Source organism: Lagenorhynchus albirostris, chromosome 15, assembly GCF_949774975.1.
Source record: "Lagenorhynchus albirostris chromosome 15, mLagAlb1.1, whole genome shotgun sequence".
Classification (NCBI taxonomy): domain Eukaryota; kingdom Metazoa; phylum Chordata; class Mammalia; order Artiodactyla; family Delphinidae; genus Lagenorhynchus; species Lagenorhynchus albirostris.
In genome coordinates, this window is record NC_083109.1 from 28,762,466 (window position 1) to 28,833,093 (window position 70,628).

At 49.3% G+C, this 70,628-nt stretch overlaps 1 protein-coding gene across 3 annotated transcripts; it reads left to right on the top strand.

Moving 5' to 3' along the window:
- Positions 1-3,133: 3,133 nt before the first annotated feature.
- STK35 (serine/threonine kinase 35) lies at positions 3,134-49,045 on the top strand. 3 transcript variants are annotated; one of them, XR_009535327.1, is made up of 5 exons: positions 3,205-3,653; positions 4,244-4,844; positions 17,775-18,524; positions 44,502-44,611; positions 48,850-49,045. XR_009535327.1 is itself a non-coding variant. In XM_060123244.1 (3 exons), exons 1-3 carry the CDS (start codon positions 3,348-3,350, stop codon positions 18,485-18,487), a joined length of 1,620 nt encoding a protein of 539 aa, XP_059979227.1. In that variant the 5' UTR covers positions 3,134-3,347; the 3' UTR covers positions 18,488-18,806. The 3 variants fall into 3 exon arrangements, 2 of the variants coding, with proteins under 2 accessions (XP_059979227.1, XP_059979229.1); XM_060123244.1 differs by lacking the exons at positions 44,502-44,611; positions 48,850-49,045 and having other exon boundaries at positions 3,134-3,653; positions 17,775-18,806; XM_060123246.1 differs by lacking the exons at positions 3,205-3,653; positions 44,502-44,611; positions 48,850-49,045 and adding an exon at positions 3,716-3,812 and having other exon boundaries at positions 17,775-18,806.
- The last annotated feature ends 21,583 nt before the right edge of the window (positions 49,046-70,628 follow it).

Here is a 70,628-nt window from a genome sequence, read left to right on the forward strand (position 1 = left end):
AATAGTATGTACTCTTTTTCCCCATTTTTTTTACAACTTTATTGAGGTAAAGCTGCAAAAATGATGTACAAAAACTGCACTTATTTAAAGTGTACAGTGTACACTTTGAAGTGTTTTGAACATATTCCCCCTTGAAAGTATCACAAGGTAATTTCAAGATAACGAACATATCCATCCCCTCAAAAAGTTTCTCAAGTCCCTTTGTATTCCATCCCCTCTCCCCCACCCCAACTACTAATCTGCTTTCTGTCACCATAAATTCGTTTGCATTTTCAAGAATTGTATATAGAATCATCCAGTATATACCCTTTTGTTCCTGACTTCTTTCACTTAGCATAATTATTTTGATTCATCCATGTTGTATCAATACTTCATTCCTTTTTTTTTTTTCCCCCACTGAACAGCATTTCTTGGTACAAAAATACCACAATTTGGTTATCCCTTCATTTATTGATGAACATTGGAGTGTTTTCCAGTTTGGGACTTATAGAAAAAGCCACTATAAACATCCTTATGCAAGTGTATTAGTAAACACAAGTTTTCATTTATCTTGGGTAAATACCTAGGCATGCAATTACTGGGCTATAGGGTAGATATATATTTAACTTTACAAGAAACCGCCAAACCTTTTTTCTCCAAAGTGGTTGTACCATTTCACATTCTCACCCATTGGCTTAAATTTGACATCAGTCATGTTCCTCACAGCTTCTGTACTTACTCTCTCTGCCTGAAATGCCTTTCCACTAGTTTTAGCATGGCTGGCTTGAGGGCTCAGCTCGTGTCACTGTTATAGATTTAGTTGTTATAGACTGGTATAGACTTAATTCCCCTCTTCCCACCATTGCCAAAATCATATGTGGAATTCACAACCCCCAGTACCTTAGAATGTATCAATAATACATTTGGGGATAAAGTCTTTAAAGGGGTGATTAAGTTAAATGAGCCAGTTAGGGTAGGCCCTAATCCAATACGACTGTGTCCTTATAAGAAGAGGAAAAGATATCCCCACAGAGAAAATGTCTTATGAGGACACAGCCAGAAGGCAGCCATCTACAAACTAAGGACAGAGGTCTCAGGAGAAACCAAACCTGCCAACACTCTGATCTTGGACTTCTAGCCTCCACAATTGTGAGAAAATAAATTCCGTTAAGCCACCCAGTCAGTGGTATTTTGTTATGGCAGCCCTAGCAAACTAATACAGAGGTCTTTCAATCAGCATTTTGTAACCATGGGAGTAACTGACTCAGGCAAGAACCATAAATGAATGCTAAAACCAGTGGGTGAGAGTCTGATGAAGAACAGGGTAGTCTCAAAATATCTTCCCACAAGACACTTAATAATTACAAAGGGAAAAATAGTAACTTTTCAGTGTAGTACCTTGGCAGACACCACCTTAACCAAATGATCAAAGTGAACATCATCAGTATTGGAATAAAAATGTGCCATGTGCCTCCTGATGTGGTACACTGAGGACACAACTCCTTTCAGTGCCATTCCTACCAAAAATGCATAACCTAATTCTAATCATGAGAAAATACCAGACAAATCTAAACTTAGGGACATCTACAAAATAACTCACCAGTACTCTTCAAAAATGTTAAGGTCAGGGCTTCCCTGGTGGCTCAGTGGTTGAGAGTCCGCCTGCCGATGCAGGGGACACAGGTTCGTGCCCCGGTCCGGGAAGATCCCACATGCCGCGGAGCAGCTAGGCCCGTGAGCCATGACCGCTGAGCCTGCGCGTCTGGAGCCTGTGCTCCGCAACGGGAGAGGCCACAACAGTGAGACGCCCATGTACCGCAAAAAAAAAAAAGTTAAGGTCATAAAGGACAAAGAAAAGCTGAATAATTAACTGCCTTTCTAGAGTAAAGGAAACTCTGGAGTCATGACAACTAAATGCAAAGTGATCCTGACTGGATCGTAGGAAATAGCTATATTATGGGGACAATTAGCAAAATTTAAATATGGAAGACATATTAAAGAATTGCATTATTGTCAAAATTCTTGATTTTGATAATTGTACTGAGATTTTGCAAGAGAATATCCATGTTCTTAGGAAGAACACACAGAAATATTTAGGAATGAAAGGGGAATGATGTCTGAAATTTAGTCTAAAGTGGTTTTGGGGGAAAAGAAAATACAAAAACATATTATATATAATACATATACAAACAAATACACAAGAGAGAAAATGATAATGCAAATGTAGTAAAATATAACAAATTATTATTATGGTTAAAAATATGAGATTCTTTACTATTCTTGTAATTTATATGTAAATTTGAAATTTTATCCAAAAAAAGTTTAAGTTTTTAGTGACCACACTAACAAAGTGGCCTGTCCCCAACCCCCAGGCACTCTTTAGCTCATTCTTTTCCTCTATTACACTTACATTGTCAAAAATGATCCTATGTATTTATTTAATAATATCTAACATTTAATGTGTGCAAGGCCCTGTCCTATTCTAAGCGCTTTAACTGTCTAACCTCAGTGAATCCTTCAACTACTGTTCTTCCCATATTACAGATGAGGACAAGAGACACTTAAGAAAGTGTTATTTGCACAAAGTCACCCATATGATTTGACGAGGCACAGAACCTCAACTAAGGTAGAGACTGTCTTGTTCACCGCTCTTTCCCCAACAATTTAGAACAAAAACGGTGCCTAGCACATTATAGGCACTCAATATCTGTAGATTCAAATATGGAGCACCTACTCAGCACTGAGGTACAAAGCAGTGAACAAAATATTTAAAGATTCATGTCTAAATGGAGCTTGCATTCAGCACTCTCAGCCCTGCACCCAATTAGCCACTTCAGATTTGTATCAAAATCTAAATATTTATATATTAATATTTATTTATATATTAATATTTTATATAATATATATTTTTTATTTGGGGCTATCAACCCTGGGAGGCAAGGTCGAGTCTACCCATTTTTCAGAAGGGGAAACTGAGGCTCCAAGTGGGGCAATGTTTTGCCCAGGATCAAGGGGCTTAATAGGAGACTGGGCGTGGATTCCATCCCAGTGCGGGCGGTTCCCAGGCAAGACCTATGAATCAATTAAACCGACCAATCCAATCAACCAATCAGTATTTATTAGGGCCTACTGGGTACAGCTCCTCTTCATGCAGCGCAGGCAAGGAAGAGAGGAGGTTGCGGTGCGCAGGCGGCTGCGGAGACCGGAGGCCGCTGCCCGATCGCGGGAATTTGGCGCCAGTTTTTTGTTGGTTGGGTGTTCTCGCCTGTGATTGGGCCCCGGCCCCGCAGTGGGCTCACCCGGCTGCTACTGGTCGGCCGACCTTGGCAGGACCCCGGCGGCGCAGTACTCGGCTGGCCTCCCGGGGGATGGGCCACCAGGAGCCCCCGCTGGCCCGAGTGCGGGCGGGACATGCGGCTTATATAAAAAGGTTACGTAAAGGGCTCAGCTGGCGCGAACACGTGGAGAGCCGCGGGAGCCCTGACGCCCAGTTGTCCCCCGAGAGCACCGCTGCCGTCACCCGTACAGCAACAGGCTCTGTCGCACGCCCGACCCGGGCCACGGTCTCTCGCCCGGCTAGGTACCCGAAGCAGCCCTGGCCCGGAGCGGACCACCCCCAGCTGGGGGCCTTAGAGGGGAAACGCGCTGCCCGGAAGTGGAAGGGCGCAGGCCAGGTAAGGGCGCGGTCCGCGGAGTGAAAGCTAGCACCCAAACTGGAACTACGCCCGCCGCCTCGGGCGTCTGGGGAGGGCAGTTGGGCCCCCGGTTGGGCGCGCTCAGGGACTCCGGACTTTCAAGCCAACCCCTTACACCCGCAGCCCGGCGGGACTTGGGTCGGTCCGCTGGGCTCCGCTCCGGCTTAATTCAATGGACTGTTTACACCCGGGAGAACACAGGACGGGACGCGGGGAGGGGCATCCCAGAGGGAGCCAAGCGGAAAAAAGATCTCCACAGTCCGAATTTCTTCTTAAGGGCGATTTTCATAAGTCACGAAAGCTGCGAGTCCTTGTTTCTCGTATTGCTATACAATAAGTTAACTGAAAAGGCGGGGAGTTTCTGCTTTTCTTTCCGGCTCCCCCTCTGAGCCAGTGCCCCGTGGTTTCGTCTTTCCCGCTTTCCCCTCCCCTCCCCCGTTCAGTCAGCAGCCGTGCCTTCCGTCTTAAAGGGGCCGTGGCGGCCGGAGGAGGTGGTGGGACGCCCTGAGGCCTGCGCTGCTTGCCTCCCGGCCTTGGCCTGGTCGTTTAACCGATTCTTTCGCCCGCAGGTCACAATCCAGGGTCCCGCTCCTCCGCGTCCCGGGGCCGGACGGAGGGATGAGGCAGGGGGGTCCCGGGCAGCGCCGTTGCTGCTCCCCCCGCCGCCCGCAGCCATGGAAACGGGGGAGGAGGACGGCGCCCGCAGAGGTACACAAAGCCCCGAGCGGAAAAGGCGAAGCCCAGTGCCGCGGGCGCTCAGCGCGAAGCTGAGGCCGGCGGCTGTGGCCCAGGCCATGGATCCGGTGGCGGCCGAGGCCCCGGGCGAGGCCTACCTGGCGCGGCGGCGGCCGGAGGGCGGCGGCGGGTCGGCGCGGCCGCGCTACAGCCTTTTGGCGGAGATCGGGCGCGGCAGCTACGGCGTGGTGTACGAGGCAGTGGCCGGGCGCAGCGGGGCCCGGGTGGCGGTCAAGAAGATCCGCTGCGACGCCCCCGAGAACGTGGAGCTGGCGCTAGCCGAATTCTGGGCCCTGACCAGCCTCAAGCGGCGCCACCAAAACGTCGTGCAGTTTGAGGAGTGCGTCCTGCAGCGCAACGGGCTAGCCCAGCGCATGAGCCACGGCAACAAGAGCTCACAGCTTTACCTGCGCCTGGTGGAAACCTCGCTCAAAGGTAGGAATGCCGAGGGCCGCCCTGGCCACGCATGGCCTGGACCCACGAATCTGCTGGGCTCGGCCCAAACTGACCCCTAGACCCTGGTCCCGGTTCTGTCGCCCTGGACCCGACACACCCTCCTTTCCGGGGCAGACATTCGGGCCGCCCTCTCCTCTCCTCCTCTCCGGATCCATGATTAGTCCCCGGCACTAATGTTAGCTGGTATTTTAATAACAAGGGCTCATTAAGTGCTAACCATTGTCGTAGGAAGTGCTCCATAAGTGTGAACCATTACTATGAAACGTGTAGCACTTTTAAGGTCGGACTTGGGAGTGGAGGGCGTTGGGTTCAGAGTCGGTGGAAGAACTGCCGAGCCCCCTCACACTCTAGGGCCTCTTCTGTTTCCCTCCCAAAGCAAACAAAAAAACTTTGCTGGACCCACCCACACCCGCTCCCTGTCTGGTTCCAAAAATCCTGACACCCTCCGGCTCCACCCGGCTAACTCTTGTTTCCTGGTCTTCCTTTTCCTCTGAGACCCCCCCCACCCCCCACCAGCCCTTCATCCCAGGGCAGTCAAGCAAACCGGCAGTTTTCAGCCTAGGTCCTCTAGGGGCCTGCAGAATAATAACTCCACAGGTGGGTCGAGAGCTGTCACACAACACACCTAACAGCTTTTTCTTCCCTTTTACAGCCACCCTCTGAGGCTGGCTTCCAAGTGGTTTTATTTATAGGGACGATGGGGCTCAGTGAAGCAAGGGGATTTTGCAGTCCTGGGAGGGCTAGTCCTGGTTTCGGGGTTTTAACTGCAGTTAGGGAGTGTGTGCATCCTGAGTGCTCACGTGCCTTGTTCAAACTACAAGTAGCCAAGGGTCTGTTCATAGAAGAGAGAGCCAGTGGGCTAGGAAGGCCTGAGGAGACTTCCTCAGGGGAGAAGTTGCTAATCTGAGACTCAGCTCTGCCCTAGATCTCTTACAGAGTGACTTGAGGTATAACTTGAAAAGTAAGTCCTCTTCTCTTTCTATAAGTGGAGAAACTAAGGTTTAGAGGTGAACGAACCTAAGTTGATGAAGGTTAATCAGCTTGTAAGGGAGGTATGGTTGTACTCCTGGTTTGTTTACAATTTTTCATAGCTTAAGCGATGTGAACTCAGATCTGTCTTGATTCAAGGCCTCAATCCTTTTAAAAGGTTTAATGGTTTCCTCCCTCCCCAAAGGATGATCTAGATCTGACCTTAGTAAGAGCAGGTAGGATTTGGGGTGGGGTTGGATAGGGCGTTTTGTTTGGAGCTTTTGCCTGACTGACTATAAGATCCTCCAGGCCCATCCCAAGAGAACTCCTGGTCCTGTTTCAGGTCAGTTGTTTGACAGCGGATTGAGGACATGCTCAATATTACCCGGGGTCCTTTTTCAAAATAGGCTTCTACTTTTTATGCCCATCCCTGCTCCATCCATCCTGAAAAGCCCACCTTCTCTCCAGGGTAAATATATTTGTTTTGAAAAGACTTTCCAGGAGATTCTTTCAGCTTACCTGTATTCTACAGGCTCTTCACTTCACTCTCAGACTGTCTTTTCTGTGGTTAATGAATGGTCTGGACTTCCAACTTACATGACTGCCTTGGGATGTAGGAGTTTGCTTTTCCAAAGGATCCTCTTCTATCCTCAGCTCATTGATACCAGTTTTGAAACTTCAACCTGGGTTGGAAGTCTTTGCTTTGTGTCCCTACGTATACTGTTCAAACTTTCCTCACTTGTAGAATTTGTCAAAACTCCGCAGTAAACAGTGGCAGCATAACACAGGCTTTGGGGTTAGACTCACTTTTAGTCATAGTTTGTCTCAGCTGACTGCATGGGACAAGTTGTTTCAAACCTGTGGGGAGCATTCCTTTATTAATAGGGTGAGGGTTCCTCTGTCATAGGGTTGCTGTGCAGCCTGGGAATGTCAACAAGTGCTCCAGATGAGGAGAAATTTGCTGCTTCAGTAAGTTCAGGCTACGTTTTGAATCTTCTTCCACTGTCATCCCCTTCAAAATTCACAATGTTCCTGTTCAAGTTTCCCAAACTTGACCATGGAACACATTCTGTTTCCTGTACTGTAGGCAGCGCCAAGTTGACAGAAACACTGGTATTTTCTTCCTCCCTTTGTGAACTAAAACTGAGGCCTAAAAGAAACGAAATATTTTGCTTTAGCCCACATACTTAATATGTCCCTTTTAGTTATTTGGAGTCTTAAATATATGAGCCTCTACCATGGGTCAGTTAATATTCTGGGCTTAGGGAGAGAGCAGTAAAGACAACGCATGTTGCCTCTGCTTATAAACTGATATTCAGATTTACGTGTCAAGTGTAAATTTAACAAGCAGTTAATAGGCGTTAAGCTTTTTGCTATCAGTATTAAAGTGGAGAACAAATATCCAAATTACTCCAGGTTAAGTTTTCCAGACTTCAGCTTCCAAAATTTAGCAGTCCTGATATGCCGTCGGGGCAGATTCCTTCTAGTTTGCAAGTAATCTGGTTCAGCTCTGTCTGTAAACAGATGCGGTCACCTCTTGCCCCGACTCCTGCAATTTAGGATAATTTTGAATAGACTGAAAAGTGTTAATCTGCCTTAAAGTCTCAATGAACCAAATCCACAAACTTTTACTGAGATCCCTATGGTGGTATTTGCAGAGGAAAAAAAAAAACTCTTTGTCCCAAAGGAAATTAATTTGAAGTTTGAGGACATGTAGAAGACTCAAATGCTAATCAAGGTCATGGAAGAAAAGGCAAGTTGGCTCATTAATGGCTTTGTTCTGTGTTGTACATATTAACAAGAATAAGAATCAGGAGTTAGCCAGAAGTTAGCAGAGAAGGTGGGCTTTGAAAGAAGGGGGCCTAGGAACACATGAATAGGTAGAGAAGAGACTGCTATTTATTTCACAGTTTGGCCAAATAGAGAACAAATAGAGAATGGTTGTCTGTCTCCTTTCTCCTCCCCCCTCTCCAGGTATCAACTCCACCAGAAGGCATTTCTCTAGTTTTAAAAAATTATGTATGAATAAACCAATATCAAAAAAGGGGTAAGGGGACTTCTTAATGCAGTTCTTCATCTTCTCCACTTAGATAGACTTCTATGTCTTATGTCCTTCCTTTCTCTCTGAACAAAGACCAAAAAGTCCTACCCAGAGCATTAAATAGAGAACAGAAGTTTCAGACAGTCAGTAGTGAGCCATCTTAGATGTCTGATCTGGCCTTCTGTTTCACAGGGAAGGAAATTGAAGCCCAGAAAAGAGACAGGACTTGCCCCAGATGAGTTAGTGGTAGTATTCAAACCAGTCTCCCAGGCTTTTTTAAACCAGATTAACAATCCTGTAAATTATTTGGTTGATGGGTTGGTGGCTTTGTTTAACTTTTAAGAACTTTTAATTAAAAAAGGGTTAACAGTTTGCTTTTATCCCCTTGTTTCCATTGCCAAAGGACCCTGTCCTGATTGCACCTAAAACTGAATTCAAGATTACTGCCACTTAGACAGCAGGCATGCCAGAGCTCATTGTCAAACTGAGAAATTCTGATGCTCTCTACAAAGTGCACACTGATCCTTATACAAATAGCAGCAAATAAAGACAAAAAAAAAAATCCACAACAAACTGTCAAGGCTCATAAAACTGAATAATTAGAAGTTTGGAAAAGCCAGGAACCTAGCTTATCCCAACTTGGTAAAACGTGACATGTTCCGCTTGACCAATTATTTGACGTTTGCTGTACTCAGGATACCTGGAGGGGCTTTCACATGGGTGGGAATCTTGGCCCTTGGGAGGCAGTCTTGTCTGCACGCTGATGCACGGTGTGACTGTGAGCCATACACTGCACTAGAAGAAGCTATGCAGAGTTTCCTCCACGAGGCATGCAGAAGGCTTGGCCATGACAGTCGTGCAAGGTCATGAGTGGTGGGTGTCCCAGAAAACAGTAGAGGTTCCCTCTGGGAGCATAGAGGCCTGGGGAAGCAAGGAAGGAGGTAGACCTCAGGAAGCTGAGGGGGAGCCAGTGTCTTAGTGGATGGGTTGTTGGCCTGCAAACTCCTCTCAGCCCATTGAGAGCCCAGGGAAATCTTGGGCTCAGAGCTGGGTGCCCCCTTCCCAGGACGCTGGAAAGCACCTCTGAATTCTCTACTGCAGCTTTGGGGTCTCAGAGTTTAGAGATCCCTGGGTAGAGGCAGGGAGCTGAATGGTAGTCTTCGGCTACCCTGACCTACATATAAAGGCAGCATTTAGGGTCCCGGGAAATGAATGGGATACAGTAGAACATTGGTATTGACTGGGAGTCGGAAGGTCTTAGTCCCAGTTTCACCCTGTTAATAAAAGCTAAAACTCACTGATTGCTGTCTGCCAAGAGCTGTTCTAAAGGCTTTATGCCTCTTAACTGTTTCAGTCTTCGTAACCACCTTTTGAAGTCAATACTATAATTATCCCTATTTTACGAGTGAGACAACTTGAGGCGCTGAGGTTAGTGACATTGCCCGATGTATAGCAGCTAAGCAGAACCAAGCCAGGCTCCAAGCCCCGGCATTCTGGATTGAGTCCGCTTTCCTTCACAGCTGCGCTGCACTCTTGGGACAGGTGGCTTAAGTTCTGGGCTCTCCTGTTTTTCTTGTTGTTAAATGGGTGTAATCATATTTTACTCAGAAGCTAATGGCTACTATCTATTTTCAATTATGTGTTAACCAGTACTTGTGGCACTGCTGATTTCTACTGGTGCCTCCCCTAGGTCTCAGCTGCCAGGGACCCTCTGCCTCCTTTCTGTTCTGCTCTCGATTGTCTTGGGACAACCACACAGACTTTCCTTTTCTCTTGCTACTGACAGACGGCTTTCCTTCTGTGTGCATTGGGGGTTTTAGATACCAGCCCCAGGAGATAGAAGCAACACTTACTTGAGAGCTTTGATTAATTGGCATTGTATTGGGTAGGGCTTTTTACAGTGTAAGTACACTCTCAAAGAGAGCTTAGCTTCCCAATAGAACATCAGTTTATTTTCAGCTCGAACTTGGCTTTTGGTGGTATTTAGCCACGGGCCCTCCTCAGTAACTCACAAATTCTGGATGCTTACATAGTTGTCTTAATCTAAACATTCTTCATGCCCTATACTAGAATGTTCTCTGATATTTCTCTGTTTTAAGCCTCTCCAGCTAACAGTTCTCATCTTGATTCATTTCACCCAGTTATTGATCACCTACTCAATGTGTGTGAGGTGCATCGCGGGAGCCCAGAGACATGGTCTCGTTCCGCTGTGATGCCCAGTCTAAGGGAGGAGGTGGGCACAGCACAACCAATGATACTTCACTGCAGCCCGTGAGAGGTGCTTTAGGGGGGACAGCTGGCAGGAATGTGGACTAAGTTTAGAGGAGGGAAGGAGGAGTTGTAAAAGGGTAAACCAGAAGTGAGCCTGGCACGCAGTAAGGCTAGGCATGTGGCAAGGACCATTGCACATGGAGAGAGAAAACCAGGACTGCCCTACTCCCCAGTCTGCCTGGCCAGTGGAATCTGCATTTTTAACAAGAGCCTTGCAATGTTCCAAGTCCTAATAGCTAACCTTAGATTTTTATGGTTCATCCTCTCATTTAATCCTCTCCACTTTAGGTTGGAGTTTTTGTAACCTGGTTTTACACACAAGAAAATCAAGATCCATTAAGTCAAGTAACTTGTCCATTCCCACAGTGGTGAAAGGTCAGGCTCTAGGTTTATATCCAGATGTCTTTGCAATTTTTAACATGATTAACACCCAGTAGTTGTCTGCTCTGGTGTCCAGGCACCTTGCAAGAGGCTTCGTATGTCACAATTAAGCCTCCCAACAACCCATTGAGGTAAGTGTCTCTTCCCAATTTATGGAAAATGAAATATTCATGGGGTCTTTTTTAGCAGTTTGCCCAGGGTCACATTAGCCATGAAAGTGTGGGAGTGGGTGGTTTTGACCCCAGGCCTGGCTGGCTCCTTCTCCTTTCCCCCTGGGCCTGAGAGTTCCTAACTGGCCTCTTGGCCTCTACAGGACACTGCATCTTGCCCTGGCAGCCACCCTGAGCGGGTGTGTTCTGTAGTGCACAAAGACATTTGATTAATGAAGTACTTTGAATTGAACACACCCTGTGGTGTTGACACTGGACCCAGCCTCTTTATAGTGACACAGCTCAAGGTCACTGAGGCTGGGAGGAGGGCTTGGTCTATGTGCTCATTTTGGGAGAATGTGCTGAATGGTCCTCATCTTCAGCATCTTCTCAGGACTGATCTTCTGAACCACTTCTTTAGTTAAAAGTTGTATATTAAAATTTTTATTTAATCAGCAGGGATAGCTATGGTCATAACAAATTCAAACCTCATTTCTGGATTCCTTTATAATATTTTCTTAAACATAACTTTCAAATTTTATATCTTATGTCTCACTTCACATTAAACATGCTTATGATGTGTTATGTGATCTTCTCTTTTGGCTTTTTAAGTAAATTTTGTTGAAGTAAAACATGGCCCTTTAAGCATTCAACTAAGTGGCAATGCCATTATTAACCATTAATTACTCGTGGACAGTTGTTCTAACTCCTTACTTGTACTGTGCTGTGTGGAATACCAGTTCTGTGTGTCTTTAGTGCTTGGTGTGCCCTTTTGTTGCTGGTAGTGGTAGGTTTTTGTTTTTGTTTTGCCTTTTTGGTACTCTTCTTTTAGAATAAATTCCTGGAGTGGGATTTTTATGTCGTGTTGAGCATTTTGAAGACTTGTGATAAATATTGCTGAATTGTTTATCTCAGCATGCTTATCAAAATCATAATTAATCCTCTGTGAAAAATGAATCAGTGAGTTATGTGGTTGGCCTATCAATACTGGAGACTTAAGGAACATTGAACTCCTTGGGGGCGTCCATAAGAGTACTTAAGGAGGAACTGTCACAGTGGGAAGTGGAACATCCAGGTGTTAACTTCTGCTGCAGGCAGTGAGAGGCAGCAGTAAAGCATCAGGGTTAGGAATCCAGGCTGTGGAGACTCTGGGGTCTGCCTCTGTGAGACTGTAGTGAGACCGAAGGCAAGTTATTTAATCTTTTGAGCCTCAGTTTCCTCACTTGTGAAAGGGTCATGTACGTAGATGCAAGTTGGGAGTAAGAAGAGAGGATTGGCTTCTTCCTTCCTTCCATCACATGTGAAGTGACGAGTTGCTCAGTTCTGTTGATTCTAAACCTCCAAGACCTTTCTCCCATCCCCTTCCTGCCTCCTCCCTGGCCAGCCCTCACTTCTTCAGCTTTCAGGACCTCCTGATGCATCTCTTGGCCTCTAGTCTGTCTTCCATTTCTAACTCCTCTTGCCTCCAGAGGGAACCTGTTTCGTCGATTCTCAGACGTGTTCTTCCACATGTTAACATCTCTGAAATCAGAACTCAGTCAGTGGCAAACCAGAGTGTTGTCAACAGCTTGGATGTCTTACCTAAACGGTACATCTAACTTTACATTGGTGACTTATTAGTTTCAATAAGCAGCTTATCTTTCTAAAATACTTCAAGAACTTTTAGTCACTTCCCATTTCTTAGAGTTCACATTCTTGTAGTCTGCCAGATACCATTATGAGCAGACTCCAGCTTCACCTCCAGCCTCATTTCTCCCCATCTCCTACCACATCTCTTCTGTGATTACCCCAGGTTACGTGGGTCCCTCGCTGCACGCTTACACCCCCGTGCCGTGTGCTCACTCTCTTCACCCCAGGAAACACAGTGCATGAGCCGCTTACTCTCAGCCTGCCCTTCTCTCGTCCTAACCACCCTTCCCTACCCCTCAGGCAGAGCTGCCTCCTCTTCCTTATTCTCGTAGCTGCAGTCATTCTGCTTCCAATGGCTGGAAGCCTTCATAAGGGCAGAGGCTTTTGCTCATCGCATGTTTGGGGTCTGCCAAGCAGTGCATGCTCTAGCATAACTGTGTACTTATACTAGAGCATAGCAGATGCCAGCCATTATATAGGGGAGGGATAAACAACAAGGTTCTGCTGTACAGCACAGGGAGCTGTGTTCACTATCCTGTGGCAAACCATAATGGAAAAGAATATGTACATGTATAACTGAGTGACTTTGCTGTACAGCAGAGATCGGCACAACACTGTAAATCAACTATATTTCAATATAAAAAAAAAGTCGAATTTCTGGAGGATGCTTGGAAATAGGCTTATAAAATTCTGAGTATTTTGTATCCCTTTCCAGGAAGTGCCTGCCTTTCCACAGCTCATACTGACTTACCGTCATGCTGAGCCTCCTGACCTCAAGTTCCTGAATACAGCCCATTTTGTTGGGAGACTTCAGCCACTGCTTATGCCCATGAGTAATGAGATGCGAGGCACCTGCTTGATTTTTTTTAACTTTATTTTTTAAAATTTATTTATTTGGCAGCGCCGGGACTTAGTTGCAGCACTTGGGATCTTGATTGCCGAGTGTGGGATCTTTTAGTTACAGCATGTGGGACCTAGTTCCCTGACCAGGGATCGAACCCAGGGATCGCTCCTGCATTGGGAGCACGAAGTCTTAGCCACTGGACCACCAGGGAAGTCCCTTGCTTGATTTTTTTTTTAATTGTTTCCCTTTGAACTGTGGTATAGGATATGTTTTGAAATACAGAGTTTATTTTGTGGTCTTCTGGCTACTGGACTTGGGAAAGGTAATAAAACGCCCCTGAAGGTAGGCCTGCCGCTGATCAAAGTGCATTTCTTTGCCCCCTGTAACCTGGGAGTTAGCACATTCTGGTGGAGGGATGTGGCTGTGCAGGATCGCACCTTACCAACCACTCACGGCTGTGATAAATAGTTCCTGGAACCCAGTGGGCTCTCAAAGGTTGATTTGCCACAAATCCTATCACCTTCAAATAACACTCTCTTTTCTACAGCTCTGGGCAGCTAAATTTTCAGCCCTTTTTAGTCTTACAGAACTGTCAGATTTATACCAAACAAGGGAATTATAAAACTTAAGTAAATTTTGTTTGTTTCAATCAGTTCAAAAAACTGAATTTCATGTGAGGATTCTACTAGTGTCTGCATCTGTTTGTTCCAGTTTTACATCCCAAAACTGGGGAAGTAACCACAGGGTGGCTTCAGTGACCCACTGGGGTCGCTGTGAAACAGACCTGAGCTGAAACTCCACTGGTCACCTGACCTCTATTGGCCCCCTACCCTGACTGGACCATGGTGACGTTTTGAGTCTCCAGGAATTTGTGTCAGCTTAGAACCAGTGTTCGATAATCCCTGGAAGTTTGACCATTTTCCCTTCCCCAGTGCGCAGTCACCCTGGTAAATAATGAGACTTGGGCTTTGGCAGGTCAGAAGAGGAAAGTTACCTGGGAAATCAGGCACATGTCGAGTAGGTTAGCTTTCAGGCTGGGTCCTAAGGTACACATTCAGATGCACCTGCACAGATGTGGGGAGAGGGGTCACCTTTTACGTAGAGAGGTCACCCCAAATAAAAGTGGCCTGCTCTGGCTAGAATATGGATTTTAGCTATTACAGCCTGAGAAATGTGATATCATCATCCATTTTCATTTTCTGATCTCAGTTTCATCTTTTGCCTAACGTGTGAAAGCTGTATTCTCTGGCCTCCAGCACTGAGAGTATTGAAATCCGTGACTTGCTGGGACTTGGCTGGGGTCTGGTGGGAATGATGATGTAGGAGATGGTAAAGGATGTGATTCCCCCAAAGTACCTTATACTCTGCCGACTGTGACTTAACTCAGGAGTATGTGGTGTGTCATTCTCATTTGATGGATGAGAAGACTGAGTCTCAAAGGTTCAGGGACTTGCCCCAGGTTCTAGCTATCTTCCCATCATACTCAGTCTCGAAACCACCCAGTAAACCGGGGGCAGAATTGGGGTCTCAAGCTAGACTCCTGTCTTCTGGTCTTCTATTACTCTTCTGTTACTGTGTGCTCTTCTACTACTTGCTTCTCAACAGAAATGCACCCAGTGCGTTGAGTGCCGCATTCCCTCCCTCCATCTGGCTGTGATGAGAGGTAGCTGAGAGGCCCAGTAGACAATCTGCCTGAAGGAAAGGGCTGGAATTCTTACATGCCTCTTATGTTTTTTGTGGGCAGTTGGGATTCCTTCATGAAAACACATACTGCAGCTTCTCATGAAATAAGCCCAAGGTCCTACCCTGTGCAAAGTGCTTTTTGTCTCTGGGACAAGTAGCTACGTCCCCCACTTTCCATTCTGTCATGCTCACTGATGCTTTGTCTGCTTCCTGTCCAGTTCTGTCATCTCTACAAACAGCCCCCTTCTTTGGCGTCTCCTGACCTTAGCTCATTCCCCAGAGCAAGTCCCTCGATCCCAGGTCTCATCTACCCACTCACTCACTGACTGAGGGCACTTTTTTACCTTTTTTTTTTCTTTCCCTAGATTCTCATAACCTGGACTTATATGTAGTCTGTTTTACAGAGTTGTTGTCTTTTTATTTCAATTGCCATAGTTACCAACTTTGTGTATAAAATAATCATCATTCCCCACCCTTTATTTCCCCACCAGAAGTTTCACTGTTTTCTGATGTGGCCTTTGCAGAAGGAATTTGATGCCTTTTTAATAGTTTCCTTTCTGGCTCTACCACCCCCAAACATTTCTTGCTCTCCTTTTTATGGGTCTTTACTCGGGAGTCTAGGTTGATTGATCAGGGCTCAGATCACCACTTCATTTTGCAGTCTTTTATTTATTTATTTATTTTTAATTTATTTTTGGCTGCGTTGCGTCTTTGTTGCTGCGCGCGGGCTTTCTCTAGTTGCAGTGAGCGGGGGTTACTCTTCGTTGCAGTGCATGGGCTTCTTATGGTGGTAGCTTCTCTTGTTGCGGAGCATGGGCTCTAGGCACAGCGGGCTTCAGTAGTTCTGGCTCAAGGTCTTAGTTGCTCAGCGGCCTGTGGGATCTTCCTGGACCAGGACTTGAACCCGTGTCCCCTGAATTGGCAAGCAGATTCTTAACCACTGTGCCACCAGGGAAGTCCCTGGGGTCCTTTTAGATAGAACCTCAGCCTACTGGAGCAGATGACCTAGAAAGAGGATTATGAGATGGGAAACAACTGATTAAAAAAAAAAAAATCTGCCCTAAACTATTTCTACCTGTATGACTTTTGATTGTGAGCAGTATAAACAAATTATATAATTACAGGGGAAATGTGGTCTGTCAGATCGTGGTCAAAAACCTAAAGCTGGGCTTCCCCGGTGGCACAGTGGTTGAGAGTCCGCCTGCCGACGCAGGGGACACGGGTTCGTGCCCCGGTCCAGGAGGATCACGCGTGCCGCGGAGCGGCTGGGCCCGTGAGCCATGGCCTCTGGGCCTGTGCTCCGCAACGGGAGAGGCCACAACAGTGAGAGGCCCGCGTACCACAAAAAAAACAAAACAAAACAAAACAGAAAAACCTAAAGCTTTTGCCTTGTCCGTCTAGTCATCTTCTTGGATCAACCTAGAACTTCCAGACCACTGGCTTTTTGTAGGCTATGTTCCTTGGTAATTTCGGGGCTTAGCAACATCTCATCTGGATCACCCATTCTCTTTGTAATAAAGTAAATGACTAGTGAAAGAAACCCTCTGGCAGAGGCTGTGTGAGGGGTTGCAGCCTTCATTTGTGGTAGAATGGAGACACTGTACGGGGGATCAGAGGACTTTTCCTCAGGGTCTGGCTCAGTCACGAATGATTCATGTGACCACCTGGGGCTGACCCAGCCTCATCAGCAAGATGAGACACCTGCCTACTTAGGCTCAAGCTTTTTGGGCTCTTGCAGTCACCAAATAACTTCATGCTAAGGCTTCAGTGTACCGTTAATTGCTTTATAAAGTGTATTGGGATTTGTTTGGAGATGCCAGTCAGCAGCTTTCCTGGAGTTTCTGTGGTTCAAAAGGAAAGACTTTCTGAGGAAGGCAGAGCTGGAGTTTCAAGTTTCCACATAACTTGATGACATCTTACATCCACTTCAGACTTCCTATGTACACCTCTCTGGTCCGTTTATTCCTGTGCCTCGTTATCCATCCCATCTCAGCCTAGAGTTTCCTTCTGGCTTCTCCCTGCTGATTTACTGCCTGTCTCTTAGGGGTCACTCAAGTCCTGCCCCTTCGGACTTCTTTAGATCTGGTGACTCCTACCCACCCTTCACTGTTCGTAAAACTTGACCTTGATGCAGATGCACAGCTAATGATGCTTGCTGTTTTAAACATCCGTTATCTCCTTCAAACTAAACTTCATAGAGATGGGCCTGTCACTTACCTAACTTGTGCTATAGGCATGTGGTGGGCTACCAGAAAACACTGAGTTGGAGTGTGTCTGAAATAAACTTGTAGTGCCATTCTAGTTGCATCGGCAAGAATCCCTACACTAGGCAGGAAGGAAGGAAGGGAGGGAAGGTCTTTGGCTTAGCATGGAGTAACAGACATTTGACGGTCTTCTCACATATTTTCCCTCGTCTCAGCAGCAGCCCTGGGAGACGTGGGTGGTATGGTGCTGGCTGTTTGGAGACAGTATAATGAAACACAGTGGCGCTGCAGTCATGGATTTGAGTCTGTTAACTCTTAAGTCGCTGTGAGCCTCAGGTTCTTCATTTTATTAGATGGGGCTATTTCTTCCTACCTCCTAGGGTGGTAGTAAATATTAAATTGAACGTCAGGTGCCAGTGTTGGTACTCTGTGTTACACATGGCCATTTACAGGTGAAGAAGCAAAAGTGGAAACTGGGAAAGGTGAACTAAGTTGCCTCCTGGCTAATCATCAGTAAACCAGGGTTCCCTTATCTTGTTATCACTTGACTCACCCTGTATGAGTAGAGATGGGCCTTGTTGTGCAGAGTTGGCTCCGTGCCAGTTATGCTGGTCCTCTTGGATTGGAGCGATCGTCATCACTGTCACTCCTACTCTAATATGCTACAGCCCTTTAGTCTACAAGTGGTGTGACTGTGTCCATCTCACTTGGGCTCTTTCTGGTCTTCCCTTGATTTAGGAGAAAGGATCCTGGGTTATGCTGAGGAGCCCTGCTATCTCTGGTTTGTCATGGAGTTCTGTGAAGGTGGAGACCTGAATCAGTATGTCCTGTCCCGGAGGCCGGACCCAGCCACCAACAAGAGCTTCATGCTACAGCTCACGAGCGCCATTGCCTTCCTGCACAAAAACCACATCGTGCACAGGGACCTAAAGCCAGACAACATCCTCATCACAGAGCGGTCTGGCACCCCCATCCTCAAGGTGGCAGACTTTGGACTAAGCAAGGTCTGTGCTGGGCTGGCCCCCCGAGGTAAAGAGGGCAATCAAGACAACAAAAATGTGAATGTGAATAAATACTGGCTGTCCTCAGCCTGTGGCTCAGACTTCTACATGGCCCCTGAAGTCTGGGAGGGACACTACACAGCCAAGGCTGACATCTTTGCCCTGGGCATTATCATCTGGGCAATGATAGAAAGAATCACTTTCATTGACTCTGAGACCAAGAAGGAGCTCCTGGGGACCTATATCAAACAGGGGACTGAGATCGTCCCTGTTGGTGAGGCGCTGCTAGAAAACCCAAAGATGGAGTTGCACATCCCCCAGAAACGCAGGACTTCCATGTCTGAGGGGATCAAGCAGCTCTTGAAAGATATGTTAGCTGCTAACCCACAGGACCGGCCTGATGCCTTTGAACTTGAAACCAGAATGGACCAGGTCACATGTGCTGCTTAAAATTCAGGGCAAAGCATCTTGGGTGTTTTTAAACTAGGTGAGTGTACTTCTTTTTGTTCTGCATGCACACTTCCTGAACTACTGGATTCTTCAATCTGAGCCCAGGGAGGCGGGGGGTATGGAGTTGGGGGCAAATGCAGCGTTGAAGAGAACTAAGTGCTGGTTACCAAAGATTCCTCCCAAGTCTCAATGAAGAAATTGAGGGGTTATTTGAGTACAAATGAGAAAGTCTAGGGAAGTTTTGAGTAGACATTGCATTTGAGCTGAGTCTCTTAAGTTTTTTAGAAATACTTTCTCATCAATAAATGCTTACTGTAAAAAATGTGCAAAAGAAGTACGGACATTTTTTTCAGCATATAAACACTGTCCCCAATTTGTATCCTTCCTACTCGCACATCCAATTCTGCATAGTTTAGATCATGCTCTTTTAGGTTTAGTTTCCTGCTCTTCCATTCAGCTCTAACCCAAGCATTTTCCATGTCATACTTTGAAAGCATGGCCTTCAGTACTTGACATTCTATTATAGGTACAGTAACGTAACCATTCTCCCACTTCAGATAGCACATGTCCATTTCTCCATTTTAGATACTATAAACAGTGTGTGAGTGACTATTCTTTTAGAGAAACCTTTGCTTATTTAACAGATTGATTGTGGGCTTTCATTTGTCAAGTACCGTGCTAGGCTCTGGGATAACAGTGGTAAGCAAAATCAGAAAACATACCCCATCCTCATGACTTCTGCAGCTTAGTCAAGGAGAGAAACATTAAATCAGTATTTATCATAGTTGCTTTGCAACGAACGTAAGGAAATTGACCTTTCAGGGAATAGTGCCCAGAAGCAAGAGTAGGGAATTGGAAGCTGAGGGGAGCATCCCAGGTAAAAGGCCTAGCCTCTGCAAGGGACCTGAAGCCAGCGGGAGCCTAGCATATTGGAGAGCCTCCAGCAGTTTGGAGTAGTGAAGGATGTAGTAGACAGGTGGTAGCTGGGGAGGACAGTGGCCTGCTGGAGCGTGGATAGAGCTGAGGTGGATAATCCAAAAGTGTGTACCAGGAACAGCACTGGTAGTTCAGTTGGACCAGAGTCTGAGATGTGAGCAAGGGAAATAAGACTAGAAATAAGGTGAAACATGGGACCCTGGAATTTGACCTTGACTTAGTAGGCATTTGGGAGCCATATGCAAAGCAGAGCAGAGCAATGTAGCATTAAGAGCTTCAGCATGTGTAAGCTGATTTGAACCGGAGATTGGGAGACCAGTTGGACCAATTATTTGATTCACGCTAGTAAGGGATGTTGTTGAACCTAAATGTAGTAGCACTGAGGATAGAGGAGTGCTTGGATCTTTGGGGCAGAATTGGCAAGGCAACTGGCCAATATTGAAGTAGAAGGAAGTAATAGATGTTGGGAGATTAATGTCAGTAGATATACATGCTGGCTAGCGTATTGGTCAGGTTTGATTCATTTTCCTTAAAGGGAATGGAAAAGAAAAGAACATTGAATACTTACCATGAATGCTAGGTATTTTCACATGTACCATTTTGTTTCACCTTTGCAACCCTGCAAGGGTTAAGTCATTTACCCACGATCCTACTAATTTAAGGGCAGGTATATCTTAACTCATGTTCCTTCTCCCCCCCAGCCCCTTTTTTCTTAGTATCAAGATGGCAAACTGGAAATAAGCTAGACTTAGATTTTGCTGAAGGCTTGAGAGGAGGTGATAGGGGGTGGAAGCAGATCCCAGTGGTCATGAGGAAGGAGCCTCAGCACCTGGGGCACAGAGCCCTCCATTACCTAGGTGGGTTCTTAGTCCCTTCTTTCCCTTCATCACCCTCACATTTCTGGTTGGTATTGGTTAATGCTGATTTGAGCCTGGTTATACTTCAGTATTCAGTGAACTTACTTCTCAAATGAGTCACTCCAGGTTTAATTCTTCCATTCCACAAACATGATCTTCCAGGTGCCAGGCCAGTTTGTCCTACTGCCCAGTGAGTAAGAGAACAGCGTTCTTAAAGCTAGGTTTGGGGTAGTACCATGTTCGAGCCTAAAAAGGGTTGGCTAAGCAGTATTTTAATTGTATTTCATGCTGTCACTTTCCATTTCCATCTCATCTTTTCTACTTTAAAAAAACCTCTTAGAATTCAAGTTTGCCCTGGGGTAGAAAGAAGGTTGTCATTGGAAGAGGGATCTGAATTTGGGTTAGGATTATGGGGTTGTCATAACTAATTGAAATCATGGCTCCCACTTGGACATCCACACTTGGGATTTGTGCTTTGTTGCAGGGCAAAGTTAAAGTTAAAGCTTAATAGCAGTGATTGCTTCAGGTAGGAGAAATAGGTGACCTTGGGATGAGAAAAGATCAGAAACATAGTTACGGCCAAGTGTCCCAGACTCTGACAACTAATGAGGACAGTGCTTGGTCAGTTGGTACCTATGCTGCCCTGTCCTAGCTGGGCACTTAGAACTGTGGGCCGGGTCCAGGGCCCTGGTCTTTGTGACCAGGAGCTGAGCCTTGTAGTGCCAGAGGTTCAAATCAGTTGTGGTATAAATGAGTATTTGGCTGGTTAGAGAATCAGAGGCTTGAGCTGGGAGGAACTATTGAGTCTAAACTCCCCTCTCTCCCAATCAAGCTTTATAGATGGAGAAGCTAATTCCATATATTCATTCACCACATTTATTGAGAAACTATTTGCCAGGGACTATTTCAGGCACAGAAGATACATTAGTGAGCAAAACCAACAAAAATTCTTACAGTTGTAGAGCTTACATCTACTGGGGAGACAGACATAACTTAGCTGTGGGTTAGTGGAGGGATATAGACCAGGATAAGGGAGATCAGAATGCAGGGAGGTGAGGGATGGAGGTATACTTCCAAGTGGAAGAGATCAGGGATGGTCTTAAGACAGTGACCTTTGAGCAAAGGTTAGAAGGAGTAGAGGGAGTGAACCATGAGGATTTCTGGAGGAAAAACATCCCAGACAGAGGCAATAGCCATTATAATAGCTTGAAGGCTAGATAGAGTGAGCAGGGAGGAGAGTATAGGAAAAGAAGCTAGAGAGGTAATTAGGAGTCAACTAGAATAGCCCTTGTAGGCCACTGTGAGGATTTTGGCTTTTAATCTTCTGGTCATTGGTGTGTTTTCAGCTGTATGATGTTTGATCTTTTGAAAGGATCACTGTACCTGCTGTGCTAAAAGTAAACTGAAGGGAGCAAGTGAGGGGACAAGATGGGAGGCTACTATGATAACCCAGGTGAGAGATAATGGTGGCTTTGAACAGTGGAACAGGGGAGGTAATGATTGGATTTTGGGTGAATTTTGAAGTCAACCAACACGGTTTCATGCTAGATTGAACATAAGATGTGAGAGAGGAATTAAGGATGACTACAAGTTCTTGGCCTTGGAAGCCATTGGAAGGATAGAGAGGATCAAATGAGATGGGGAAGAACAGATTTGACTGGAGAAAGTTAGGTCTTGGTCATCTGAAAGTTTGGAATGCCTGTTTAGAATCCAAGTACAGAAGTTGAGGGACTTCCCTGGTGGTCCAGTGGTTAGGACTCCACACTTCCACTGCAGGGTGCATTGGTTCCATCCCTGGTCAGGGAACTAAGATCCTGCATACCCATGCAGCTCGGCAGAAAAAGAAAAATAATCATTGGTGACCAAGTACAGAGGTCGAGTAGGCTGTTGTATGAGTCTAGAATTCAGAGGAGAGAATGGTCTAGAGGTACAAATTTTGAGATGACCAAGGTTCTAAAGTGGGCATAGAGAAGATTTCAAAGCAAAACAGCTTGGAGAGAAGGAAAGGAAGCCAGAGGTATAGGAGACCTGGGCATGGTGTCCTGGAAGCCAGGTGGAGAAAAGACCTCAGGAGGAGGAAGGAATCAGCCGTGGCGTGTTCTATAGGTAGGCTGAGTGAGATGAGATGAGACTGGCCACTGACCATTGGATTTAGCGATTGGGAAGTCATTAGTGTTCGTGAGCAATTTTGGTGGCTCATAATGAGGAGAACCCTAACTAGAGTGGGTTTCAGAGAGAATGAAGGGGTGGAATTGGAGACCGTGAGAGAGTAGGCCAACGATTCTCAAAGCTTTTGGTCTGAAGGCCCCATTGCACTCCTGAAATTGAGGATTCCAGAGTTTTTGTTTTGGGTTATATCTACGGGTATTGGTATTAGAAATTAAAACTGAGAAATGTTTTAAACGTTCCTTTCAAATGAATAGTAATTCAGTTACATATTAACATACATAATTTATGAAAAATGACTTTTCAAAAACGTATTTAGTGAGTAGAGTGGCATTGTTTTATATTTTTGCAAATCTTAACAACTGCCTTGATAGTCAGCTGGATTCTTATTTGCTTTTGCTTTGTAGACTGGTGCTATGTCACTCATCATGTAACTTCTGGAAAACTTCACAGTACACTTGTGAGAGAATGAAAGTGGAAAAGGCAAATAACTATGAAAAGTTTTGGCTTCGTGTACTGCTGAGCTACAAACCACATTTTGATGCCTCTTCCTGAGGAATTTTACTGTGAAGGGGAGCTGAGAAGTAGGGAGAGACCTAGAAAGAAGGGACTTATTCAAGGTCCCAAATGAAGGGGCAGAACTTGTGTGTCCTGATTCCTGGCCAGCTTTCCTATGAAACTTTTTGTCGTGGGTCAGACTCTAGCTGCATAAAGGAAACCCAGTCGTTCCCAGTAACAGCGTGATGAAGGAATGGTGAAGGAACGCCTCAGCAATCTAGGATTGTAGATTTCAGAGTAATGTTTAAATTGGGGCTAAATGGTTTCAGTTTTTTGCAACCATGAATGGAATTGCACTTTGGGTTGGAAACATGGGATTCCTCTGAGAGGAGTGTTGCCTCGTGGACTGTCCAGAATCGAGTCCCACTTCTGTGCTTTACTGGTTCTGTGACCTCAGGCAAGTTATTTTACCTCTCTGGGTTTCATCATCCATAAAGTGGAGTAGATCATACTTATCTGATTGAGGTTGTTGGAGGAGTTGCAAGAGGCTGTGAAAGTGCCCCGTAGAAACAGTCTAAGTGAGATGCTGGACGGCACAGTCTTAGATGCACGCTTGGGCTTGAGGTGGAAGCAGTGTCTTCTGTTCCTCTGAAGATGGTGGTCTTTAGTTGCCTTGTTTCTGAGGATTGCCAAATAGCTTTCTTCTTTGAAACAAAGCTATAGTCAAGGCAACTCTGTCCAATTGCTTGTTCCAGAAAAATGTCTCTGTTTTTAAAGGTTACTCAGTGAGGGGTCCTAGCTCTCTCTTACTTGTCACTTTTTGAAGATGTTTAATAATCCCTAATGGTTCCTACCATCCATCCAAAAGCCTTACCCAAAGCAGGAAGCCAGCCAGACTGATGTTCCAGGTACCACTGCCCACACGTTACCGGGGAGGTTGCTATGGGATAAGGGACTCTGCATTCATGGCCAAGTTTGCTGTCTAATACACAAACCTCAGTTACCTAGGGCTTTTTGAAGCCAGGGCCTTGAATGATGTTTATTTGGAGTGGGCAGCTCAGGTCTGCTGAAGGAAATCAGATGTTGTTGTGACCTAAGGGGTCACAGAGAATGTTCTTTGTACCATATGCGATCTTGGTAGCTGCCCAACATCAGAAAGAAATTGGGCCTAATTTCTTGTTGAAGTAATAAATGATATATTATTCCCTGGCCTAGGGTCCAAAGATGTGGCTCTGGGCTAACATGTTGGGTATCCGGTTGGCCCCTTGACCTGGGCTTCAGATTTTGTTTCTGTTTTATGAGATCTGAGGTTTTTTAACATGAGGATTCCTAAACCCCTAGTCGAACCCCTTTGCTGGAGATTCAAAAGCTTTTTCAGCTCATCTCACGGGCAGCAAGCAGCACATATGCTTACACTGAAGCTGTAGAAGCCAATTCAGGTCATTCGCTTCCTTTCGGCTGGAATTATACCCAAATTGTGTCACATTATAGGTATCGAGTTAATCAAAAGTAAGACTAAAAACTTAAAAATGGGGGGGAAATGTTTAGTTAATGTGGTTTGTTTTAAACAACAGAGTCTTCAAAACAGAATCTGGGGTAGGGGGGCGGGTGGTGGTAAATTTTTAAAAGATTTTAAGTGCGAAATTGGGAACCCAAGACTAGAGAGGTCTCCAGGCCCCATCTCTGAGTGTGACTTCCTGACCCAGCCATCGGAACTAACCCAGGAACACATAAGACAGGCCTTTCTCTCACAGGACTGCCCTCCCTGTGGGAAGGGGCAGGATGAGACCATGGGTGAGACCTAGCTTCTGAGAATGTAAGACCCCCACTTGGAGCCTCACCTCCTGAGTCTAGAAGGCTAAGGCTTTGATGGAGGGCAACAGTGCCAGAGATGATGATAATTAATGGACATCCCTGGGCTGGGTGCTTTATGACCATTATTTCATTTACTGCTTTTCAAGTAAGTTCCTGAAGCTCTCAGAGCTAGTAAGGGTCAAAGCCTAGATTTCAACCCAGGCCCAAGTCCATGGCTGTAACCAGTATGGTGTATTGCCTCATGGAATTGCCTGTAAATCTCAAATGTTTTCAAAATTCAACAAACAGTTGAGCCTCACGTATATTGCGCGGCACTAGATGGGGCCGGAAATGCATTCTGAGTTGAGTAAGGTGGGCCGGAGGAGCCTGGCACTTAGTCGGTTTCCAGTTAGGAGGTTGTTTCTTCTACTCTGAGAAGGTTCAGAGTGTGCTGGTAAACACCTAGGTAGCCCAAAGGACAGCGATGGAGGAAGACTTCCCGGAGAGGGTGTGACTGCCGAAGAGACCCAAGTCAGAAGTCTGATTCTCACAGCCCAGAGGCTCATCCCTCTTAGTGTCTGGTGGAGCCTTGAACTGCCCAAAGGGAGGATGGGAGGAGCAGAAGAGGGAAGTGCCAGCCTCACCTTGAAGTGGATGATTAGGTCCTTGGAAAGAACGGAAGTTTTAGTTAGATTTGGGGGCGGGGGTGTTGGTATTCAGCCAGTGACTGTTAATTCTTAGATCCAAGCAGAACTAGAACTGCTGAGCATCTTTTGAGTCCCTGTCTATAACTGGAGGCCCCAGCCTTGCTTCTACCCTGTCTCACTAGACTTCACGGGGCTGTGTGAGAGCAGAGGGTTGTGGGTTTGCTGCTCTTTTCCCTGGGAATGTAAAGCTCAGCGTTCACTGAAGACCTGGCAGTTCTAGGAACCATTGGTGTGCAGGCCATCCCTTGGTTCTGGGTCTGTCTACTGGTGTTTCTTGGGAGATCCCTCAGGTGGGGAAGGCTGGTATTTGTAAGGCCAGGTAGCTCCCTGGGCGCCAGCTTTTGCCCCCGCTGTTGCCCTCTCTGTCTGTCACTCCTGCTGTCTCAACACAAGGAAACTGAGCTGTCTGTTATGTAATGGGGCTGGTTGCCCACAAGGATAATCTGTCCCTTGAAGCTCTGCAGGACATCAAAGCATTCATGAGGGGACAGGCCTGCCCCAGGGCTGTTGTTGCTCACATTCTCCTCCTCCCTGGCATCCTTGGCTCCTGTCAGCCTAGGCAGCATCCCTTTGGGCAAATCAGAATAGCGCCTGTAATCCTCCAGCTGTGAGCAAAGCTGCCTGACGGTTGGGGTCTTTCCAACTCCCATTTTCTCTTACGCTAGGGACACAGATACTCCCTCCAACAATAACAGCTCTGGTTCTAAAAACCTGTTTTGAGGGGCCCTCTGACTTGTGCAGGGCAGAGGCCCTGCCCTTTTATCTCCAGCCCTGAATTAAGTACTTTTACATAGAGTATCTTATTATCACATCATCTGCGTAAGTGTTCTGTTATCTGCCATCATTGTGCAGATGAGGAAGCTGAGAATCATTTTGACACAGTTTTCAGAGGCAGGATTTGAAACCTGATAGCTGGCTGGAAATTCCACTCTTCTATCCTGCCTCCTACAGCTTCTTTGAAAGCAGCTTTTGATGGGTTTATAGGTGGGTTCCCCCTCCTATTATCTCCACACAGAGGCCCCCAGGTATTAGTGTCTGTGCTGCCCGTGGGCATCTTTCAGAGTCTGACAGTCTCGGCACAGCACACCGCAGCAGGGCCACCTTCTGCTCCTTCAGGTGAGATCACCTGTGTGTTGATTCCTCTTGTGTCACACTGATACAGCCTCAAACATGGGCAGGCGAGGCAAGGCTGGGATGGTGAGGCACCCACATAACCAAGGGCCGGGCGACAGTGGCAGAAGCCACACAAGCAGGCAGAGGTTAAAATTCCCAAAAGGTTGGAAAGCGGGAGACCCAAAGTGCCTCCCCTTTGGGGGCAGCAGGAAAGCACTGGCACCGAGGGGGTGCTGACAGGACAGTCTATGCACCAGGACAAGGAAGGGCTCTGATGTGACCCAAAGGCACCCTGTTGTCTCTGTTCCCCGGGACCTGGCAGAAGCCCATTCTGAGTGAGCTTAGCCTGGACACTTAAGGTTGATGAGGATCCAAAGCAAAATGGCAGGGTTGCTGGGTTTCTCCCTGACCCATCTTCCAGCTCATTTATTGACTCTTGGCCAAAGCCGAGGGCTTTCATGATTCGTCCCTGTTGTTGATGTGGCTGCCTGCAGCCCTGCGTTGAAAGATTCTGAGGCCAAGTCAGATTTGGTGAGCAGGAGCCCTCGTATGACAGGCGCTTGCCCAGCGGTGGTCTTGGTAGTGTAGACCCCAGTGCTGTCCTCTAGGAGCTCACAGGTTAGCTGTGGACCTAAGACAACATTTAGTTGTAGAAATACAGGAAGCCTGGAGAGAGTGGAGGGAAAGCTTCCTGGAGAAGGTGGTGCCTTGGGCTGGTTCTTGAAGATAGGTTTAGGGGCACCTTGTAAGCCAGGTGGTGAGTGAGGAGGTCACATCTCAGGGATTGTGTGAAACTCGCCCTGGCACACTGAGGCTTTGTTGGGTACAGGACTCAGCTGGTAAGGGGAGAGGGGACTGTCGTTGTAGTGAAGTCCCGTCGGAGGGGCATTCAAGATGAGGACCTGGAGAGAATGCCCAGGGTTCTGTCTTGATAAACTAAGGCAGCAACATATAAGCTCCCAGCCGCTCTTTTCATTTCTACTAGTGAGTCTTCTGTGATTTTACAAAATCAAAGGAAATGGAGACCTCCTCCAGCATTTCTAGGATTCAGAGGCATGCAGGCCTTAAAACTGCCGGCGAAGTTTAAAATAAATCAATACCGTAAAATACTGCAGTGAATTTCCCAACTTTAAAGGAATTACGCTTTCAGTTACAGGTGCCAGGGGAAAGCTGTAACTCAGCCTGCATTGTACACAGGTCAGAATTCTGTATTTTGTTTCTTTGTAAAAGGAAGTGATGTCTAGGGACTCAGGAGGAGTGGATTAGAGCCACCCAGGCACACCTTAGGGCATAATGAAGAAGATGAAAATGCTTCTATTTTCCCAGGCTGCATAAAGGAGCCAGAAGTGGGGCCTGGGCAGGTAATCTTATGAATGGTAGGTAACTTTGGCTTTTTATAATTCCAAGGCCTGGCACTGGAGCAGTAGTGGAAGGCAGGTGGGCTCTGGTACATCATGTTGGATTTTGGTATTGACCATCTGTTCCAGTGGGAAAGACACAGATGGTGTGAGCCAATTGACTCATTCCGTGTTTACTTCCATCCTTTTGTAAAAAGGAAGCCCTTAAATGTCATGTACAGCACCCTTTTGTTTTTTTCCTGCTTTTTTCGTACATGTCTAAGGCATGTCCTCCCAGTCTAGGGCAAAGCTAAGGCATGGACTGAAAAAAGGGTAGTGCTGTCAGATCTTGGCAGAATACATGGGCCTTTCCAGCCCAGCCCAGCCTTGTACCAGACATAAGGAGAGCTGGAAGTGACAACTAAAGACTCATTTGTTGTTAGTAACCAGATTGCAGGCTTGGATGTGATAAATGTTTGGAAGGAGCCCTTGGTTTCATGGGACAGCGGAAATGAGTGTGAATGTACCACACCCGAGACCAAAGAACAGGGTGACTTTCACCTTCCAAAAAATTGCTTGGGAGTTTAGGCCAGTTGCCTGAACTGAAATCCAGATGGCACCACTGAGGTGATCCAGAGAGCCTCCTCCCTCCCCGACCCTGAGCATCTTGGGGCACCGGCACCAACCGGGTGTAGCATGGAGAGCCTTCGGGAGCACATCACTCCAGCCCAGTGTTTTGGAAGTCCTATAGCAGGGGGACACCTGTCCCCAGAAGTCCAGTTTCCCACCTACTCTTAGAATTTCGTTGAGATGGTCATACGATAGTGATGACATAGGCAGACCCAGATGTGCATCTTCAGAATCCACAGACTCATGTTACACACCCTGGGTGAAGTTTAGAAAGACTGCTTCCATTTTATCAGTGGAAGGAACTGAGGGTGTCAGGAGTAAGAAGTTTTCTACTTAACAGATCCAGAGTCTATCCTGTGACCTTGAAGACATCAACATGCTATTGCCACATTCCTCCCTGCTCCCCCTCACCAGCTCGCACCCCCCCCCAGCACACACACGGTGACCACGACAAACTTCAGCACTGTTGGTTCTCAAAGTATGGTCCCCAGACTGGCAGCATCTCCAGGAAACTTCTTAAAAATAACATATTTCTGGGCTTCCCTGGTGGCTCAGTCGTTGAGAGTCCTCCTGCCAATGCAGGGGACACGGGTTCATGACCTGGTCCGGGAAGATCCCACATGCCACGGAGAGGCTGGGCCCGTGAGCCATGGCCGCTGAGCCTGCGCATCCGGAGCCTGTGCTCCGCAACGGGAGAGGCCACAGCAGTGAGAGGCCCGCGTACCGCAAAAAAAAAAAAAAAAAAAAAACATATTTCTGACGCCACCTCAGACCTACAGAGCTGGAAGCTGGGGGTGAGTGTTTCAACAGGAACCTCCAGGTGATGCTGATGGCACGCTCAGGTTTGAAAACTGCCCTGGCAGAAGAGGGTAAAGACACCATCTGCCTAGCATCCTACAGTTCTACCCTTAGAAAGCTTGCATCGAGGCCTGAGAACTAGGAGGGCCTGCCAGCTTCTAATTGGGGCTCTGTCTTCTGTACTTACGTAGCACGGGGCTTTGGACAGGTCACGCCCTGTAGGTTGTCGTTTCCTCATCCAGAAAACCAGAGTATAAAAGGTGGTCCTCTTTCCCCTCGTCCCTCAGCCCCGGTGCGTTCAAGTTCCACAGTGGGTGTGGTTCTAGGACGGGGACTCCTCTAATTCTTGCTTAGTTTCTGCCTTGTGCATTTGTCTTGAGGATGAGGTGAGGCCCTGTGGCCATCTGCTCCTGGGGGGGAGGAGGAGGAGGAAAACAATTGAACTTCTCCTCGGGCTTCCCAGACCCTGGGGAAGTGGGCTTCTAAGCCATGATAACAGTGAGCGTGTAGGGGTGCCCTCCGGAGAGTCATTCAGAGACATAACAGATCCCTGCGAGGCCGCTGTGATAGGACAGGAGGTCACTGTTAGAGGAAGGGGAAGTTGAGGGGCAGCAGGCATAGGAAAGGGGGAAGCAGCGGGGTTGGAGTTGGGCTTACGTCTCTGAGTGGAGTCTTAGACGTGGCTTTGAACCAGACTGGGAAACTTCACTTATTCTTTCCAGGCATGTATTAAGTACCTACTGTGTGCCTGGTGTGGGCCGTGGAGATAAATATTGCTCCCAGCCTCAGTCCATCTAAACCTTAAGCATCTCTCTGAGTCTTGGAGTCCTCGTTTATAAAGTGGGGTTGCCAGCACTTAACCCATAGGCTTTTTGTGAGTAAATGAAAAATTCATGTAAAACTAGCCTAAGGGTGCTGGGTATGCAGTAGGTACTCCACAGCTGTTGAGTCCTGCCGTTCTTTCATACCAGTTGTTGGCCATGCTGGTAACAGACCTAGAAGTTGTATCTCAGAATATATGCAGGTTCTTGGCTCCCCCTCACCCCCCCCCAAAAAATAAAACACTGAACGTAAAGCGCCTTCATGGGCACGGAGTGACCTCCATAGACCCAGGGTTGCCTTCACAGCCTTTATTTGATGGCTGAGTCTTGCTGTGTTTTGTTCTAACCCCCTTTGTAATCAGCTTCTCATTAGTTGACTGATGTATCTTACTCTTCTGAGTCTGTATTTGCATATTCATTCTGCTGTAATTATGTCTCAAGGACATAGCATTTTGTTTTTGTATTTACTTTTGCTTTTTAGAGCTGAAAACCTGTGCTGTCACATGGGCAGGCTGGTGGTTCTGCCAAAGAGCAGCTTTCTAGCGCTGGCATCTCACTGGTTTTGTTTTTTTTTAATAGTTACATAACATTAGAACCATGATTGCTGGCTATAAAATTGATTTTGAGAGCCACTTTAATTTGTAAATTGGGAAATACTTTCTATTTGGGGTTAAGGAAAGGAGTACAGGGGACGGAGGTAGAGGGAGAAGGTCTCTACCAGGAGCAGAGGGGCGGCCCTTCCCTTAAGGTCAGTCCTTCAGCTGTCCTGCCGTGCCTTGGTTTGAATTCTGTATAGGCCTTGGGGTGGAGGATGGCCCCACCTGCCTTCCACCAGATCTCCTTTCAGGAACCCAGGAGAGTCCTTTTTTGCACTTGTTTAGCAAATGCTTAAGGAGAGCTTTTGCGGAGAGCTTTTGCAGCTTGCTGGGGATCTTGCATGCACTTGTTTCTGTGTAGGATCAAGCCTGCTACAGCCTGGAGCCTTTATCATCTGTAAGGCATGGTGGGGAGGTGCCAGGGAGCACTTTCTCTTACCTAAACTTACTGAGCCCAGGCTGTTTGCCAGGTTCATACTCTTCCCGTTTACTGTCTCGTTGAATGCTCACGTGCATCCTAGGTACAGTGTCTGCCCTGCTCCCACTCCAGAGAGTGATTTGCCCCACTGGCCACGTGGCTAGCGCGTGCCAGCTCCAGGCTAAAGCTCGGGTGTCTGTGCTCTTTTCCATCGAGCTTCCAAAGATGTTGCAGCACGGTACTGTGTCAGTGCTCCCAGGAGCTCAGAGGACCGAGTACTGGCTTTTTGTTGAAGAAGTAAGTAACAGCAACCTGTAGGACGTGTGACTTAAGATGGCCCTTGAAGAATGGAGAGCAGACAAGGGTCTTCTAAGCAGGAGACACAATGTGCGCAAAAGCAGAACACTGAGAATTTGTGGAAAGAGCAGATCTTTGGTTTGGTTCACGCAGAGGCTCAAGTTGGAGAGTGAAGTAGCGCCAAGTTGCCAAGAGCCTTGACTGTCAGCCTAAGAAAGGTGAACTTCATCCTACAAAAAAGGTGGCGGTGATGTACAAGGCTGGAGTTTTGGCAGATGAGTCGGTCACAATGAGGGGAGAGCTGTTAGCCCCCTAGGGGAGGGAGATAAGATGCTGCACCTGACAGTGCCGCTCTCCAGAAGGTGCAAGACTGCACTGGCACCTGCCCGAGCACAGGAGGGGAGAAAGGGCCACCACTGACCAGGGTGATTACAGGCCCTGTGCTTCCATTTTTGCTTTTGAATCTGATATGCCGATTAACCTAGGTTTGAGTCACCTCTCTGCCTCTTATCAGCAGGATGCCTTGGGCAAGTCATCTAACTTTTCTGGGCCCCCATTTCCTAATCCATTAAATGATGCTCCTTTAACAGTGATGCTCACTGTATGCTGTTGTAAGGACAAAATGCACAAGAAACAAAGTACCCAGTGCAACTCCTAACACACAGCGGGAGTTCAGTAAAATGGTGGCTGCCTCTGTGTAGCTCCCTTGTTCTATTTTTGCCGGATCTCATAGGTTAATCATTCGTTTCTGCTTCACTTCTCACTAACAATTTGCAGTGCCCTTCTTTTCCCTAAGAGAGCGCCAAACCCCTTAGCAAGTGCCCCCAGTGAGTTCCCCTCAGCACACTGGGCTTTGGACTGCTTGCTGTAACCAGAGTCCATATGGTCTCCTTTGGCCCCAACCACTCTGGGCATGACCTTGTTTGAGCCACGCCGTTCACAACCACAAATTGTCCCGTCCCCATATAGAGGAGCCACCTCTCCCCTTTAGCTCTGACAACTCCTTAGACATCTTCCTCCTGGCTAAGGGCCCAAGAGGGGAGGAGATCTCTCCCAGCAGCCCAGCCTCCCCCTAAGCCCTTTCTCTGCTAATCACAGCAGCCGCAGCTGAACCCCAGTCTCTTTGGGGGCCAGCTGAGGCTGTTGGCAGCCTTCATTTCATCCCCACACTTAATAAGTTGAGGAAGGGAATTAGGGTATCCCCGCAGCTGACTGCCAATTACCAGGGCTGTTTCTGGAGACAAAAAGTTCTCCCTTAGTTTGTCTTGAGTGAGTTCCACCCATACCTGTTTACCAACTGAGTTGGTTAAGGGACACACCAACCCCCAGGCCCTGACAGCCTGGTGACTTCCCAAGGCCAAAAAGACTGGGTTTAATTGGATCTGCATCCTCAGACGTAGATGGTGACTCAGCGTGCAGATCCCCAGAGACCTCCAAATCTCAGAATCTTAGGTCTTGCCCAGTGATTCTTCTTTTTGTGCATTTGGCAAACTTAAATACTAGCATTTTGGGCAGCACACTTCAGGGATTCGGAAGGTTTAAAACAATATCAAGCAAGTCAGCAATGGTGACACCACGGCCACGGCTAAAATATGACCGAGTCTCCTTATCTAGGAGCTTCGCAGTGACTGCTTGCTGCAGTTTGCATAGAACCAGTCGCTGCCCTGACTGAACCTGGGACGTTCTAGAGATAAAGCTGCCATGTGTTTGCATCCACATGCCATCCTGGCTTTAAGCTCTGTCCACTCCCTGTCTCCCAGTGAGCCATGCCCTGCCGTATCCTGGGCCTGCCGCTTGCAGCCATGAGAGCGTGTGTCCTCGTTGTGCTGCGTGGGCTGCAGGTTGGACTCAGCTGACACACATAGAGCCCACCTCCTCTTGGTGACATTCGTCCACTTTAAGGGAGACTCAGGTTCTGCTTGAAAGCCTGTAGAAGAGGGACCTCACCATCCTGCTGTTCTGTTTGGAAGGGCCCTGGTGCAGGAGCTGGAGTCGCCCTCCCACCCTAACCCCCCATCACAGCGCCCAGGCCTCTTTTGCCTGGGAAGCCCGCATAGCACTCCTGTGCTGCCTTCTGGTTAGGGTGTTTCCTCAATCGAGAAGGAGCCTACAAAGCTCGTCTTGATTCTCAGTACTCCTTGGGTCCTGAGAATCTGAATGTTGAGGATATTCCCCCAGAAAAACTCACGTGACTTACACACACTGAGATGCTTCCTGTGCCTTCAAGGGGATTGCTGTGTGTGCATCCTTGGAGTTAGAAGGACCCTGGGTAAGGACCCCTGGTCCCAAGCCCCTCAGCACATGACAAAACCAGGTCCCCAGAGAAGAGTGGGGAGAGCTCGATGAGACTGGAAGCTGGCTTTCCCACCCGTACTCTCAACACTGGGCGGGTCAGTGTCTCTTTTTAACAACAACAACAACAACAACAACAAAAATATATATATATATATATATTTTTATGTATGTATGTATGGCTGCATTGGGTCTTCGTTGCTGTGCACAGGCTTTCTCTAGTTGTGGTGAGCGGGCACTACTCTTCATTGTGGTGCACAGGCTTCTCGTTGCAGTGGCTTCTCTTGTTGAGGAGCACAGGCTCTAGGCGCATGGGCTTCAGTAGTTGCGGCGCGCAGGGTTAGTTGCTCCACGGCACGTGGGATCTTCCCGGACCAGGGCTCGAACCCGTGTCCCCTGCATTGGCAGGCAGATTCTTAACCACTGCACCACCAGGGAAGTCCCAGTGTGTCTTAAGAGGCTGCCATGCGGGGGTACACTCCTCTGGTTGTGTCTGTGCTGTCACAGCCTGCATGACAGTGTGCCTTTCAGAGAACTCACTGGGCACTTGCTCTGGACGAGTATAAGTAAGTGAGAAGGATGTGAAAGATGGGAGGGGTGGCCTCTCAGGCAAAGGACAAGTCCTCTGGCTGCACAAGGGCAGGTGCTTAGTTCCTCATGGGGCTGCCCTGTCCTACTGCCTGTTTCCATAGTCCATGTCCTTCCATTGTGGAGAATGGGAGACGGCCAGGTATGAACTCCACCACCTCTTGAGCCCCTTGTCAGCTAAGGAGAGTTGTTGGACATTTCTGCCATTTTGCAGATGGCTGGGCGTGGAAGGAGGCCACAGTGGTTCTTTAACATCTGAGAAGTCCAAAGAGTTGAGGCCAAACCCAAGTCTTCCAGTCCTTCTCATTAACCTCTTACTGTGGCTGACTTAGACTGGGGACATTCTCTGAAGCCAGGCCGGCTCCAGCTAGCTGCAGCTGGATTTCAAGCTCCCTCTCCAGATGAAACAGTCTGTTTGCAGACTGCGGGCTGTGTCCTTCCCCTGTGAGGGCCGGCCTCCTGTGGGGAAGTGGGTACAGGGGGAGTCACGGAGGAGCCTCCTGGTTCTGTCACTGATAGGCTGTGTTGTGTCAGGAAAACCCTTCCTCCCCGTGTGCCCATTTCGCCCACTAGGCTCTGAGGGTAGGGTGGGGACACAGTGGAGCGCGGGAGAAAAATAGCGCCAGTGGGGGCTGGAGAGGCGGCCGACCTCCTGGGGTGGGGTGGCATCCCTCTGTGCACCTGGCTTGTTGGGATGTTTGGTAGGAACTCAACCAAAGGCAGGGGTTTTATAGCCATATTTTTATGTTAAACTCCTGTCTTGCTGAATGAATGATTCCGTGAAGTTTGTGAATTAACTTTTTTTTTTTTTTTTTTGCGGTACGTGGGCCTCTCACTGTTGTGGCCTCTCCCGTTGCGGAGCACAGGCTCCGGACACGCAGGCTCAGCGGCCATGGCTCACGGGCCCAGCCGCTCCGCGGCATGTGGGATCTTCCCAGACCGGGGCACGAACCCGCGTCCCCTGCATCGGCAGGCGGACTCTCAACCACTGCACCACCAGGGAAGCCTGTGAATTAACTTTTTATTGCCATATGCTAACTCCCAATTCCTATCAGTCACCCAGTATTCGAGCTCCTTCTGTGCTTGGCAACCTGAGAGTCTTCAGAGGAGCAGAGGGTTGTCCCTGTCCCCCAGGAAGCTTGTAGTTAGGGGGTGGTGAGAGGACGCGCAGCATGGTTAGTGGGGGGTCTGTGGTCTTCCTGTGCCTACTCACCAGAGAACAGAGAAGAGTCCCTACCGAGGCTGGGCCCCTGGGAATGCTTCCTGGAGGAGGCATGCACCATCCGAGCTGACGGCAAGGGGAAGGGGCGTGCAACCAGACTCGCAGTTTCTGAGGCCCGAAGCAGGAAGGACACTGTCTCCTCCAGGGAAGACTAACATGAGGCCAATTTATCTTGTCTGGAATTTTTGCCTGAGCGAATGACTTGTGAGGTTTTTGGTTTTGGGGATGTGATTTAAGGCTGCCATCGCAGCTTGATTAAGTACCTCCTGCGTATCTCACTGACACCGTTACAAAGACTGTCACTGGGCTTCACATGCTGCAAGGTAGACATTTCCACATTGTAGGTTAAGGAAACAGACTTGATAAAGATGAGAGCTAGTAATTGGCTGAGCTGGGGTTTAAACCTTAGATCTTCCTACTCCAAAGCCCAAGCCCTTGACAGAGCACCAGACTACCTGTGCTCTTTGAATGGTACTCCCACCACACTGGGGACCTGCTCCTGCACTTCTGCCTTGTTTTGGTCCCCTGGTCAGGACTCAGAGACCGCAAACACAGCACCACGGCCTTCCAGGTTGTTGTCCCTATCCGCTGTGAAGCTCCTGCTGGGTAAGCTTCGGTGCTTTCTGACCTCCCATCCCTTACCCTAACGCCATTCCCCTTCTGTAAACCTGGAGACTGAAGGCACCATTATCCCATTTATAATGTCTACTTCATTTTCTTTTACCCTGATGACAGGACCTCGTATGCTGTGCCATGAGCCACCCACAGCACAGTCGTCCCTGGCTTTGCCCTGCTGTGAGCACCACTGTTGCTCAGCTGAGCCTTAGAGCAATGATGCACCAAGCTTGGCTCCCTGGCCTCAGTCCCTCTGACAGATTAGGGCAGACAGTAGTGCCAGAGCCGCTGATTCCCCCAGGGTGGTATGTTGGTATCTGAGTATGAAAAGCCAGCTGTCTGGTGTATGAAACAAATGAAAAATGACTCATTTTGAAGCTAATCTTGCTTAGAAGGAGAGGCCTGCCCCCTGTGACCCTGAGATTACCTTGCCTCTGGGCTTCTCCAGCATGATATGCTGAAAATAAATAACCTGAGCCTCAGTTTGCTCATCTGTAAAATGGGGATAATTCCTACATGGTCCTTTGCCTGGACAAAGGAGGCTTTGCATATCAGGCCTTGCATAGTGTCTAGTTTATCACAGGCATCATTAACTACAGTGATAAGACCAGGCTGTATGTTAGGGGAGCTTAGGTAAGGGTGAGTTCTTGGCTTCCCACCCAGTAAACCACGACTTGAGTATGCCAGTCAGATGACTTTCTTTCCTGTTAAATAGGTGAGAGGCAGAGAGGAATAGAGAAAACTAGACTTTAGATTTGAATCCCAATTAACCATTTACTACCCATTTAACCTTTTGCAACTTGCTAAGTAACTTCTGAGACTAAAATTCCTCATCCGTGGGGAGAGCCTTGTTCATGGATAGATGTGTCTGTATAAAGTAAAGAGTATTGTGAGGACTCTTGCTCAGCGTTCCTGCTTACCCTAGCACAGACCACAAACTCGAGTGCCACCCTGAAGCCTGCAGGAGCCCTCCTGAGGAGCACCAGTGGTCACCTGGGGAACTGGCCCACCCTTTGAACCAGTAGCTGTGACACTTCTGTGCGAAGCCACAGAAAATTGGTCCTCTCAAACAGCCAGGTGGTATTTCTGATTTCTAGGTCCCTGGACTTCAAAAAATCCACCTTTAGGGGACCTCCCTGGCGGTCCAGTGGTTAAGACTTCGCCTTCCAATGTCCCACATGCCTCACGGCCAAAAAACCAAAACATAAAACTGAAGCGATATTGTAACAAATTCAATAAGGATTTTAAAACTGGTCCACATCAAAAAAAAAAAAAATCCACCTTTAGGCCTGAGCAGGTCGAAAGGTGCTGAGGATGCTTCTGCTCCCATCTGGCTGTCCTTGGGGCATTATGGTAAAGGTGTGGCAGTGGAGAGCTACCCTTCCCTTCCCCCTCCACCATCACCTTCACTGCCCTCATTCTTAAATCTCCCATTTTGAAAACACAGGAGAGAAAGTTCCTGAATTAAACTTTGACTCCGGATAAGTTATACATAGTTGAGTGTGTGACCCCGCTAGAAACCAAAAAGACCATCAACGTAACTAATAACAAGGTAGAGCTCCCTGACTGCCCCACTGCTGGGGATCCTCATTCCTTACAGCTGACCCCAGAGCGGAACTGGCAGCATCCCCATTTGCTAGGAAGGAAAAGGAGGCTCGGATAATGTAAACTGCTAGTGAGCGGCAGAGCTCAAATCTGAACCCAGGACTGTTCACCACAGCCTGCACTGGAGTAAAAGTGCGGAATTAAAGCTTAGCTGTGGAATTTCCCTGGTGGCACAGTGGTTAAGAATCTGCCTGCCAATGCAGGGGACACGGGTTCGAGCCCTGATCCAGGAAGATCTCACATGCCGCGGAGCGACTAAGCCCATGTGCCACAACTACTGAGCCTGCGCTCTAGAGCCCGCAAGCCACAACTACTGAGCCCGCGTGCCACCACTACTGAAGCCCACGCACCTAGAGCCTGTGCTCCACAACAAGAGAAGCCACTGCAATGAAAAGCCCTTGCACTGCAACAAAGAGTAGGCCCCGCTTGCCACAACTAGAGAAAGCCTGCACACAGCAATGAAGACCCAATGCAGCCAAAAATAAATAACTTAAAAAAAAATAAAAATAAAATAAAGCTTAGCTGTGGCTCCCAGAGATTTTTAAATCCTGTGGTTGCCAAACTTACACATTTTGAAGGACAGTACAATTTCAAAGCGGGGGGTGGGGGTAGGAGATGGAAGAACAGTTTTTTAAACCACTCCCATATACTTTCATCGTCATTTCATCAAAGAAATGACATTTTGACCAAGGTAGGAAGGCCATACTTTTAGAATAAAGGGTAATCTTTTGTTCACCCAGCCATTCCCAGTCTGTGAGCTGAAGACATGGGGAGGGAGTTGGCCGTGGGAGCCCATTGGGTCCCCAGCCCCATGGCTGCCTGCTCCCACCTCAGCTTTCCCCAGTCTCTGTTCTCCAACCTGCTGATGGCCTTAATCGGAGCAGTTTGGTTCCTCAGTCTCCTTGGACAGAAGGGACAACTGCTTGGCTGGCAGAGGAACTTGCCAGAAGGCTGCTCACCACCTGGTTGGCACTGCATCCCCCCTTTGTGCTCTGGACCCCAGACCCATGCAGAGGTACTTCAGCCAAGCCTTCTGGAAGCCTTCTCTGAGGGAATCTGTTTATAGGTGAAGGGATTAAATGGGTTTTAAACTCCACTTAAGCTCTTTTTGTCTCTCTAGGAAGGGATTTTACATTACAAAGTTACATGTTAAAAGCAGGAGCTTTGGAGTGAGTCAGACCTAGGTTCAACCCTTTTCTCTACCACTTACTAGCCATGCACATCTTGTCTCTGAACTTTAATTTCCTCATCTCTAGAACTGGGGCAACAGCAGGTCTTACCTAGTAGGGTGGTTGAGTGAGATGAGGCAGTAGATGTAAAACACTTGGGTCCATGACACAGCCCACAACTACTGAGCCTGCGCACCACAACTACTGAAGCCCGTGCGCCTAGAGCCTGTGCTCCTCAACAAGAGAAGCCACTGCAATGAGAAGCCCGTGCACCACAATGAAGAGTAGCCCCAGCTCGCCACAACTAGAGAAAGCCTGTGCGCAGCAACGAAGACCCAATGCAGCCAAAGATAAATATATATATATATATATATATACATATAAATTTTTTTTTTTTTTAAAGAGGCACTGACGCGCCCAGTGTTGAGAGTACAGGTAGGAAAGCCGGCTTCCAGTCTCATCGAGCTCTCCCCACTCTTCTCTGGGGACCTGGTTTTGTCATGTGCTGAGGGGCTTGGGACCAGGGGTCCTTACCCAGGGTCCTTCTAACTCCAAGGATGCACACACAGCAATCCCCTTGAAGGCACAGGAAGCATCTCAGTGTGTGTAAGTCACGTGAGTTTTTCTGGGGGAATATCCTCAACATTCAGATTCTCAGGACCCAAGGAGTACTGAGAATCAAGACGAGCTTTGTAGGCTCCTTCTCGATTGAGGAAACACCCTAACCAGAAGGCAGCACAGGAGTGCTATGCGGGCTTCCCAGGCAAAAGAGGCCTGGGCGCTGTGATGGGGGGTTAGGGTGGGAGGGCGACTCCAGCTCCTGCACCAGGGCCCTTCCAAACAGAACAGCAGGATGGTGAGGTCCCTCTTCTACAGGCTTTCAAGCAGAACCTGAGTCTCCCTTAAAGTGGACGAATGTCACCAAGAGGAGGTGGGCTCTATGTGTGTCAGCTGAGTCCAACCTGCAGCCCACGCAGCACAACGAGGACACACGCTCTCATGGCTGCAAGCGGCAGGCCCAGGATACAGCAGGGCATGGCTCACTGGGAGACAATGGATAAAGGTAGGACACTTTTATATGTAACAACTTGGTAAGGCTGTCAGCCCTCCTACACAGCCTTACCAAGTTGTTACATATAAAAGTGTCCTACCTTTATCCATTGTAGAACATGCCTGCACATATTCAATGCTGAGTAAGTGATTGCTGTTACGATCATCATAGAGAAATAAGGAGCTCGGATGTACTGAGGGAACTTAGTCCGAGAGCTGAAGTAAGAAAGGGAAGCATTTGCCAGCACCTTCCTGGACACCTTTCCCGCAGGGGACCATCTCAAATGCAGGCTGTTAGAGCCACGGCAGAGCCGGCTCTGGAAGCACTAAATGGAGGCTCGTAGTAGAAAGGCTGTGGGCAGTGAGGCCGGAGAAGATGGGGCTGAGTGCCAGTCCTGCTGCTCTGGTGTGGGGCAAGTGGCTCCATCTCTGGGCCTGTTCACTGGTTAACTCCTCGCTGGATGAGCTTGTCAGGCAGGTGAGAGATGGGAGTGCACTACAGGCGTCACCTGCAGGTCAACCACATCACTGCTTTTCATTGTGCTCAGAGGGGTGGCTTTGCCCTCTAGGAGGGCTCTGTGCTCAGAAGTCAGCGTTCCAACTGAAAGGGACATGGCAAGTCCTGGCTGACGCCGGCAATCAGGCAGTCGAGCCACAGCCCAGGCAGTCGGAGTGGAGGTGTGGCATCTACTAGGACGAAGGGCAAGGGCCCACTGGGCTGGGACCTAAACCATTCATTGTTCCAGCAGGTGCCTGGGAGGGCCTGCTGCTGCTTTACCCCAGAGCCACGTGGTCTGAGCCCTTCCTACCTGGGGCTGTAGAAAGCCCCACCCTGCCCCCCCACCCCCCACCCCCCCTTTCCAGGGAGGTCGCAGCTATTGGCTCCCTGGGGGAAGGTGCACCTTCTCTAATGGAAGACAGGAAAGGAATGCAAAGCCGGGGTTCTCTCTGTGGAAGAAGGAGCCCTATTTCTCTTGTCCCTGCCCACTGGGCAGAAGGAGGCGAACCTGTCCTGAGGCGTCCTACCAGGAGGGCCAGAGCCAGTGCCAAAGCTGGAGGGAGGGAGTGTGGAGGAGCCTGTGGGAAACGTCAGCCGCTCCCTGGCAGGGGAGCCAGGGTTGGAGTGGTCACGGCGCTGGTGTCAGGCACTCTCGCAGTGCTGGGTGCTTGGTGTGACCTTTTGCAGGCACAGTCTGTTCTGCTAGTTCATTATGTAAAGAGACTTCTGCCTCCCTGTCGACACCGCTTTTCTGCTGCCGTGCGTCACCTTCCTGCTGTGATGGTCATCCGTTTGAGGTTGTCCTCAGCTTGGGTCCAACCAGGGGAGGTAGGAAAGCAGTGTTAAACAGGTCATAACTGGTTCCAAAGATTATCTTAGCAAATCACACATGACCATACAACTTCCCGGGCCTTTCTTCTTTCTCACAAGCACTTAGCATCTTAGATGGTGAGGTTCCCCCAAGCCCTCCCTCCCCCAATCTTCTGGTTGCTCTGCTTCATCTACTGAAAGCAACAGGGAGAAGGCCCTTAGGCCTGCTGAATAAAGCTAGGTTTGAGGTGGCTGCTGGACCGTCACAGGATGTGCTCATGATGATTGTATTTTTCCAAGTCAAAACTGGCATATAAGACCCACCAGTGGATGTTTGTTGAGGGGAATTAACAGGTAGGGAAACAGAAGCAGTAGAATAAAAGGCTGGGCCTGAGATCAAATACTTGGATCAAATACTTTGCCAATGCCTTTATCATCCATCCCCACTTGATTCCACACATGGACCCTGAGTCACCCCTCACCTGTGCAGTGGAGGAAGGAATCACACAGTCTAGCCTCTCGTCTGACAGGTGTGGAAGATTCTCCACTGTCCACTGTGTGTGGAAGAGGCCAAAGAAGAGCCTGGGTCTGGTCTCTGGGACCCCTCGCTACTCCAGAGACCTTTCTCATGGGGCTGCCAGCTTTCTTTATTCATTAAATACACTTTTTTTTCCCATTAAAAAGTGAAGTGTGGGGCTTCCCTGGTGGCGCAGTGGTTGAGAGTCCGCCTGCCGATGCAGGGGACACGGGTTTGTGCCCCGGTCCTGGAAGATCCCACATGCCGCGGAGCGGCTGGGCCCGTGAGCCATGGCCTCTAAGCCTGCGCGTCCGGAGCCTGTGCTCCACAACGGGAGAGGCCACAACAGTGAGAGGCCCGCGTACCGCAAAAAAAAAAAGTGAAGTGTGACAATATGATGTGTACTCAGTATTAAAAATACAGAGGGAGAGTGGAGGAAGAGGAAAATCCACCGATGACAAGTATAACATTTTGATGTATTTTCTTGCCAGATTTCCTATACTTGGAGGTTTTTATTTTTTACATAGATATGGTCATATGTCACAGAACTTCATAGCCTGCTTTTTTCCACTTAACCCATGGAAATGCTTCTGCCATACTGTTGTTCAAAATGCCACACAGGGCTTCCCTGGTGGCGCAGTGGTTGAGAGTCCGCCTGCCGATGCAGGGGACACGGGTTCGTGCCCCGGTCCGGGAAGATCCCACATGCCGCGGAGCGGCTGGGCCCGTGAGCCATGGCCGCTGAGCCTGCACGTCCGGAGCCTGTGCTCCGCAACGGGAGAGGCCGCAACAGTGAGAGGCCGCAACAGTGAGAGGCCCGCATACCGCAAAAAAAAAAAAAAAAATGCCACACAGCTTTCTCATTTCCTCTGTAATGTATCATTGAGTAGATGGGTCATTTGCTTCAATCTCTCATTTTTGGATTTGCGATTATTACCTCAATTTAAATACTACTTCAGTGGACATCTTTATTAATAAAGTCCTTTTCGTATTTAGGATAATCAGTTAGACTAGATTTCCAGAAGTGTAATTATAGGGTCTCAATCCATTTGAAGCTCTGAAAACGTTGCCAAATTGCTTCCTAGAAGGCTTTGTCACACTCCTCCAGTGGAGTGCGTGTCCTTGCCGTGGCACCTTCGCCCGGCTGGAAGCAGTTTGGATGGTTCACTGGCTGAGGACCGCGGCCTGTTAAGCCTGACACGTTCATAATTTCTGGTTGGGGACAAATGGCTGGGAGAGAATGGGATGCCGAGGAGTTGGGTCCTGCCGTGGGCCAGGTACTTCACAGTCGGTATTCCACTCAAACCTCAAAAACGAGCCCCCATTTCTCAGAGGAGGAAATGAAGGCTGACCGGGAGAAGTAAAACTGTCCAATATTGCAGTACCCTGCTGCCTCTTGTGAGGACTAGCCAGGCATCTCCCTGGGACCTGAGGATGACAGGCCAGTGTGATATGACTGTACAGGCGGCAGGCAATGGTGGGGAGGACGCAGGGCTGGGGGGGCATACCTGTCAGGCTGCAGCGAGCTTACTGAGCCTTGAAGCCAGTGGGGGGATTTCACACACACTGAGTAAGACTGTCTGATTAAGTCATTCAGGATGAGAGTGGGCACTTGGAAACTCTGATGGGACAATGGGTCGCCACGGAGCATTGCTGCCCTGGGTGGCCCGCCTGCCCAGTATTAGGGCTATACTTAGCTCTAATCAGGCTCAGACTGGGAAAGATGGGCTGGGCAGGGTGGGGGCTGGCCCAGGGCTAATCTCTGCGGGTTCTTGTATTCTAGGCCTCCATTAAAACAGGTCCCTGAAAGGCTGGCCGCTGGTCTCGTTCTGAGGCCTGGCACCAAGGCCATTCCCAAATAATAGCTAATAACAGTACAGCCAGGCACTGTTGTAAGTTTTCCACGTATTAGTTCATTTGGTCCTTGTAGTAACCTGTGATGTGGTACAGGTGACAAGACCAAAGAACCAGAGGACTCAAATTTGCCCACAGTCCAGTGGCAGAGACTGTGGACTGGACCACAGTTCTGGCTGCAGCCTCCTTCCTAAGCACGGCAGTGTCCTGCAGCCTGGGGCCCAGCGGGCGGCTCAGAGACCAACACTACCCCTGCCTGTGGGACTCTGGCCCCTCTGTGACCTGGGGGGGTAGCCTAGTGCAGGTTCTCAGAGGCCTGAGCCTCACTTCTCTTGTCTCTGAAATGGGGTAAGAGGGTTGCTGTGAACTTCCAGTGCAGCATGATTGGTCACAGAGGGGGAGGGGGGGAGGGAACTCGGGCTGCCAAGGCTGCGGGGACGGAACGCTTGGGTCCTGGGGCATCTTTCTCCTAGCAGTGCGGGGAAGCCAGGACAGAGGGGTGGGGCTCGTGCTCGGATTTGTAGCGGGGGTCAGCGTGCCTGGAGTCTGGAGTCTGCCCCTCCAGTGACGTGACTTGGGGCGTGGTGCTTAAGCCGCACCACAGTTTATCTGAAAAGGGGGATAACATGTCCGTGGCGTGGTGGTTGTAGTGAGGCTGGATTCACTCCATAGAGAGCGCTTAGAACCCAGCTCCCCCGGCTCCCAGCACAGCACGGCTCCGGAGTTCATCGGGGTTGGGTGCTGGTACCTAGTGGGGGCTCTGGAGCTTGGAGGTGCCCCATGCCCACTGACCCACGTCCACTCTCCCTGCCTTCTGTCTTTCAGGTTGATCCTCGGGACCCACAGTCTCATCATGTCTCACACAGAGGACGGCAGAGGGTACAGGCGGTGGCTTGGCCGGTTGGCGATCTCCCAACAGCTGGATCTCCAGCAATGTGAAGCTTTTGTTTGGGTTTTCCCCCTCCTTTTAGTTTTGCTTAATTTTTTTATTTTTTTGTCTTCCTCCCCCCCCCTTTTTTTTTAAAATTTAAACGATTAAGACTTCAGAAGAACAGGAAGCTATGCTGTGGACAGGCATCAATTTCTTTAAAGAAACTCAATATGGACAAAGCATATGTATAAATTTCATTTTTAATTTTTATAAGGGGTTAGGGAGCTATTTTGTTTTTGTCCTTTATTTTTCCTGTCTCCTTTCTTTTACCCATCTCTTAGTTCTGCTTATAACACCTCACTTCCCCAGAGAAGGCCTGCCCCTCCATGGAGAATTTGGGGATTTCTCCTGGAATGGGGGACATGAAGCCAGAAGGAGGCCTCTGTGCTGCCTCCCCACCAGGTGCAGGAACTGCTGGACTCCCTGGTGGCCTGCTCCTGGCTGGCCCTTGGGCCTTGGAGATGATCAGAGGCCAAGAACCACCTGGAAGGGGAGGACCAGGGCTTGGCCAGGAGAACTCGAGAAAGAAGATCTGTATTTTGGGTTTGTCCTCTTTAAGCAGTTGGAAGCCCAGGGCCACACCAGGACTTACAGAGGGAATCCATTCCCTCTACTGCCCTTTAAAACCAGGAGTTCTGAGGGGGGAAGGGACAGAGGGTGATCATCTCGTACTTCCTGGCGTTTGAACGGCCAGCCCACCCCAGCTCTACAAGCCTACCTTTCTGTTAGTGATCTTCCTCCCAGAGGATGATTCCCAGAGAAAACTGTGTGCCAAACCTCCGCCTGGGACACAGGTGGGTCTTCGGCGGGCATCTGTCACTCCTGTGAGCTCAGCACCCATCACCTCCTGCCTCCTGGATCGTCGTCTTCCCAGATGTACCCGCCAGATGTCCAGGTCGTCAGACACCGCCTGAGTCCCCAAGACCCAGTTGTGACCATTGCCATAGGAACAGGGTGTTCTGAACCGGCTGCCACTGTCATCTCCTCACAGTGAGGGGTGTGCCCTGCGTGCCGGCCCTGTGGTGTCACGTATGGTGACAGTGCCGAGCATCCTCTCCCTCACTGCAGGGACTTACTGTTAGGGGCTCCCCTCAGTGTAAATGTGTCTGATGGGAAAGGATGGACCTGGCTGACGGGGTGGACCATGGCCATTAGGTGCCTGTGGGCTTGTTGGCTGTGACCCTGTGACCCCACCTCCAGTGTCTGTCTGTAGCCTTTCTTCCGTTCTCCAACGACTCTTGCAACCTCCCTACTCCTGGGCTTCTGAAGCGGGGTGTCCTCTCCCCTTGCCAGGAGAAGGAGAACTGTCCCTATTGCCCCTCACCTGGCTTCTCACCCCATTACAGCAAAGCAAGGAAGGGAAAAGGAATTCTTTTGTGTTTAGTTGTTTTTGTTTGTTTTCTCTAAACCAGCATAGGATGGATAGGGGAGATGTTGGAGGGCATTTAAGTTGGTATGTGACCAAGGAGGGCTTCCCTGCAGAGCCGCAGCCCTTTGGCCCTGGGAGTTTAGGAGAGACCAGCACAGCATCAGCCCAGACTTGCAAACTCAGCAATATGTTTGCTCACATTCTTTCTGCCTTTTCTCAAGTCCTCTTCCTCCTCCTGGGCAGATGGCTAGCTGTGCTTAGCAGGATCCAGCAGGGCAGCAGGAGGTGACTAGGCCCTTCCCTCCCCTCCCTCAGCCGAAATTCTTTGTCATCACCTGTCTCTTGTCTCTTCCCTCTGACTTCTCAGACAACCTAGAGTCTACTCTGAGCTGCAGCTGGGAGAGCACATCCCCTAGCTGCAGTGTGCACCCCTTCTCTGCCCCACCTCCCCGCCTTCCCTCTGGGGCAGCTGTCTGTCTGTCCATGAGCACGTGGGAAAAACAGTCCCCGGACTTGGCACCCTCACCTGTCCCTGGCCGCAGCCCACACTCTGAAGTCCTAGTGAGGGTTCAAGCCTAACAGGTTATTTACCTTTTGCTTATCCTTCCCTTCCGCCCTCCCCAGGTCTCTTAGCTCTGACTAAGGTCTTGGAGCTGTAGGTCACAGGTGGCCATACCTTTCGGGTGAGGTGGGCAGCCTCCACGTACCCTTATCTTGCAGGACTCCCAGCCCGTCCTTGCTTGGTGGCAGGACCTCCTTCCCTAGCTCCTGAGGCCTACCTTGTTAGCCCCAAGTGCCTGTCTCTCTTCTCCCTCCCCTGTTCTCCACTTCATCCACCTTGGACACCCAGCACCCGGGTGGAAGTCAGCCTGAAGTCAAGGCTGGCTCTGCCCATTCGGCAGACTAGCCTCGGTTAGGCCCAGGTAGCCGTCCTCTCCCTTAGCCACTGTTCACCTCTTCCCACTGGAGTCAGCCTTGTCATCTCTTCCTGCCTTTTACCTGGGTCTCGGGCCTGGCAGCCGCTCTGGGGAGCATCATCTCAGTGCCACCAATTTGTTAGTCCTGTCCAAGTTCTAGGAGTTTCCAACCCTTAAAATAGCAGTCAGTTATTCTTGTCTCCTGGGATCTGTGAAAAGGATAGCCTTTGGAGGGAGGATCTGGGCCTCAGCCCTACGGATCTGAGCTCCATTCCCCCTCAGTGAGAGGAATCAGCAAGACAGATCATAGTGCCTTATTCCATTGCCCTCCCCGCCCGGCCGCCTGGCTCAGTTGGCAGGACAAGGCTTCTTTCTCCCTCTCGGTGTTCATCTGCCACTCAAACTCTCACCCCTCGCCCACAGATAGCCTCGTGGGAGGATGGATGCCCCAGTCTTTGCCCCATCCCTTCCTAAGAGCTGCAGCCAGGCACGTGACCCCCAGCCACCACAGGGCGCTCACTAGCAGCTTCTGCTGAGGACAGGGCTGTGCTGCAGACAGGTGCACTCTCGGCCACCTCCTCCCCAGCACGTCCCACCTCTTACCTCCAGCCCAGAGGATGCAGTCTCTTCCCTGGAGACCAGCTCCATCTGACCCCCTCCTGGGCCCCAGGACTAAGGTCGCAGGCCTTAGCACCCTCTCATCCCAGAGGCACTGGGACAAGAGAATGGAATTCTTTCCTCTCACCCACATGTGGTTCGTGCCCCCATGGCTGCCTTTCTGAGGGAGTGTATTAAATGTTTACTTAAGAAATACCATGTTTACAGCTGGAGGAGAAACGTGCCCCATGCTGGGTGGAGATTTGACTCTCTGGACGGCGCCTGGCTCCTTTATGGCACTGCCAGTGGTGACCCCAGAGCGAATGAAGGCAGGGGACCGGGGCACAGGCCCTGCACCCCCTCTGCCCCCGACCCTGCGGTGCTAAGACCACTCACCACCTTCCTCACAGCCTCATTCCCCGCCCCTCATTCTCTTCCTCCGGGATCTCGCTCCTTAACTTAGGCGTCTCCTAGAAAACCAGTGTTTGGAGCAATAAGATAATTTTTTTTTGCTTGAGTCTTTTTCTAAGAAAAGGAAAAGAGCGGGCATTGTGGGAATCTTCTTTCTTTTCCTGCTGTTGGCTGTTCACTTTTTTAGAAGACAGATCTTACTTGGGTGGATGTCTGGGTTTCAGCCTTAGGAAGCTTGGAGAGGTAGGAGTCGGGCCTCCACCCCTAACTCGGCTCCGCCGCCCGGGCTCCCAGCCCTACCCACCAAGTGCGCCACCCACCTTTGCTCCTCATGTGCCGCTCCCTCCCTGCCCATCCTGGGGGCACTGGTGGCTCTGCCTCTGAGTGGGGCTCAGGTTCTTGTTCCTTCCCTGTCCTGGGCCTGTCTGGGGGCCCAGCTGCTGGAGTCTCGTAGGACCTGGCAACCTGAGAAGAGCTGAGCTTACACTGCTCCGCTCTCCAGGCCCCTGGCTCATGGCTGAGGCGCAGCCTTCGGGACAGTGCGGACTGTCTCTGATCCTGCCCTGCCAGGCTTAGATGGCCAGGGCTCCTGTCTGGAGAGATGCCCTGGGAGGCGGGGGACCAGGCTGATGTCAGCACCCGTAGCCGAGGGCTGAGTCCACTGCCAGCAGCTCCAGGAGTCCTTAGACGGGGGGTAATGGGAAGGAGGCCCCCGCGTCTTTTTCCCTGAGAGGCCGCAGGAGGAAGGGAGTTCATTTAGGGACATTTTAAAGAAATCGTCTTGTGTACCAGGTGCCTCTTTCCATCAGAGCAGGAGAGAATGTTGCTGCAATGATTCATATTCGTGTGGGGCCGACTTGGGTGTGAGGGAGGGTTTAACCCAGGCACAAGGTTAGTTTCAAAGACTAGTTAATAAATCTATTTTCTTTATTTTCTTTTTTTGCACAGAAGCTGGTAATCTAGGACCTACGTGTGAACAACTTTATATATGAATATTTTTTGTACTTGGTTTACTTGGGTTGGTATGATACATTATATTTAAGTTCCTTGAACACTGTGGATCCCCCTAATGTGTATGAATGACTGAGGCTTTGTAAATTAAGGGACGTTTGTGTGAATAAAGTTATTTGATGGGGTCAAAGAAGCCATACGTGATTTGAAAAGAAGTGCTTTGTGGTTTTGTCGCCTCCTGTTTGGAGGAGCTTGTTTGGGTCCTGGTTGCGTGAGCAGCAGGAGAAGAGGACACTCGGCTGCTTGATGAGAAGACGCCTGGTGGCCTTGGGTGGTCCTCCCCATCCACACCTGGGACAGGAAACCACACCAGGCCTGGTCTGCTCTCCCCAGGGGCCCAGGGCCCAGCCAGCATTGCCAGCCCCCCAGACATCCAAAGGCCCTTCCAGCCCCAGCTCTGTGCTTCTGCAAGTTCTGCCCTCAGGGATTTTTAATGTAGAGATGAGTCTCCCAACCATGGCAGCAAGGGCAAAGGGACATTTTTGGAAAGCTCAGCTGGGAGCCAGGCTCTCAAAGGAGCTGGACGAAACAGCTCTGTAGGTGAGGGGGTAGCACCCGTGTCTGGGGACCAGTGATTGGCCGGGGGGTGGGGGAGGGGCGCAGGGCAGAGCACATAGCCCATCTATCTCCCTCCGCCTGTCCAGCAGAAACCACATTCCATACGGAGTGAGGACTGGCTTTTATTAAAAGTCGGGCACTTCTGTTACCTTCGCTGGCCTGTGTGGTAGGTACGGTGTGTGCCCCTTCGCTGAGGAGAAAACTAAAGCCCAGAGAAATCCAGACTGTTGAGTGCTTGGCGCACCAGGAAAAGCCACGTGCCACATGCCGGCTGGGACAGGCGCTTCAGCCTGGCTGCATGTCCCTTTCCTCGCGTACCCGTGTACAGTGGTGGTGGGTGATAACTACCTTCAGAGCAGCTGAGGGCTCATAAAAACCTAGTATTGGGCCCAGCACTTAGTAGGCTCTCAACAAATGGTTCCATAGTTGCTTTTCCCAAAGAGGCAGGTTTGGGATTCTCCCGGAGCCTGCTGAACTCCAGACCCTGACTCCTGGCACTGCACTGCCTCAGTAAAGCTTAAACGTCTGGAAAGGGTTGGTGTTTGACGTGGGACCCACCACCTGGGCTCTTCCGGAGGAGACTTGGTGAGCCCAGGAATAATAGAGCTGCAGGAGGACAGAGTCAGGACTTTGGAATGTAGGTTTAGAGGAGAAGATAAGACGGGGCTCCCTGCCTAATCTGAAAGTGAACAGGCTGCATTCCAGGCCCGGGCTTTGGTGTCCAGTGGCTGCTGGGGATGGAGCTTCTGGCAAAGGATACTTCTGTGCTTAGCCTGGGCAGTAGCCTGGAGCTAGGAGAACAACCCACAAGTACATTTTTTTTTAAATAACTGCTGAGGTAATTCACCCTTTTGAAGTGTACACGACAGTGGTTTTTAGCATATTCAGAGTTGTGCAACCATCACCACTGTCTAATTCCAGAACATTTTTATCGCCTCAGAAAAGAAACCCATGCCTATTTGCAGTCCTCCCCTCCCAAGCACGCTCCTCCCACCCCCCAGCCGTAGGCAACCAGTAATCTGCCTTTTGTGTCTGTGGATTTGCCTGTTCTGGACATTCCATATAAATGGAATCACACAGTGTGTGGCCTTTTGTGTCTGGCCTCTTTCACTTCATCAAGTTTTCAAGGCTCATCCACGTCATTAGCACATACCAGTGCATCGTTCCTTCTTATTGCTGAATAGTATTCCATTGCATGGAAATACCACATTTTATGTATCCACTCACCAGTTGATAGACATTTGAATTTTTTCCATTTTTTTGGCTAATACAAATAATGCTAATATGAAGATTCATGTACAGGTTTTTACGTGGACCTGTGTTTTTAATGCTCTTCAGCACATACATACTTGGCAGTAGACTGACTACATCATATGGTAAAGAAGCATCATTTCTGAGAAGCTGCCACATTGTTTTCCAAAGAGGGTGCACCATTTTACATTCCCACCAGCCATGTGCTAGGCTTTCACTTTCTCCACATCCTTGCCCACACTTGTTACTGTCTTTTGTGGTCATCCTAGTGGGTGTTACAGATGTCTTCACCACTATACTGCTAATGGCGGGTAAGGGAGAATAGTAGATAGCTACTTTAGATTCAGATCCAGTCAGTGCTCCAGCAGGCGTGGGGTGCAGAGAACGCACGCTATCTCTGCTGTTTTGTTGGCTCCTTGACCTTGAGGCAGATCGCCTTTCTGACTTGATTTTCTCATCTGCAAAATAGTAAATATCCCCTTCATATGATGGTTGGCAGGACTGAAGGTTTTCATGCCACATACGTGGTGGGTACTCCAGAGCATTTCCTTCTCTCCCCATGCCTTGGGCACTGTGGGGTTAATTAGGGCCGGGATCAGAAATGGAGGGGCTCTGAGGGGCTCACTGTGTGCCGGGTTTGGGCGTGGTGATGAGGAACGTGGGACGCATCACTGTGACACGGGGTCTCTCGAGGCCAGGCTCTGCCAAGCAGAGAGTGCGTCACCCAGGCCCTGGAGGGAGGGATCTGGAGAGCTCTTCTCCCATGGAAGGAGAGGTCACACATCCGGGCCCTCACTGCCTGTCCCCGCCGACCCTGCTCCCACAAGTCCCTCCGACTCCAGCCTCTGGCTCAGTCATTGGGTAGATAGCTGCTCCCAGCCACCTACTCGGTGCTTGTGAACCAGGTAGGCCCTGCGGGCCAGGAGCTCCAGATCCAGAGGAGGAAGGACTCAGAGAAGACAGGTGCACCATGGTGTGCCCGGCCTGAGACAGAGGGAATTTCCCAGGCTGTGGAGCGAGCGTGGTGGGAACGTGCTGGACGAGATGAGTCCAGAGGCTTGATCCAACCTGCGCTTGGTCCAACCTGCTGTCTGACCCGGGCCCCCAGCCCTTTCCAGGCTGTGCTGCGGCCCCCAGCCTGCAGTGCCCTGACAGACTGCAGTGGGCACAGCACCCCAGCTTTTGTTAGTCTTTTGACTTGGAGAGTTGCAGCATCTTCCCGCCTCCCAGGAGGTCTTTGCCTCATCGTATCCCCCCTGAGGACCCAAAGGAGGGCCTGTGGCATTGAGACCCACCCCTCAATCCAGCCTCCACACAGATTTCCTTTTAAATCATCAGAACAGGTCATGGCCCAAACCCGCTGAGGCTCCACTGCACTTAGGGGATCACCCAGACCCTCTCCTTGGCCTATAGGCCCTTCTCCATCTTCCTCCTCTAACTCCCCAGACCCTCTTGCTACCAGCGCCCCTCAGGCTCTACCCTCTAGCCATCTCAACCTTACTGCTGTCCTTTAAACACACACAGGACATGTCCATCTCAGGGCCTTTGCACTTGCTGTTCCTGCTGCCTGGAAGGCATTACTTCATTGCTTCATTTAGGTCTCTGCTCATGCACTTGAGAGGACTCTCCGGGCCCCTTATTTAAAGAAACGCCTCATCATCATCTCTCTCTCTTTAACATGCTTTCTTTTTCCTTAGGGCAGTTACCACTAGCAGAAAGTTCTATGTTATGTACATGTATATAATACATACACAAGCGTGTCTGTAAATGTATGTAAATAATCTCCACATCCTTAAACAGTGCCCGATATGGCCCATAGTAGGCGTTCACTCCATGTTTACATAGTACATGCATGAGAGCACATCGTATCTGCAGGAACATGGCCCCGTGGAAGGAACTTGCTCAGGGGCCTGCAGGGCAGGAGCAGCCCCATCACATGAGCCCCGGGCTCCTGAGCCCATTCCACCCTCTTGGCCTGGCCTGCAACTCTTCTCCATTCCTGAGGTTTAGTCACAGTTCATTTCATTCATGCCAACCCTGAGAAGTGGAATGAAACCACCTGCTTGAGAAGGAATCACCAGATGTGGATGATGATACTACTGGGCTTTAATTTCTTGCATCTGGAACAGGGATCCGCCAACTTTTTCTGTCAAGGGCCAAAAAGTAAGCACTTTAGCTCTCAGATCCTAATTCCCGGGGCTTCGCGGGCCCCGGGCCCCTGTTGCCGCCGCCCAGCTCTGCCGTTTTCCCACGCGAGCAGCCACGCACAGTATGCAAGCGGGTGAGTGTGGCTGTGAGCCCATCAGACTTCAGTTGTGGACACTGAAGTTTGGATTTCATATGACTGGCACCACAGTATCACAAAATATTATTTTTCTTCAACCATTTCAAAATGTAAAAACCACACATCCAGAGCAGTCTACAGCTGGGCCTGTGGTAGACAGCATGGCCCGGAACTGATGGGTCCAGCTCAGGGATGTGGCCCTGGGTCATGTGTCACGTCCACAGGGGTGAATAAGAGGTCATGTAGGGTGATGGGGGAGAACCAGGCCCAGAGGCTCTGCTTCATCTCTAGCTGGTCTTTCGGCCACAGCTCTGGGTGTGGGGGAGGGAAGGACAATGCAGGGAGATGGACATCACCCACCACCTGACATATGTTCATAAATTTAGAAGCAGAAAAGTATGAGAAAACAATTGGAACAGGAGTTAAGAAGCCTGAATCCGGATCCAGCACTGCCTCCAACCAGCCGCAGGTTGTGGCAAGGTCTCTCGTCTCTGGGTCGGATGGTGGGCTCAGGGCCAGACAGAGGCTGGGATTACCGTTTTATGCTGACAGCCCTGTGACCATGACCTGTGACTCTCTGAGCCTGTTTCCTCACCTGTGAGATGGCAATAATACCATTACCCCACTTCGTAGATTCTTCTGAGTATTAATGATAGTGCATGTATATTCCATAGCATAGTGCCTCACAGGCAGTAAACTAGCCATAAATGATATTGATAATCCTTTTTACAGAGGAAAGACATCATTTAAGGTGCTCCTCAAAAAAAGAGTGGGAGGCTCAAAGTTCAAATACTGTTAAGGAAAGCTCCCCTCCACGTCCCAATGTACAGTAAAGGTTATGAGAGGTGCTGCAGTGAGTTCTGTTTCTCAAGCTTCTTGGATCATCAGTTCTTCCACATTGAACGCCTATTAACATCTCCTGACACTAGTGTTCTGGGAAAATGCTTTGAGGCCCACTTTGAGAGATGCTAAACAGATCATCTTTGCAGCTCTCAGATCCTAATTCCCTGTCAGGGGACTTCAGCCGTCCATCATGTTTCACATGGGGCTGGAATCACTTCCCTCTTGCAAAAGCCTCCAATAATCGCTTCTGTTGGGTCAACTGGTTCCTTGAGGGCAGACCAAAATATGAGGAATTTAATAACCATGGTCTGGGTCCCCTGCCAAAGTGCTGTAGGGCCCCAGCTCAGACAACTTGAATGTGGTAAGAACACAGACAGCAGTTCCCCCAGCCAGCAGACCAAGGCCACTGCCAAAGCCCTCGCATTCCTGGTTCCCACGCTGGCAGAGCCTAGCCGCTCTCTGCTGGGAGGCTCCTGTAGTTAGTGGAGCCGCACACACTCCCCGCTGTGAGACTGCCTGGTTCACACCAACTGGCTCTACCTCTTTAAGGACTCAGTTTCCTCATGTGTAAAATGGAGATAATAACTGCACCTGTGTCTGTGAGGCTTCGGTATGGCTGCCTAAACAGGAGACACAAAAGGGAAGTTAGTTCCTCTCTCACATACAAGAAGTGTGAGGTGGCAATCCAGGGCTCTGGTGCTGATTCCATGGAGTCATCAGGGGTCTCCTTCTGGCTTCCTGCTCCAACATCTTCAGCAAGTGGCTTCCACCTTTAAGGTTGCCTCCCGGTCCAGGAAGCCGGCTGGAGTTTCAGGCATTTTCTCCTTATCCCAAGTGATAGCAAAGAGGGAGGGAGGGAGGAAGAGAGCTTGCCTCTCCTTTTATGGGGACTTCGCTGAAGTCCCACACCACCCTTCCACTTACCTCTCACTGGCTAGACCTTAGCACTGGGTCACAAGGAGGCTGGGACACAAGGGGGCAGTGGATCTCTCACTAAGGTTGAGGGGAGACTGGGTGTTGGGTAGGCAAGTAGCGAGTGTGCCTATGGCTCCTTCTAATAAAGGTTAGGTACTACCATTATCAATAACAGCGCTACAGACCTGGGCTCAAAAAGACAGGAAATAACCAAATTAGCCAGAAGAGATCCAGGGTGCCTTATTCAGAGCTGAGACAGTGGCCACCTGTGTGGTGCGAGCGGGGGAACCACCCGATGCTGGGTATTTAGTTAATACATATGTATCAAGTGCCTCTATGTGTCAGCACTCTTCTAAGGCTGAGGATAGAGAAGAGATGGGTGAAGAGGCAGTATTTTGTGGCAATTAAGAGCGTGGGGTCTGAAATACAGTGCCTGGTTAGAGTCCCAGGTCTGCCACTTCCTGTGTGATCCTTGGCAACTTATTTAACCTCTCTGGGCTTCGTTGTCTTCACCTCTAAGTTGGAGAAGATGATAAACACCATCACAAGATTATTCTGAGAGTTCAATGAACTAATACCAATAAAGTGTTTTGAACACTGAATAAAAGCACTGTGATCTCTTCAATGGACTCACGGAGCTCCTCGACACCTACTTCGCTTTCTTCCTGCCGCCTTGAGCATTCACTGAGCACCCACTCTGCTGGGCGCTGCAGATTCATAGATGAAATACATCTAGACCTGATTCCCTCATCACAGGGGTTCCTGTGCCCTCAGCTGTGCACCAAGCTGACAGTCCTGAAGGCAGCTAGGCAGAGGTGGGGGGTCAGACGAGGGGCACACAGAGGACATATCCTGAGAACTTTGATCCAGGCAAGATGGATCTAAGGGGCTAAGAGACTTCGGCAGGTCTCTGGTGGGATGCAGCCTGTCCATGTCTGTGTCCCATAGTTCTGGACAGGCAGCCAGGCCTGTGGACAGGACTCTGGGGGACGAGGTCACCCAATTTCAGCACAGAAAAGCCGTGCTTTGTTTTCCCAAGTCATCAGATGGACAGTAATCTGGGAACAAAAGATGGTTAGCCGTGGATGCCTGCGGAGCTGAGCCAGTTGCCTTCACCTCAGAGGCCAGCCAGTTCTCTGCTCTCAGGGCCCCAGACTCACTTCCCAGGGCAGTTTCTTTGACACTTTCTCTCTCCTCCACCCTTTCTTCAGACCCTCACATACCCTCCCCAGCCAGCTTTGGAGGGTGGTTAAAATAGTGAGCTCTGCCCACCTATGTCAGGTATTAATTATTGCCTCTCAGTTCTAAATGCTCCTTCAATGTATGCTGTATGATTAGCAACAGAATTCCTTTACGCATTTCTTCTTTAAAGTGAACATGAATTTAAGCTCTCAGTAGAAGACTCTGGAAGGACATGGCAGGAGGAAAAGGCTTCCTGCAATTTCCAGCTCAGGGCGGGAGGTCTGCGGTGGATTCCAACCCTAGCCATGGGCAACAGAATGTGATCCGTCTGCAACTTTGCAGCCTTGGCCCAGTGATAACTTTTCCAGAGCCCTTTTGAAACTGCAGCTCCTTCGTGGCCTGCACGCAGTTGCCTGTGGCCTGGAGCATCTCACAGACCCAGTAGTGTCCCCTCTGCAAACCTGTGTGTGTGGTCCGGTTAGCCTGCAGTCCACCTGCCCCGCACATGCCCATTCTCCCAGTGCCCGAGACACTGTTGGCTAAAGGCCTGCTGTACCCACACGTATACACTGGAGGGTTGCCTATTGCTTGCTCAGGAATTCCAGACCAGCTCCATCCACCCTGGCTAAATCATCAAATTTCTCTGCTATCTGGCGGCTGAACTACACCTTTTCCAACAAGGTCTAAACCCCTTCCAAGTTTGTCCTTCCTTGGGCGTTTGTGAAAAAACTACCACTAACATCATACTTAATGGTAAAAGACTGAATGCTTTCCCCCTAAGATCAGAACAGGAAAGGATGTCCACTCTTACCATTCAACACTATACTGGAGTTTCTAGCCAGTGCAAAGAGGCAAGAAGTAAAACTAAAGAAAGAAAAAGCATGAGATTAGAAAGAAGTAAAACTCTTGATTAGCACATGACATTTATATAGAAAATTCAATAGAATCTAAAAACAAGCTACTAGAATTAATTGAGTTTAGCAAGGTTCCAGGATACAAGATCAATATACAACAATCAATTGTATTTCCCTATGCCAGCAATGAAAAATCGGGAATTGAATTAGAAAAAATAATGCCATTTACAATATCATCAAAAAAAATGAACTACTTAGGGATAAAACATATGAAAGACTTTTACAGTGAAAACTATAAAACACTGCTGAGAGAAATTAAAGAAAACCTACAAATGGAGAGATATAAAAAGTCGATTCTCATTTGTAGATTTCGCATTCGCGAATTCACTTACTCTCTAAAGTTCATTTGCGACCCCAAGTCAGTGATGGCAATGCTGCCACAGATTCACAGGCTACCCAGGGCAGCACAACGCGCATGTTCCCAGCTGAGGTCAATAAGGTGACACTCTTGTCTTCTTTTTTTTTTAAGATAAATAAATTTATTTATTTATTTATTGGCTGTGTTGTGTCTTCGTTGCTGCGCGGGCTTTCTCTAGTTGCGGCGAGTGGGGGCTACTCTTCGTTGCGGTGCGAGGGCTTCTCATTGCGGTGGCTTCTCTTGTTGCGGAGTACAGGCTCTAGGCGCACGGGCTTCAGTAGTTGCGGCGCATGGGCTCTAGAGTGCAGGCTCAGTAGTTGTGGTGCACAGGCATAGTTGCTCCGCGGCATGTGGGATCTTCGCGGACCAGGGCTCGAACCTGTGTCCCCTGCATTGGCAGGCAGATTCTTAACCACTGCACCACCAGGGAGGTCCCCGACTCTCTGTCTTCTTGTTTCAGACTCTTAGTAAGTGTCCTTTTCCCAGTCTATTTGGCACTATGTTTTTCACATTTGTCCTTTTTGTTGGTGATTTTAAAATGACCCCCAAGCATAGTGCTGAAGTGCTCTCTGGTGCTCTTTTGTGCAAGAAGTCCAAGAGGTGCCTTAACAAAAACTCCTGTGTTAGATAAACTTTGTTCAGGCCTGAGTTATAATGCTGTTGGCTGTGAATTCAATGTGAATAAATCAACAGTAGATATGACAAAAGATACCTTTAAACAGAAACACACATAAAACAAGTTTACTTATTGATCAGTTGACAAAACTGTGATTAGAGGTTCACAGGAAACTAACCCTGTATTTTCCCTAGGAGCGATGGCTCAGTATTCACCAATTCGGTGTTCATGGTGATTGTATAGACAATAGCTACTGGGAATAAGGAGACTCAGCTGTATTTGTTCATGGGTCAGAGAACTCACTATTAAGACGGCAATTTTCCCCAAATTGATTTATAGATTCAATGCAATTCCAATCAAAATCTCAGCAGGATTTTCTGTAGAAACGGACAAGCTGATTTTAAAGTTCATATGGAAATATAAAGGACCTAAAATGGTCAAAACAGATTTTAAAAAGAACTAAGTTAGAAGGCTAACATTATCTGATTTCAAGAATTATTATGAAGCTACAGTAATCAGAACAGTATGGTATTGGCATAAAGAGAGACGTGTATATCAATATAACAGAATAGAGTCCAAAAATAGACACACACGTATTTGGCCAACTGATTTTTGACAAAGTTATGAAAGCAATTCCATGGAAAAAGAATAGCATTTTTAACAAGTGGTACTGGAACAACTGGATAAACATTTTTTTTAATTCAATTTATGCCTCAAACCGTGTACAAAATTTAACTCAAAGTGGACCACAGAGGGACTTCCCTGGTGGTCCAGCAGTTAAGAATCCATGCTTCCACTGCAGGGGGCACGGGTGCAATCCCTGGTCGAGGAACTATGATCCCACATGCCATGCTGTGCAGCCAAAAAAAAGAAAGAAATGGATCATAGACTTAAGTGTAAAATGTGAAACAATAAAACTTCTGGAAGAAAACATAGGAAAATCTTTGTGTTAGCTAGGCAAGTAGCTCTTAAATATGCCACCAATAACACAATCTATAAAAGAACAAATGAATGGATTGAACTACATCAAAATATAAAACTTCTGCACTTCAAGAGTCACTTAAGAGAATGAGAAGACAAGACACAGACTGGGAAAAAAACTTTACAAAGCATATATTTAATAAAAAAGACTTGTATCTGGAATATTTAAAGAACTCTCAAAACTGAACAATAAGAAAACAAACAATCCAATAAAAATTTGGCAAGAGATTTGAAAAGACATGTAACAGAAAATAAACAAATGGCAAATAGTACATGAAAAGATGCTCAAGATCACTTGTCATTAATTTAAAAATTAAATTAAACCCCAATGAGATAATCACTACACACCTAATGTAATGGCTAAAATTAAAAACACTGACCATGGCAATCATGGTGGGTATGTGGAGGAACGGGAACTCCTATACACTGCTGGAAGGAATGGAAAATGGTATCACCTCACTGAAAACACTTTGATAGTTTCTTAAAACTTAAACGTATAACTCCCATATGATCAAGCTATTCCACTCCTAGGCACTTACCCAAAAGAAAAATAAATAGGGACTTTCCTGGTGGCTCAGTGGTTAAGAGTCCGCCTGCCAATGTAAGGGGCAGGGGTTCGAACCCTGGTCTGGGAAGATCCCACATGCCACGGAACAAGGAAGCCCACGCACCACAACTACTGAGCCTGCACTCTAGACCACGCGAGCCACAACTACTAAAGCCCGCATGCCTAGAGCCCGTGCTCTGCAACAAGAGAAGCCACCACAGTGAGAAGCCCGTGCACCACAAAGAAGAGTGGCCCTCGCTTGCCACAACTAGAGAAAGCCCACATGCAGCAAAGAGGACACAACGCAGCCATAAATAAATAAATTAATTAATTAATTAAAATTTTAAAAAAGAGTAGTGGTACTGATATGTATTTATAAAAAGAAAAAAGAAAAAATATATATGTCCATACAAAGACTTACATGAATGCTCATAGAAGCTTTATTTGTAATAGTCACAAACTGGAAACAACCCAAATGTTCATCAACTTATCAACATACAGATAAGCAAATTGTGATATATCCATACAATGGAGTGCTACTCAGCAACAGAAAGGAATGAACTCAATACACACAATAACATGGATGAATCTCAAAGTACCATGCTGAGCGAAAGGAACTAGACTTAAAAGCAACCAGACATTAAAAAAATATATACAAAAAAGTGATTCTGTATATACTGTCAACTGAAAAAAAATGCACAACCTGAAAGTTGAGAGTTATGTTTTATTCGGCGGACTTTCTGAGAACTTAAACCCAGGACACAGCATCTCAGATAACGCTGAGAAAACTGTTCCAAAGAGGCAAGGGGGTTAAGCCAGATATACAGAAATTTTTACAGCAAAAGACCAGGTAGTCAGAACATCAAAGGATTACTGTTAATAAAAGAAAACCAGACATCTCAAGTTAAGGAATTTAGTGATTTTCTATGTATGGGAAGATGCAAGAAGCTGGGCTCACTGAAATCATTCCTCCTGTGTTTTCTCACCCTGAGTTTCCTCAGGGTGCACGTGAGGGTGGCTGCAGTGGCTGACTGCTAGATGGGCTTGGCAGTCGGCAGCCCCCGTTTGTCTCTATCCTGAGTTCCCTCAGGGCTCACCGTCTGGGCAGCTGTAATGTGATGGCGTGATGGCTACAACATCTTTTGTTTACTGAAATGGCAGGCAATGTTTTAGTTCTCATATATAAAGCTCTAGAAAATGCAAACTAATCAATAGTAACTGAAAGCAGGTCAGCGGTTGCCTGGGGATGGTGAAGGGCTGGAGGGAGGACTATGAAATGAGGATGGGAACGCACCAGGAGGGTTTTGGGAGTGATGGATGTGTTCACTATCTTGAATACGGACATGGTTTCCCGGATGTATTCACATAAACAATTATTAAACTGCACACTTTAAATATGTCAACTATGCCTCAATAAAATTGTTATTTTAAAAAGTTGGGAGACATAAGAGTCAGCTTGAAGGGACCCCCACAGGTCAAACTTGGAACAATTTGAACATCAAAATGAACAATGATGATAATGGCTTTTTAATACATTGAATAGTAATAATAATAAAAGAATCCATAAGTGTGTGGTAATCTTACAAAAAAAGGGAGGGGAGGGAGAGAAAAATTTTCTTTACAGAAGAATGTAGAAAGGGTAATAGAATTAGGAAAATTCCCATATTGCAGCCACCAATGCAATGGTTGATTCAGGCAAGGTATCGATAGCTGCTCAAATCACTGTGTGAAAATTTGGGGAAAATTTGCACAGTATACTCACACAGTCTCAAATATCATCATTCATTAAACAGATGAATTGTTTACAAAGGGAAAGATTAACTTTACAATGGAGAGATCTGCTGGATCCACTTTAATCAAATGATCACATTTAGCATCACTGATGACAGGACAAACTGGCATGACTCCCTCCTTATATAATGTGCTGGGGAGGACACGACCTCACCTCTGTAGTGTTATTGCCCAAAATGTTCCACCCAAATCTAATCTAATCACGAGGAAACAATCAGATTCGCCCAAATGGAGGGACATTCAACATGACAACGGGGCTGTCTCTTTAAATCTGTCGATGTCATAAAAGGAAAAATAGGTGGTGTGGGTGGTGCAGTGTACACGGTTCATTCTAGGTCAGGCACTAAAGCAAGTGATGTTCCTAATCTTGATGGACTCTGAGATTGAAATAAAGTCCAAATAAAACAGCTATAAAGGACATTATCAAGACATTTGGGGAATTCAGAATATGGGCTATAAGATGATAGACTATATGCTGATTTTATTGCAACAATGTATTGTAACAATTTGAAACATATTGGTTATTTTGGTGTTTGGTGTTTTTGTTGTAGAGAAGAATGCCCTTGTTTCTGGGCGATACATGGGTACGTGCTGAAGTATGATAGCTCTACCTTTATACCTCCATACTCTCTATCTCTCTCCCTCTCTCTCTCTCTCTCCCCCCCCCCTTCCCTCTCTCTCTCACTCTGTCCTTCCAGGGAGAGAGAGAAGGAAGGGAAGGAGGAAGAGAGAGAAGGATGGGAGGGGGAGAGAGAGAGAGAGAGGGAGTGCATTGTGACAAATACTAACAATTGGTGAGTCTAGCTGAAGGGTATATGGGTGTTCATTGCATGTTTCTTAACTTTTCTGTTGGTGCAAAGTTGGAGTTGGAGTTAAAAGTTGGAGGAGAACGGGTAGGGGTTGCTTGGCAAGTTGTCTTAGGGCTCAGACCTTTGCCCACCAGGCAGTACCGGGCGCTTCTTTCTCTTCTCAGCAGCCGCAGCCCTGCCTGGCCTGTCCGGCCAGGGCCGCTGGGGGCAGGGCGCTTGTCCCCTCCTGCCCAGTTCCTCTTGCTCCTGGAGCCCCTGGGGGAGCTCAGAATAAAGCGTGGGCAAATCTCGGGGGAGGGGGCAGGTGTGGAGAAGCAGCCCAGGGACTTCGGACGTCCCCTCCAGCCCCTGCCACAGTCTCAAGTGGTGAGAGGCCACCAGCTCTGCTCGTAGATAGGAAACTGTGTGCCTTCAGCCCGGCTCACCCTCAGAAACCCTGTGTGCCAACTCAAGTCCTACCATGGCACACAGGCCCTGGGTCTGCCGCTGTCCCCTCCCTGCCCGTCTTCTCTCCTCCTGGCCTCACCCATGCTGCTCCAGCCCCACCAGCGTCTGTGCTGTTTTGAGGACACACATCAGGGCTGTGCCCCTCTCAGGGCTTTGTACTTGTTGCTCTCTGGAAATGCCCTCCCCACCCCTGTGCCAGCTCCCAGTGCCCTCCCTCCCCTCCTGTCATCCTCCTCCTTGCTGGCTTTGTCTTGTCTTTGTCCTGAGCGCACCTCACCATGTCACCTGCCATCCATCTGTCGTGTATTTTGCCCTCCTGTCCTGCAAGAATGCCACTTCCCCAGGGCAGTCGGCTTGTCTGTTCCTTCACTGCTGTATTCCCAGCACCTAGAAGGGTGCCTGCGACATAGTAGGTGCTCAATAAAGACTTCTGGAGTGGACTTCCCTGGTGGCGCAGTGGTTGGGAATCCACCTGACAATGTAGGGGACACGGGTTCAAACCCTGGTCTGGGAACATCCCACATGCCGTGGAGCAACTAAGCCCGTGCACCACAACTACTGAGCCTGTGCTCTAGAGCCCGCGAGCCACAGCTGAAGCCCGCGCGCTTGAGGGCCCGTGCTCTGCAACAAGAGGAGCCACCGCAATGAGAAGCCTGTGCACTGCAATGAAGAGTAGCCCCCACTCGCCACAACTAGAGAAAGTCTGTGCGCAGCAATGAAGACCCAACGCAGCCAAAAATAAATAAATAAATAACAGCTTTATAAAAGAAAGAAAGAAGGGGGCTTCCCTGGTGGCGCAGTGGTTGAGAGTCTGCCTGCCGATGCAGGGGACACGGGTTCGTGCCCCGGTCCAGGAAGATCCCACATGCCGCGGTGCGGCTGGGCCCGTGAGCCATGGCCGCTGAGCCTGCGTGTCTGGAGCCTGTGCTCCGCAACGGAAGAGGCCACAACAGTGAGAGGCCCGCGTACCACAAAAAAAAAAAAAAAAAAAAAAAAAAAAAAAAAAAAAAAGAAAGAAAGAAAAAGACAGATTGCATTTTAAAAAAAGAGAGAGAAACTTCTGGGGTGACTGACGCCAAAGCCAGTCCCTGCTTCCCTCTGGACAGTGGTGTGTGTGTGTGTGCATGCATGCATGTGCAAACATGTACATGTGTGTTGGGCGGGCAGGGGTGGTGAGACCATCTCCTGGGTGTAGGCAGAGTTCTCAGAGGGTTGGGTGGTTGCCACCTGCAGCATCAACAAATTACATAATCTGGTACCCGGCAGGGTGAGAGGGGCAGGCAGGGCCTTTATTATGTGTTTGCCCAGAGAAGCTTCCCCAGCCACATCCTGAGCTGCCAACCCTTCAGCTTTGTGCTCCCTAATCGCCCCGACAGGCCCCACAGCCCATTCACCGTGCCCACTGGCCCTGAAAGGAGGCTGCACGGATGCCCAGGGCCTGGGAGGAGCTGGGGCGCTGGTATGTCCCGGACGCTGTTGCCCGAGGCCCTTTCCCCGAACGGGCAGTGGGGAACCTGAGAGGCTGCCTGTCCCCCTGCCCACACACACCTGGGCTGCAGGTGCTCACTTGAGACTCTGCCTGTCTGCTCCCTGACCTTTCCTGTGCTGGAACTCATGGCCTGAGCTGCCAGGAGAGGCACAGCCTAGGCCCCAGGCCTCCACTGCCCACAGCGTGACCCAGGCAGGGCAGGGGCTCTGCCAACCTCAGCGTCCTCTTCTGCCCCCAGGGAGCGGTACTGGTGACTGACCTTACAGCACCATGCACGCACGTCAGGGGCCGGGCTCCCTCTCACAGTCATGGAGCGAGGGTCACGGCCACGGAGGGGGTCTCTCTGAGCCAGGCCCACGCAGACCGCTGGGGACCCAAAATCATCAGCGCATCCCGCCCGCTTCTGCCTTCTTGGCACTTAGAGCCCAGTGCAGGGAGACAGATATACATAAACAAACACAAGTATGCAGCAGGCAGTTGAGTGCTGGGAAGGAGAGAAATCAGGGCAATGGGACGGAGGGGTCAGGGTGGCAGGGCAGGTTCCCTGAAGAGGTGCTGTTTGAGCAGAGGCCTGGCTGGAGTGAGGGGTGAGACAGGCGGTGGCTTGGGAGAGGAAGCAAGCGCCAAGGCCCTGAGTGGGGAGCGGGATGAGTGGGAGGCCGGTGCGGCAGCAGCCACAGGCCCAGGGTACAACCAATGCCCTCCCTCACCCACCCTCTTCTTCCCACCCCCAAGGGCGAGGAGACAGTGTCGCCCTCAGCACTTGCCAGGTAATAGCTTACTTGCTCCCTTGTGCATCTGCTCTATGAGGCAGACACTCCCACTGTACAGATGAGAAAACCAAGGCACAAAGAATGAAGTGACTTGCCTAAAGTCAGCCAGCTGGTAAGTGGCAGAGCCGGGGTTTGAACCCAGGCAGTCCTGCTCCAGAGCCTAAGCCTACCCTTGGCTGCAGTCAGGACTGAGGGAGGCTGAGGCCACAGAAAGTGCTTGATAGACATCGCTCGCTCATCCTTGCCTCTGTACAGGGTACTGCCACCTGGAATGGCTTGTTAGGACACTGTTGTCCCTGACTCTGTGATTTACTCTTATTGTGCCCATTTTACAGATGAGGAAACCAAGGTCAAGAGCTGTTAAGTCATTAGCCAATTTCAAACGATTGGAAAGAGGTAGAACAGGGATTGGACTTGGGTCTGTCTGATGCCAGAGCTCATGCAGAGCCAGAAGACCAGTAAGTGTGCAGAGGGGGAGGGGGAGGGGGAAGGGGGCAGGAAACCCCAGGGGGCAGCGGACCAGGCAGGGGGAGGGGAAACCAAATCCAAGGCTTATTTTACAATTTGGGGTTTTCTTCTGGATGGTAAAAGCAGTTCATTGTTGAGGGGACCACTGCGTTCTGCCACCTGAAACATCAATAGCTGAAATAATTGAGGGCCTCTGTCTGACCACTCGGTCCCTGAAAAGAATTTTCAGGTAGGTTTCAGCTGGGAGAGCTGGATTCTACTTAGAATGTAAAATGCGTGTGTGAAGTGTTTTCTCTGAAGTGGGAATAGGTAATTGATTTTTTAAAGAAGGCGAATTTTCTGGGCCCTGGAAAGCGCTCTCAGGTCCTTTTTGTATTTTCCTGTGCATAAGGACAGTTATCCCAGGTCAGCTCTCCACACAGGAAATGAGACTCGCTAATTTTTTTTTTTTTTTTTTTTTTTTTTTTGCGGTACGCGGGCCTCACTGTTGTGGCCTTTCCCGTTGCAGAGCACAGGCTCCGGACGCGCAGGCTCAGCGGCCATGGCTCACGGGCCCAGCCGCTCCGCGGCATGTGGGATCTTCCCGGACTGGGGCACGAACCCGTGTGCCCTGCATTGGCAGGCGGACTCTCAATCACTGTGCCACCAGGGAAGCCCGTTAATTTTACACAACAAGTGTTTCACTATGGCTTTTCCTTATTGCAAGGAGGATTATCGTATCAGCTTGTTTCACATCAGAGAGAAAAATCAGGCTCTGCTTTAACCAGTGGATCGAGGCGAGAGATTCCAGGCGGTTGGGAAATCCTTGCTCTGCCTCTACCCAGGGCTGCTAGGCGTTACTCTCCCTCTCTGTGCCTCGGTTTCCTTGTCTGGACAATGGTGATCATCACCACTAACAATCGCTGCCGGCAGTGGATGGTAAGAATGGCCACACGGTGCCCCTCCCTCTGTCCGTGCTCTTTGGTGGTTCCCCTTCACCCTGACTCCGGGCATGGCCACGTGACTTGCTATGGCCAACGGGACAGTTGCAAATGCAACACAAGCAGAGGTTTCAAAGCACGTGCTGCTCTTTGAGGCTCTGAGGCCACCCGGTGAAGAGCCTGAGCTAGCCTGCTGGAGTAGACAGAGCCCAGCTATCCCAGCTGAGGTCCCAGACCAACCAACCCGTCAACGGCCAGACAGGTGATGAAGGCCATCCTAGACCATCTAGCTCTGAGGAGCTGGTTCAGATCAGAACTCTCCAGTAGACCCACAGGATTGTGAGAAATAAATATTTGTTTTAATCCACTAAATTTGGGGGGACTGTCTTGCTCCACAACAGCAGCTAACTGATATATCACCTCTTGGTCTTGTATCTGTTAGGTTCTTTGGTACTTGGGTAAAAAGGGAATTTATTGAGAGATTACTGGAGATCACAGAATTGCAGTGAAACCTGGAAAACCAGGCTTGGAATCAGGCAGGAACCAGAATAGTAGCTACCAGACTGTCAGGGCCCTGCCTGTGGGAGGGGCCATTCCACCAAAGCCTTCGTCCTTGCATCATCTGCTCAGAAGTCAAAGGCCCTATACACGGTCACATGTCCCACCTCGGCTGTACCATGAAGCAGGGAAGAAGCAGGGCCTGAGGAAAAGACACCCACAGGGCAATGAGAAAGTGTGAAACCTTTGGAGACAGCCTATCTGAGCTCAAATCCCAGGCTGCTGCGGTCAAGCAAATTAATCTTTGAGCCCGTTCTGGCCCTGTGTAAATGCGTTGGGAGCTGCCTCAGTGTTCTGGGTTTACTGCAAACATAAAATAAAGTGATATGTGCAAACCACTTAGGACAGAACCTGACATTCAGAGAGCACTCAATAAATGCTGGTTGGTATTATTTTTATTAGATTCTGCAGAGGGAGGGGAGAACTACAGAAATTATCTTACGTGATTTGTCAAATCACGAGGATTCCACACAACGTGGGAAAGGTAATTCCCGCAAAGGAAATCGGGGTTCTGCTAGGAAGGAGAGGATGGATACTGGGTGACCCCAAGTGACAAATGTCCCAGCTTGGGGTGTTGTGAAGACTTGGCTTCATCATTTCTGGGACTGAACCGAGCATTGTACAGGGAGATGGACCTCGTCCCTGCCCCCCAGGGCGCACCTTCTGGTTGTGGGGAGGCTGGCACTGAACAAGTGATTCGATAAATAACATGATGATTCCTGAGGACACCAAATACCAAGACGAATGGGAAAGAAATGAACAGGGTGCTGCTTAGGTAATGTGGTGGGGTAAAAGAAAATGTTCATGTGCTGGTGTAAAGAGAGTACTTAGCGTCTTAGCTGCTGCCTGGTATATACAAAGCCTCTCTGTATTCCATCCGTGTCACTTCCCACCCCCTGTCCCTGGGAAGCTCCTGGCTGGGGACTCAGGAACCCTGGCTCCTGGTCCTTGCTGTGCTCCTCAGGCAAGCCCCTTCCCCTCTGTGAGCCTTGCTTTTCACATTGATGGGATTAAGGTGCTGAATCAGTCAGCAGTTTTTCAAAAATTTTAGCCTTCCTGTGTTCCTGTGAGACCCAAATAAAATGGATGAAAGTGGGGGAGGAGTTCGACTTGTGAGTCAGCTTCTCTGTCACCTCCCCTCTGAGGCCCCGAGACATTTCTGCATACACCTGAGGTGCCTAGCAGTCCCACCTGCAAACCACAAAGTACATAAATAAAATCTTGGAGCAGACAGGGGCAGCAGGAATCCTCGTTTTGCTCTTGCTGTGTGATCTTGGGTTGGTCACTTGACATCTCTGAACCATCTGCATCATCTCTCCAGTGGGGATGGAATTTAGGAGATAGATCTGTCTTCTAGAGCCCACGTTCCACCACTGACTTGCTCTGTGTCTTGGTGAGCTCCTTCCCTTCGCTGGGCCCCAAACATGATGGGACTCCTGACTCCCCAGCCCCCCACCTGGATTTGCCTGTCAAGGAGCATGGCAAATTAAGGAGTCCCCAGAGCACAGCCTGCCCCCTCCTCCCTCCCAGGCTTGATGGAGGAGGGAAATCTAGGAGGACACTGGCAGCCCCACAGCCCAGAAATAACAGAACAGCTGGTGGGCAGCTGACCCCCGGACACAGGGTCTGAGCTGAGGCCTGTTGCCTGGCAACAGGCACCATCACACACCGTGGGTGGCCACGGGTTCCAGTGGTGGCCCATGTCACCGGCCCAGACCACACCACCATCCCTGAAGCCTGGGTAAGCCTGGAGAGCAGGGCTGGAGCAGAGGAGGATGGAGGGATTGGCCCCATGAGGTCTGAGCTGGTCAGACAGGCCAGGGAGCCAGACAGAGAGGCCCCAGGCAGAAATAGGCCTTTCAAATGCGAAGTGGCCTCTGACACAGCTGCTCCCACTTAGAGAGCTTCCTGCTGCAGGACCTTTCCCTGTGGCCCTCCTAGAAGTACACAGGTGCTACTGTGTAGTTATTATCATCCTTAATCCTGAGGAGAACCAGCAAATGGGGATCGTCCTCCCCTCTGCACAGGTGAGGAAACTGAGACTCAGCCTGGCCCAGTGTGCGGCCCAGGATCAGGTGGTGGGTCGGCAGGCGGCCCCCCTCGACTGTGGCCTGAAGAGACAGAGTGGAGGGGTCGGAGGTCGTGGGTAGGTTTCAGAGTGAGTTTGGTGGGAGAGGAGGAAGATGAGGTGGAGAGAGATGGTGCTTGTGGGCCTCATGCCTCCCAGGTCCCGGAGATATAAGGTCTAGGGTGCAACTGCGGCGGAGGGGAAGGTCCCCAGAGGTGAAGTGGTCAAGGCCCTGAACTCCCTGGGGTGGGAGGAGCCCACGTGGCACCTGGGCGGTGGCTCTGGCAGGCAGTCCCCTCCGTGGACACCCTCAGGTCATGAACCTAGAAGCACTGAGCCTCTGGGCGCCGACCTTTCTTCAGACCCCACCTCACCCCTTCCGTGGCCAGCCCAGCTTGGGTCTCTAGGGACTGCTTCAGCGTAGGGGACACAGACCAGGCAGTACACGTGGCACAGGCCCCAGGCCAGGCTTCCACAACTCTGCTCGCTGTCTGTGTGACCCTCCACAGATGAAGCCACCCTCAATTGCTGTGTGACAAACTACCCCACAACCTGAAACAGCAGCACTTCTTGTGTGCCTGAAAGTGCAATCTGGCAGGGCCGGCAGAGACCACTCATCTCTGCTCCTGTTGGCTTTAGCCTGGTAGCTCGGGGGCTGGGGCTCGAGTCTCCCGAAGGCTTCTTCACGCCGGGCTGGGTGGTGGCTGCTTGCTGTGGCCTGAGTGGCTCTCCATGGGGCCTCGCTTCCAAGAGGAAGAGTCCCGGGAGAGTCTGTCTCTCTGTCTCCAAAGCCCATTGCTACCCCACCACCCCGGGAAGGATTGAATGTGCGGGTAACAAAGCATAGGGTGGAGGAGAGGCAGCTGCCAGGAGCTGACAGGTCCCCGCACAGGATCCAAGCGAACTGAGTCCCTGAAGCCTGGGTAAGCCTGGAGGGCAGGGCCGGAGCACAGGAGGCGGGGGCGGGGGTGGGGGGGTGGGGACTCGGCCCCAGGAGGTCTGAGCTGGTCAGGCCAGGGAGCCAGACAGAGAGGCCCCAGGCAGAAACAGGCCTTTCAAACACAGCTGCTCCCACTTAGAAGCTGAGCCGTCCAGGCCAAGAGCCCAGGAGTGCCCTTGATTCCTCCTCTCGCCCACCGTCAAGCGGCCTCCACAGTGCGGGGGTCCACATCAGTCCCCCAGCTCCATGGTCACACTGGGGTGCAGCCACCATCAGCTCTTGCCTGGACCCTTTCAGGAAGCGCCTCACTGTCTACCCTGCCCAGTTCCCAGTCATTTTCCACTCAGCAGCCAGAGAATTTTTTAAACTGTAAACCAACATCACATCACTCCCTGTTTAAAAAGTCTGAGGACTTCTTAGAATAAGATTTAAGCTCTTCAAACCTAGGCTCCTACAGGTGTCGCCATCGACCTTTTGCCCTCTTCACTCGCTCCGTCTGGAATGAGCTGCCGCATCTTTGCTTGTCTGATTCCTTCTAGTCCTTCTGGACTCAGCTTCAGTGTCACTTCCTTGGAGAGGTGCTCTCCGCCCACCTGGGCTAAATGAGTCCTGACCCCCACCTGAGGTCATCTTTCCCACCCTGTGACGTCACTGGTTTGTTGGCTGCTTTTTTCTTTGTCTTCCCTCTACCTAGCCCTGGCTTCATGAGGGCAGGGACCACATTCGTCATGCTCACTGCTGTGTCCTAAGCATCTGAGCAGGGCTTGGGGAAGAGTGGACGCTTAATAAACACTTGTGAATGAGCGACAGAGTTGAATGAATAAATGCACTCATGACACACATATTCTCAGTTAGGGCACTCAGTCGCATGCTCAGACCCTCTCCCACACTTGCAAACATATGCCCTCATCCACGCCTGGCTTACATGTTCAGAAGCTCCCAGACGCATCCTGCCCAGAAACTCGGAGAGCCTCGGGTACCTGCAGCCAGGGACGCTGCCGCCC

Bases quoted from the DNA above. Each gene is read 5' to 3' on its own strand.
- STK35 (XM_060123244.1), top strand. From the start codon at position 3,348: ATGGGCCACCAGGAGCCCCCGCTGGCCCGAGTGCGGGCGGGACATGCG. The intron at 3,654-4,243 runs GTAAGGGCGCGG...TTTCGCCCGCAG, and splicing joins AGTGGAAGGGCGCAGGCCAG to GTCACAATCCAGGGTCCCGC. The intron at 4,845-17,774 runs GTAGGAATGCCG...CCCTTGATTTAG, and splicing joins GGTGGAAACCTCGCTCAAAG to GAGAAAGGATCCTGGGTTAT.